The sequence below is a fragment of the Oreochromis niloticus genome, linkage group LG8 (assembly GCF_001858045.2).
Source record: "Oreochromis niloticus isolate F11D_XX linkage group LG8, O_niloticus_UMD_NMBU, whole genome shotgun sequence".
Taxonomy (NCBI): Eukaryota; Metazoa; Chordata; class Actinopteri; order Cichliformes; family Cichlidae; genus Oreochromis; species Oreochromis niloticus.
Window position 1 is genome coordinate 25449085 of NC_031973.2, and position 60948 is coordinate 25510032.

Below are 60948 nucleotides of genomic sequence, written 5' to 3' on the forward strand. Positions count from 1 at the left end.
TTAATGAATGAAGTTGTTATTATCATTTCTTCAGTCCTTTCCTGTGTAAACCACTTCCACTGGTTTCCTCCACAGTTCAGCTGAGGACAGGGTAGCTATTAGACTGCCTTCCAGTGCAATAACGGTGGCCTCATGCTGCGTTTAAGTATGTGTGTGCAGGAGATTGTTTGTTCTTCATGCAGACGTGGTGATTTTTGTGTAAACCTGTGTGCGTGTGTGTATGACAAGCTAATAAATAAAGCTTGTTTATCTGGATCTTGCCATGCTCCGGATCCTGTAGAAGGATTATTTTAGGTCCATTTCAGTGCTAATCATAAAAAACATATTCCCATATTCTACATGATTCACTATGTCACCTTATATTATTGTTTACTGGATATGTGTTTGTGGTTGGGGCAGCTTACTGTACTCTTGTTATTGGATATTCATTAGGAGCAAAATGTGTGCGTGCACACAGATGAAAATACCTGTCGCTGTCCCCAGGACAGAAAGAGTTACAAATGAGAGGTTTCATAATGAGGGAGGATTGTAAACTGTTAACTGTTGTCAAACTCAGTAAGGGCAGACACATCTTGGGGCTACAAATAATAAGCTTATTTTGTAGAATCACAAAAATTCCCCAGGTGTCAGGAAAATTACAAAATCATGAAATGGCATGCCCCCGGGTGAGAGGTTATGTGAGGATTTCAAGCTTTGATATCAGTTTTTTTATTTAGACTATTAAAGTCAACACCTGTCAAAGTTGAAGAGACATAACATCATCATAGTTTCTGAGATTACCCCAGTAATGAAGATCAGCTGGCTGACATTAGACCTTTGGTTTTTACAAAAAATGTTAAAAAGTATTTCGAAGAATTTAGCAACAGGTTGATGAAGTAAAACAGAATCCAAAGAAACAACTTTGACTTCAGCATCTTTAGCAAACATCTGCATGTTTGGTTGAAGAGAAATCGGCTGAAGTTAAAGTAGGACATCTGGCATTAAATATATATATAAATATATATATACATTTTTAAAAGAAATCTGTGCCATCAAACAGACACATCATCTCATATCATCATCCATCTGCTGTGGCGACCTTTAGGGAAATATGAGAGCGGCAATCTCTGGACAGTAATTAGAAAAAGGTACTAAACTAAACTTGTCAACAGAATGTGAAATATCAATACCAGTGATGCTATGTCAAAGAAGTCTACACATGGTGTTGCAGCAATATTAGGTGAAGTTGAACTAGGGCTACAGGCTGTGGCTCCGTCCATGTCACAAGATGAGTTGAGTCAGAGAGTAATGTCTACTCTGTCCTGACAGCAGGCTGGGCTGATACGTTGGCAAACCTCAAACAGTTTCTGGGTATATTTTTGCAGTGGTGGTCTGCATTGACCCCGAGTAGCAACTTTGCCAGAGTGGAATTTGGCCAAAAATGTTTAGGTAGGGTGTAAGCACTGACACAAATACTAGGACCCAAGATTTTATTTCAAAACTTTGTATTGCAACAAGATTATCAGTGCTTGTCCCCTTCAGTGGTTTTAATGTTGTGGCCCCTCATTTACAAATGGTAAATGGACTGATTCTTATATATACAGCTACACACACCTATAGTGTACATGCAAAAAGAAGCTACAAGGAAACTGACTCTAGCTTTATATTACAGTCAAATCTGACTAATGCCAGCCTTCTTGGTGACCACCTGGTATTTATTTCTCAATTTAAAACGAGTTATGCATTTCTCAAAAATCTAGGCCTCTTCTATGAATTTCCTGACATCCGTGGGTGGCCTAGACATATCAAAAGAACATCTTGCTCTGTCTGGTAGTCCGATATTGAGCAACACTGAGCAACATTCTGACAAGGCATCAAAAAATAACACTCAAACCTTCTTGCTGTGTCACTGTTGTGCTAAAGTTGTTTTTAATCTTCCTCTCACCTCTGGGTCCGATTCTCCACATCTGTGCCAATAGGCAGGGACCTTATTAAGGAAGCTGGCAGCACAGCTTTCATTCATGCCGCTCTATCAGCATTCATCAGTTTTGGCATGTTGGAGACAAAGAAAGGTGTGTGCCAGTTATTTGGGAAAAATACTGAGAAATGTTAACTGCAGTATTTCTGTGTGTGGGGCAAGAGACATCTTGCTGTAAGGAATCTAAGGCGAACATCTCTTCTTTGCCCTGTCATGGTCTCTGTTCCTACTGCATCAGAATTCCTTTCTCTTAATCCCCAATCAGTTCTGAGAACAGCCAACCCAATCTCCAATAACGTATCCACAGAATCAACGTATAAAACAATACAAAAAGCAACAAATCCCTCTCGATCCACAGTTAAGAAAACTCTTACATTTACTCTTGCCTTATTAGATTTTAATTTGTTGTATTTTGTACTAGTTTCTACCAGCACTGTAGTAAAATTACCATATTTTTGCCTGTTAGGATACATCAAGGAAGACACACAAGTTCCTTCAGTTTTAAGTGAAGAAGTTGGGGCAGCAGTCACTTTCCTGGATTGCTGACTGAGTGTGAGCACACTCTAGTGGATGGTTGGAATAATTACATACTGACTGGCACTAACGTTAGGTAGATTACCACCCAAAAACTGGTGATTTGCAACACTGTCTCCTTTTAAATAGTAAAAAAAAATTTCTTTGCTGCATCACTGTATAAATGACATTCACACAAAGTACAACTGAAACAGTGTTGTTTTGTTTCACCTGACAAAAAAAATTCCAAATATGTAAAAGATCTAATTTAAGAAATCTGTTCTGACTACAAGGCTACATGGGAATGATTCATTAGCCACAACTTGAATGGAACAACCCTCTTGAGATCATCAGTGTACCTTTTTAAAACTAAGGCTCCTGTGTGTACAGTGTCTACTTGTGTCTGTCTCCACGTCGGGTGAGTGCTGAGTATTTGTTTGTGTATATGGGGATGGGAATGCACATTTGTGTCTCTGTGCGCCTGTTCGTCTATGTCTTTATGTCAGCTTGGGTCTTAGACTTCACCTCTCTGGGAACATCTCAGGCTCTCCAAGGTATGGAGGCCTATCTCCCCTCACCACACTCCCTGCCAGTGGCTGATGCCCTCAGACGTTGGTGTGTTGGTGGTTCTTGGTGTCTGGGGCTGGGCGCTCATGTATGTACCGGCTCACTCCCGGTGGCCGATTGGCGGGCCTGGCGCCTGTGGCCCGGCTGGGCCCCTTCCGGAGGGTGGGGTGCCCTCAGGGCTCTGGCCTCTGGGCCTGAGGCCCAGTCCTCTCTGGCACAGCTGGCTGCCGGCAAAGCCTGCGGGCACATCACTGCAACCCCTCTGGCCTCTGCTCCGTGGCTGCTGGGTGACCTCTCGTTTGGGGCTCTCCTCAGCTCTTCCCAGGAGGGTGACACGTTTACCCCCCGGTGGTCCTCCTTGGGTCCTCGTATTCTGGGGCCTGGATCTCCTCCATACCTGCTTCATGCCCTGGGGGACGGGGCTATGGCTCCCCACACTCCCTAGCCGATCATTACATGGAAAAACCTTTTGAATACAAGCGTGCCGATCCATACAGGTGTGCACACAGGTGTACACACGGATTTTCACAGACACAAGCTACACCTTTCTTGGCTGCTACCTTAAAGCACATTGTGAGCTGTCGATCTTGCTTACTGCACAATAACGTGTAATATTTAGTATCTACTGTTATCTTCTCGTCTGTTTTTTCTTATCCCCATACAGGTGATCCAGGTATTTTGTTTGTTTTTCTTTCTTTTTTTCTCTCTTCCCCCTTTCTCACCATCTCTTCTCCCCTCTATTTTTCTTTCTCTCCCTCTCTTTCTTTCATTTTTTCTCCCTGTCCTATCCCCCAGTCATGTCTGTCCCATCTGTAACAACCGAAAAATCAAATCAAATAAATACATAACTATAATAAAGGTCCATCAAATGGACCAATATGGCAAGGCCATGATGATCCAATAGGTAAAGTAAATCCGCTTGGCATTTTGTTGGCCTTCAGACAACAATTCTGATGGCTAAAGATCCAAACGGGACAGGCAAAAAAAAAACAAACAAAACAAAACAAAAAACTAAGGCTCCTCCAGAGTCACATAATCAATTATACAACTGATTTGCCTTCCAAAGCAGTAATCCACTGAGACCCCATTTGGAGTTTTAGGCCGCTGTGTAAGATATTCTGAAAATCCCGTCTGCATCCCTTTTTATCAAGTCAATGCAACCTTTGGTTAAAGTTCAACTCTAATAAGTTTCACTTCATATTATTCATTCTACCACACCTGTATTCCTGAGTTCCAAACGGATTGACCCTGGTGCTGGTAACTTTAAAAGAACTTTCTGGGTGTCTTTTATTATCTTTGCCAATAATCCCCACAAAAATGTGGAAGAGAAATTAGTTGCACACTTCAACCCATGTAAGTAGTATATAATTGGTACATTTGCATGTATGTGCACACAAAAAGTTCCAACTTACATACTACTCCTAAATTCTACAAATAAGGTCCTCTAAAAACTCTCATCTGGTAGAAAAACCCAAGAATTAAACTATCCTTTAAAAAAAAAAAAAAAAATCTATTAATATTTTGGGTTTTTTTAAAGGCTTTTCTGTTTGGTTGTTTAAAGGGGTGGGCTTTAACCCTCTGGGGTCCCAACCCCTAACCCTAGACCAGGGGTGGGCAATTCCAGGCCTCAAGATTTTAGATGTCCTCTTGATCCAACACAGCTCATTTAAATGGCTAAATTACCTCCTCAACATGTCTTGAACTTCTCCAGAGGCCTGGTAATGAATAATCATTTGATTCAGGTGTGTTGACCCAGGGTGATATCTAACACCTGCAGGACCCCTGCCCTAGACAGTCACCCTGAATCTGGTGGCTGTTTTGAGATTAACTAGAATCAGACACTAAACAAAGACTCCTGCAGAAGCTGATATGATACATTTTCTTGCAATGGCATTATCATTACTGATGATTTATTAAATCTTTATCACAGATGTCCCAAAAGATGATGGTAACCTTTCAGATGCGCATTATGTTTTATTTTCTTCAGGTTTTTCTGTTGTTGTGGTGTTTTTGTTATGAAATGTTCTTCAGTGTTGTATGTGATGACTTACAACCAACAACAAGAACACTTGATATGAATGTGTGACATTTTAGACTTGGTTAGCAGGATTGGTTGGACTTAAAATATGAGTAATTCTAAATTCATTTTTTAGATAAACAAAAAACAAGTCAATCTTCCAACAAGCCATTCAGTTCCAGTATTGGGTTAGTGAAGGGATGTCAAACTCATCTCAGCCACATGCAGCCCACTTTGACCTTAAGTGGGTTGGACCAGTTCATTCATTTCCATAGCACCAAATGACAGCTGTCGCCGCAACCAGTGAAGCTTCCCTTCCCGGTCAGTGTAAAGAACTTTAACTGCACAAATTAAGGCCCTCTATAATTCAGTTTTTCTGCATCATAAAGTTGCTGTAGAAACATTGGGCCTGTAAGAAATATATGGGTAAAACTGCAGATAGAGTTGTGGTAGCTCTTAAGAAAATATAGTTAATATAGTCCTCTGGACTTTGGATCTTATGTTTGACACACTTGGCTTAGACCTAAACCTGTTATGTGCCCAAACTAACAATAGAGCACATTAATCTCTTAGCATCCACGAGGTCACAGCAACCCACCTAGAATAAAGCTTCCACACCCAAGTGGGAAAACGTAATGGTTTTCATTTGAAAGGCAGCATTTTTTTTTTTTTTTTTTTTTTTAAAATCAGACATATGGCTAAAACAAAATAAACCCCAAGCAGTCTCTTTAACATAAAAAGCTAATATCTTCATTGTAAAATGTTTAAGTCACATCATATTTGATCCTTTGACATCTGCCAGGTTGCTCTGGAGCAAGTGTTAGGGTCACATCTACCCTTCACTTACTTGGCATGCAAATGACAATCGTGCCTGGAACCATGACTTCAATGAGCAGAAACAAAAAACAGAAGGTTTTATGCCCCAGCACCATTTAAAGACAGCACAGCAATTTTGTTCTTCCTTTTTTATATATAAAGGCATTTTCATAATTCAGATTTTGGTGGTACATAATTCAAGTTTTTATAGATTTGGTTCACAGAAGAATCACATAAGTAACTGAGCACACTTCCCTAGATAAGACAATTCTTAAAAAGTAGCTTAAATAATAGTACAGTACAAAAATAAGTGGGTTTATCACAAAAATGTAGGGTTTTTTTCTCATGTGAAAGGTACAGTGGCACATTATTCTTCTTTGTAGAAAATATGAAATTAAAAAAGTTCCTCCTTTTTTTGTTGTCATGTTGTTTGTTTTGCAGCAGAGAGCCGATTAGAAAACGATACATTCACTGGCTTTCTTTATCCCACTGGCAGAAGGCACTAGAGAGCAGACTTGGCTCAAATGGCATTTGCACTTATGGCTTTTTTTTTTTTTTACTTGCAGGACAATCAGAGCCAGAAACTTCCTACTGAAACATTTGATTATGTCCTGATGTGTTTTTTGACAGACACTGCAACTACTTGCAAGTGCTAAATGACCCAAGTCTGCAGAGGAGCTCATGCTTCATTCAAAGACAGCAATAAGGTTCCTGAAAATGATAACAAGTGCACACAGAAAGTATTCTTCAGTTCCACTGCCAGGTTTAAAACAGAGTCAGACTGAAGTGAACTGAGCTGAATTCCAGACTCTGGTTTACAACATCGGGACAAAAAGGCAGTTCTACTGTGCCAGTCCTGCATCTTTAGCCATGCCGTAGAAGATTCCTCTCTTAGATATAAGGTTTGTAGGAGTATCAAACTCGGCTATCCGTCCCTTGTCCAACACCAGCACTCTGTAAGAAGAAAGGAAGAGAGTGGGATTCATTCACAAGGCCTGTACGGGTTTTAAATCAGTACATTCTCATTTTCTTTTACACACGCATCACATTATCAAATTTACTCGTACTTTGCTTTTGGTAGAAAAGCATCGATATTGTGTGTAAATCTCAGGAATTGTCTTCATGACTATTCGTCCTTCAAAATAATGAGCAGTTATTTCTAAAATAGTTTTAAAGTGGCGCATTGCTGCTCATTTTCAGCGCCATTTTTCTCTTGGACCGGACTAGAGTAGCTTTGCATGATTCAAAATAATGAATAATAATCTTCTCTTTTAAACTAGATGTTTTAGCCACATTCTCTTTGAGGACATCCTCCCTTTAAGCCAGGGATGATAAGATTGGCTCCTCCTTGCAAAAAAGAAGAGTTCCCCAGCAGGTCGGCTACAACCAGAGTTTTGTTCCCAAGATGAACATACTAAGCATTATCCGTCGTCTATGAGCGTTCGCCATTGTAACAGTATATATAAATATATGACAGAAAAAAGGAAAAGCAGGTGGTGCATTTGTCCTTCAAAGTAATCGTAAGGTACTAACCTTGTATAATCCATTATTGTGTTGAGTCTGTGTGCAATGGTGAAGACAGTGCAGTCTTCAAATTGAGTCCTGATGGTGGATTGGATGAGGTCATCCGTCTCCAGGTCGATAGCAGCAGTAGCTTCATCAAGGATGAGGATCCTGGTCTTCCTCAAGAGGGCTCGAGCTAAACACACTAGCTGCCTCTGGCCCACACTGGAAACACACCAAAATCCAGTGAATAAAATAGCATTTACAGACAAGCCTTGTTCACCGTGCTTCTTTGTCTTTGAGCGTACCTGAGGTTCTCTCCTCCCTCTGAACATTCTAGGTCCAGTTTTGCTGCCTGGTTACTGACAAACTTGTGGAGGTGAGAATGTTCCAGGGCTTTCCACACCTCTTCATCGCTGTACTTCTCAAAAGGGTCCAGGTTCATCCTCAGTGTCCCAGAGAACAGCACAGGCTCCTGAGGCACACACAGAAACACACGTGAGCAGGAATAAGCTACCACAACCCTGGTTGGAAAGGAAAACCGACAGATGGACATTCAGCTAGGCTCACACTCGAATATTATTCGATGCTACCGGGTGAACTTGGGTGGGTGCAGGGTGGTGGTGGGTATTACTGGTAAGGTGCAAAGCACTAGCTTTAGTTTACAGCAGACGACAGATCAGCAACTAAATTAAGAATTAGCAGTCAACATAACAACAATCTAAATAACCCCGTTTATGTGACTCAAGCGGTTTTCACATAATCTTTGAACAATTTTTACAATAACATTTTTATTTTAGGTTTTTTATTTTTATTTTTTTAAAAGAACTCTAATTTAATTGTATTTTATTTTCTTTCTCCACTAACTCCAACCAGTCGAGGCAGATGGCTGCCCCTCCCTGAGTCTGGTTCTTCCTGTTAAAAGGGAGCATTTCCTTCCCACTGTTGCCGAGTGGCTGCTCACAGGCGGTTGTTTGACTGTTGATTTCAGATGTTTCCCGACTAGAGACAGCTAAATATAGCGCTTGAGACAGCAGTAGCAGATATGATATTCAATAATATTAACTGCACTATGTGCGCATTGGCTTAAAAGACTTGGTCCTTGAATTACCCCAGACCCTAATAAGTGGTAGAAGTAAATGGATGTTTTTTTAGACTGTAATTACTACTCTGAATCATTTAGTTTAGTTTAGGTTTTTTTTCTGTTGATGTATGAGATCTAAACTGTACATATTTCATTGAAAAATTAAGATTATTAGCACAAATACTGACATATAAACCATTTTCAAACATACAGGTGCTGGGCTTCACCGAGTGCGTCATTGAGGCAGAATTTGACAGTCGTACCTGTGGAATGATGGTGAGTTTAGACCGCAGGTCGTGCAGGCCTATCTCTGATATCTTCACGTTGTCGATGGTGATCTCGCCTCCCGCAGCTTCCAGCAATCTGAAGAGGCAGAGCGTCATCGAGGACTTGCCAGCCCCAGTACGACCCACGATACCGATCTGCGCAGAAACACACAGAGTTGTGTTGAACACCCCACTGAGCCATTATTCTGCACTGATAAATAAATCATCTCAGCATTTCCTCCCCACACCTTCTCTCCTCCCTTGACTTTTAGCGTGATGTCCTTCAGAACGAGGTCCAGTCCCTCTCGGTACCGAACGCTGTAGTCGTTGAACTCCACATTCCCCTGCATGGGCCATTCAAGTGGGGGCTTCTTGTCCTCCACCTCCCAGGGGGCCTGTAAACGCAAACACAGCTCTTCTTGGTAGGAAAACTTTCTGAGCAACTCATTAGCCTATTTGGCTTCCACCAGAACAGATTTGTTTATCACGCGAAGAAGTCAGAGAGCTGAACTTCTTTGCACAGCCACTCGGAGCTGCCAAATATTTATTTCACCTCTGGGATGCACCGGATGCTTCAAACAAAGGCTTTCAATAACAGCTATACCAACTAATGCACAGAAGGGGCACTTTCTGTGAAGGCTGCTGAAAAAGTACACTGTGTACAGTATAAGTGCAATGTTTCTCTGCAACAGAGGGGCCCTTGTTGGCAGCAGGTAAGCTAACATTTCTGGAACCAGTTACAGTTTATAGGTCTTGTGTTGCAGAGTTGAGCAACAAGGCAGTTTTTTTTTTTTTTACATGGCTAAATTCCTACATTTTAACCGTAGCACAAAGCCAACACCACTTTAAAAGCAAACACATGAACAGTCCCATCTTCACAGAGTATTAGAAAGGTGCTTAAAGGGAAATATGCATTCATGACCTACCTCTGTCTTGGTCTCAGAGTACTCCTTCACTCTCTCCACTGCTACTATGTTGTTCTCCAGTTCTGAAGTCATCCGCACCATCCAGTTCAAAGACATGGTCACCTATTGAAACAATGCCTTATGAAACATTCCAGAAATTTACAATAAGGGATACTGTGTGTCCACCACAGCAAAGTAAGACAACGCAAAACAACTTCCAGAGCCTTGTAAATGAAAAATGACTTACATAAAAGACACTAAGACAAAATGAAAAGTTTTAAATTGAGCACAAAACAAGTAGGTCCTTCACCTGAATGTGAAGCAGCTCAACTAGATACTAAAGAACTGAAATTACAATATGAAGACTTATTCACATATTATTTCATTCAATTAAAGCTGTATAATATTTGGTGAAGTTTAAGGAAAGCATTAGCATGCAAGTAAAGTGAAGTTTATTAGCTAAAATTGAGCAAAAGGATAAATGATGTTACTTAACAACCCCATTTCCAATAAAATTGTGATACAGAGTAAAATGCAGATAAATTCAGAAAGCAATGATCTGCTTTAAGTGAGAAAATCTGCCATTAAATGAAGCTCATTCTTAATTTGATGACAGCAACATATCTCAAAAATACAGAGACAGATCCATGTTTACCACTGTGCAACACCCCCTCTTCTTTAAACAACAGTCTGTAAACACTGAAATTGCTAAAGCACATTATAGATTAGAAGAGTAGAAACTGTGAGGCACAGATGATAAAATATTTAAAAGGATAAATGCTAGAAACTAATTATGAAGTAATAGGGCTTGTGTAAAATAAATTAAGATGCTTTGCTAACCAACAAACATGAGTTTTCATAAAGTTAAAAGTAATTGATAAAGTGATGAGAGGCAATACTGACAGCAGTTATAGCGCTCTAGATTTCAAGCAAACAATAGGCTAAAGAGGATAAAACACTGATTTGATCCATGGTAAAAATACCAGTGACTGCAGCTTTACTGAGAAAGCATTATAAATATAAAAAAATACTATAAAGTGATATTATTACTGGTTAAATGAGATATCTAGATCATATTGTTGTAATAGCTGTAGTAGTACCTGTAGAGCATAGGACACCGACAGACCCACGAGGCCGGGACTAAGACTGTCCTTTCCTGTCACCGCAAACAGGCCAGCAAACAACACAATGCAGTTTCCAATGAACTCAATTCGCACTCCGAGCCACCTGTAAAACAGCAGATGCAGTTGACCTTAAGAACACCTGAGAAATTAAACCACGGGATAATTCAGCACCTCATGTTACAACAATAATGACTTATACTCATTACGCAGACACGGGTTTTAGAAATATTCTTTATCGTGGAGCAACACTATAGTAAGTACAGTATATCTACTTATGTGTGTATAGACAGTGTGTGAATTCCTTTTGTCCTTTTAACTCTCTGCACTCAGCCACCAGATTGGTTTCACATTAACACCATCTTTCCAATAAGATGGACAGATGTTAGAAAATCTGCTTTTTAAAAAAGGAGGTGAGAACTTTGATATTGACCTTGACCTTTCTCACTATGTGTTAATAGACCTGTCCGCATTGAATAATACTTGTTATTAATCTCTGGCTCTCTTCCACAGCATGTCTTTCATCCTGTCTTCCTTCTCTCACCCCAACAGATGGCCCCGCCCCTCCTTGAGCCTGGTTCAGATGGAGGTTTCTTCCTGTTAAAAGGGAGTTTTTCCTTCCCACTGTCGCCAAAGTGCTTGCTCATAGGGGGTCATATGATTGTTGGGTTTTTCTCTGTATGTACTATTGTAGGGTCTACCTTACAATATAAAGCACCTTGAGGCGATTGTTGTTGATTTGGCGCACATAAATAAAATTGAATTGAGTTGAATATTACCTATGCTACACCCAGTTAGCTTAGCTTATCATAAAAGCTGCACAGCGGTGCAAATGATTTGCTAAGCTTTGTTAGAAGCTAACAAAATTTCACTGTGCACTTTGAGTTTAAACGCTCATTGTAGTTAACCATAATAAACCTACAGACACGAGCAGCATTGATTTTCTCATCTTGTCACTCAAATTTAAGGCTGAATAGAATAGAAGAGAAGATGTGTTTGAGCCTGAGTACCGCTTACCTTCCTATGGTTATAAACGCTAGATATTCGCCATTTGTGCACACGAGACAATGAGATTTTTAAAAAACCCACCTTATAGAACTTTAGGGGCTCCATAAGTAACACATTATGTGCAGCCATAATTGTGACAATTTGAAACAAAAGAGATGCAGAATTTTTACATGCAGTGGCTGTGCACAGAGCGACACAAGAACTCTTTTTAACAAGACTGGAACACAGCTGCTTCTGTGCTGGAGCAGGATACTTGCCTGTTTGACACTATACCAGGGTAGTAACTCTTTTGGTTCTCATCCACTTTCATATCACTCATCAGAACAAAGGCAGAGTGCCTGCCATATGCTCGGATTACACTACAGCCAGTGATGGTCTCAGAGAAATGGGAGTATATGGGAGAGCGGCTGACCGACTCCAGACGCTTTAGCTGCCGAGACGTGGCAACGTAAAATCTCTACAAGCATTGAGGGGGAGAAAAACAGACAATGTTAAAACACAACAAGGCTATCCATGTGCTCAGATATGTTTAAATATGATGCAAATACAAGCTCGCACGCATACACACGCACACCCACACAGAGTAATGAAGAAAGCCTATGTTAACAAAACAACTGCAGATATTTGATGCTGAGCTTTTAAGCGTCGATAGTAATACAAATAACAAGATTCACTGATAAAATCCACAAAGCTGACAGAACAGGTGATTTTTATCTGCAGGTGTTTTGTTTTTCATTACACATATATCTACATCCAAATCAAATTTATACACAAACAGCCATAATATTTCTGAAAGTGTTAGAAGCTTGAAGCGATAGTTCTGCTTTTCTGAGTATTTAGTAGTTTCTCAGCACAGTGACATTGAAGACGAATACGGCAGAGAGACAAGCGATGCAAAGTGGATGCCATGACAAAGCTGCAGGAACAACATTTAGTGTTACTGTTAAGCTGATATTAGTTGTATGAGTGTGCAGTTAGTATCACGTAGTGAGGACACAGAATATTCCCTTAAAGACAAACTGATAGTTGGTAAGGAAATGTTTGGACAGTGACACAACTTTTATCATTTTTGCCCTTTATGCCACATTTAAAATGAAAGATGTAATTATATTTATTAAAAAAAAAATTGTATACACAGTTTTATATGTTCATGGTGTGAAATGTGACTTGACAAGTAACCCATGTTATGGATATTTTTTATTAGTTACACAGGAAAAGGTTAGACTATGAGACATATATACCTGATGTTGTCATGACACAACATGTAGCTAAATGAGCCCACTATAGGTTAATCAGGCTACCCTTTGACTACAATGATTAATGACTTAATAAACATTTTAGTTCATTCTAAAAGCATTAATGTGTACTTACTAAGATAAAAAAAGATATCTGCAAACATCTGCAGAAGACAAAAATAATGGATGATCACAGGATCTGTTACTCATTAAAAAAAGTGTAACACTCTTTAGGATGTCCGTAAATCATTATCCAAACCTATGATAAATCGAGATGCCACAAGAGTAAATATAGAGGGTTCACCACAAGGTGCAAACCAGCGATCAGTCTGAACATTAAAAAAAAAAAGAACTGGGCACTGGTTTAAATCACAGGTCGAGTTGGAGCCTGGTGAATCTCTCCCCAACCAGTCGCAGCAGATGGCCCCGCCCCTCCCTGAGTCTGGTTCAGAAGGTTTCTTCCTGTTAAAAGGGAGTTTTTCCTTCCCACTGTCGCTAAAGTGCTTTGCTCATAGGGGTCATATGATTGTTGGGTTTTTCTCTGTATTTATTATTATAGGGTCTACCTCACAATATAAAGCCCCTTGAGGCGACTGTTGCTGTGATTTATGTATAAATAAAATTGAATTGGATTGAATTGAATCATTGTCTTTGAAATGTCTCACAAGTTTTTGTTGCACTGGCAGAATCGCATATTATTCTCCAACTACATGCTTCTGTTGGGTCAGATTACTCTGTAAATGTTAGTGTTAATTTCCAATCTTCTGTGGATCATATGCAGGTATATTTTCTGCTGACAGGCTGTAACGCAAACACGGTCTCACATTGCTGGGCTTTTCGCTCAGATTCAGGCAAGCATTGAAGTTTAACAGACAACTTTCTTCATCTACTACACCTTCTGTGGCATCAAAGCTTAAATTGTGAAAATTGTGTCACTTCCCAATCACCTCCAGACCTAACTGTATTATCCTAAATCAGGGGTGGGCAACTCCAGGCCTCGAGGCCCGGTGTCCTGCAGGTTTTAGATGTGTCCTTGAGCCAACACAGCTGATTTAAATGGCTAAATTACCTCCTCAACATGTCCTGAACTTCTCCACAGGCCTGGTAATGAACTAATCATTTGATTCAGGTGTGTTGACTCAGGGTGATATCTAAAACCTGTAGGACCCTTGAGGCCTGGAGTTGCCCACCCCTGTCCTAAAGCCTTTCAAAATACTATAAGAAAAACCTGTAGTGAGTTTGCACCTGACAAAAAGAGATTCATACTCATTCATATTCTAGTCACCTAGTTATTGGACAACTGTTTGAGCCTTCAACTAAATGCCTGCACAATTAATTGAAAGCCAAAGGGCTGACACTTCACAATTTCATCCCAGCGATGAGTTAGATAAACCTGTGATAAGCAATAATAAGCTGAGATAACCCTGATACCAGAAAAGTAAAAAGGACACCATGTGTTAAAATTGTTATTTTGCCCTTTAACTGCATATAGGCAACAAAGTGTTGCTTGAGGGCTGAGACAAGAAGCTAAAACTGCATTTAAAATACCTTCTTCAAGCACCTTTTCTATGAGGCTTTAAAACTGACGACGTTGTTAAGCTCGTGAAAATTAAAATATAGATATAAAAATCAGCAGAAATATCTTTTGTGAATGTTAGTCTTGATTATATCTCTTAACATTAATTAAAAAGTATATTAACACAGCAGTGCTGAACACTCTATAGAGAGATACCACTAACATTAACCACTGCTGCTGACACCAACACCACTAAACAGATTAGACAGGGCTGCTCTCACGGCAGAAATGTTTGCCCTATCCTCGGTGAAGTTACTCATCTTCTGTTACTCATAAAGAAATCTAGTTTATGCATGAGCTTTTTAATAAGTAATACGAGCTCCCAAACTAGAACCAAATTATACTGGATCCTTCAAGGCTGGGGCCAACATCTACTGAAATAACCTGACAGCATTTTAGCCAAAATTACCCCAATTGTATTTTTTTTGGGTGTATATAGGACAACATATATGATGATACCGATGTATCTGTAAGAGGCCAATATTGACAGTTAATTTAAAGCACAAAGGCCCAAATATGTTTTGCAAAATCAAAAATCAAATTCCTTAAAAACTGTTCTTTACTGCTTTATGAAACCTCGCGGAGGAACAGATTAGGTTCTTTTTGACACACTGAACAATGTTAAGAGCAGGAAAAACATGTACGGCCCTTTATAAACATCTGATTTGCAGTTAGTAATATTATTTCTGCCCTAAGAGAAGCCCTGCCTCCGTGGATCGACTGTAACGAGTGCTGGGCTGTATACCTTTATATCTGATACACAGAGACGTTTCTGGAATCTGGAAGAATAACTTTAAAATGGAATGTGTTCACTTCCAAGCTCGTATGCAGGAGCACTGACATGAAAACTTTTTGTTATTTGACTTGCTAAAATAACAAAAAGTGGCATCATATCTATTCTTGAATCAGAACTGACAGGAATTTCTGAACTGAACGAGTTCACTGAAAAAAATAACATCGACGTGAAACGAGCTGGTCCTGATGTTTGTGAAGAAGAAAAGGAAGAAACTTGAGATTCTGGTTTTATCCGATTCTCACGAGAAGGCAGCGGTGGGGAGAATTTCATGATTTGATTTCAGAGTTGAAGCTTTCATACAGATTTCAGCATGTCGGTGGGGCTATTTGAGCATTGTTGGGACCGCATCTGACGACACAGAGAAATCATTTCAGAGAGCTGATTGACTCTGAGCGGCGTATAGCTGTGTCTCACGCAAAGTACTATTATTTTACCACGTCTATATTCAGTACCAGTGCGCGCTTTGAGATATGAGTGCCAGATGCAGTGACCTAATTGGTCAGATGTGTTCATGCAGTAACTATAACAACAAGAACAAACAACATGATTTACTGTGCAAATACATGTGTGATAGATATTTCAGGTCATACTGCCCAGCACTAACTCTAACCCAATTCACATTTGTTGATTACAGCAAAAAACAGTTTAACTGACGTTTTGCTGCATTTTAAACCCATAAAACAACTGAACCAACTACGGCTCACACAGTCTTAAACTACAGACTGGTCACTGAGCGACTAAGGCCACAACAGTTTATGACTACTGGACTAGACCAAACCACACAGCAACTAAATCTAGAACAGCAACGATCACTGCCTCAAACACATGCAGCTGTTTACTACCACACACACACACACACACACACACACACACACACACACACACACACACACACACTCAACAGCACTCGCAGACATGCATGTTATATTAATGAGTTAGCAGACTCTTTTCCTATTTACCTGAACCCACCAATAGAACACCATTAACGGGGCTATGACTATGAGGAACATTGGGGTGAGGGCACAGCATATGAGCAGCACATTCAGTGTGTACCAGAAAGTGCGCATCCATATGTCAATATTGTCTGGGATCTGGGAGTCTATAGCATCCACATCTTTGCTGAAGCGGTTTAGTAACCGCCCAGTGGGGGTGCTCTCGAAGAAGCCCTGCGGAGCTCGCAGGACCCCCTGAAGTAAGTTGCGGTGTGTGAGCTTGGCTGCCTGCAGCATACTGTAGGCCCGGCACAGCAGGCAGTTAATCAACAGCAGCACACCTGCGAGACAGGAGGGGAGGGGGTCAGGTGTGACAACACAATAACGCCTGCGTTAAATGGATGAGCAGCCTGTGAGACAGCGACTTCCAGTGTCAGTGCAGGTTTCCCAGAGTCAGTCCTCAACGATGCCACTTACACACCTCATAAGTGGCATTTTATCATCATATTCTTTGCTTACTTTTAATATCTAATGGAAAACAACCAGATGTGGAAATTTTAAAAGAAGACTAAATAATTAAACATTTCATTAACTTCAACAGAGAAATGTGAGATACTGCTATCATTTCACCTAAGAAGGTGAGGTCACACTGGCCTTCGATAAAAATAAAGCTTATTTAGTTGTGTTAACAGAGGTTTACCACTAGAGGGGGGTATAGATCACTAAAAACTGACTGACGTGACTTTGATTTTGTTCACGATACAGTGATGGTGTGAATGTGTTTAGGAGCGTGATCTGTGAGGTATGTGTGTGTGCATGTGCATCGCAGCAAGCTGCAGGCAGGACAGGAAGTGTTTTGGCTGTGGAGAAAGAGCAAAGTGAATTTACAACTGAAAAGGAAAAAATAACAGCAGGAGGTGCTCATCATGGACAACATTGCAGGCTACGGAGGAAACAAGCCAGACCTGAAGGTTACAAATTTTGCTGCGGCAAACATGCAAGCAGCATGCCACTTGAGGAAGAGGAAGAGCCCCACATTTTCAAGGAAAAGAGGAACTGAGAGGACACATTTGGCACGCGAGCCACACTGCCACCCGACCCCACCCAAGTACCTGCACAAAGACGTATATGACAGCCAGGGGTACTATGACAACAGCAAAAATGGGTGTGCTGGAAACAATAACTAAAATAGTGGAGAGAGAAACGAAGAAGGTGCCCAGGAACATGAGCACAGTGGACGGCAGAGCCTCATCTATCACGTAGATGTCCTTGGAGAAGCGGTTGATGATGCGTCCTATAGGGGTGGTGTCAAAGAAAGACTGGGGCGTGTGGAATTTGTTGGTGAGCAGGTTAACGTGCAGCTTCTTGGCTGCACCGATGTTCCCCATGGCTAATGTGAAGGAAGCAATCATGATCAGGATACCTGGGATTAGGTTAAACCACAGGAGCAGAAGAAAAATTGATTAGGGAGAGGAAGGTTTCATTGTAGAATGAGAAAGCAGCTGTTATAAATAGACATGGGCAGCTTCTGTCCTGAATGTGAGGTAGTCAGGGGAGCAGTTCACCATGAAAGGAGCCGCAGTTACAAAAAAGGATGTCTCTTGTATACAAGAACAATGCTCAGTGTGTTCCAATTAACGATGCTGTAATCAGATTAACTCTCCTTTGGCTCACAGCATCTCTTCAGAGTTTACTGTACAAAAGATAAACATTGTAACTGACTGCAAAGCAAATCTGTTCCGATTATTTCAGTAAAACACAAAGAAAAAGCTGTGAGGGTGGAAGTGGAAGTATAAAGTAGGCATTCAGGTTCAACAATCCAACATGGCAGCTGTTTGCATTTCCGCATACGATACATGCATTTAAATGAACAAGGTTTGAACAACATTCAGCATCAGCGTTTCTTACCTTGTGCAAACCCCAGTGCCGCGTACACCCCCACCCTCATCTGAACATTTTCCGTGGTGCTATTCGTCACGGCGTCGTTGGTCCACTCGCTGAGCCAGATGTTTGTTCCGATGGCGGCAGCGCTCTGACAGCCGTACAGGAAGCAGATGACCACTGACAGCAGTGGTCCGACTGCCTTGACATACTCCAGGTACACCTTTCCTTTCACCTGGGATCAAAACAAAAGATAATTTAGGGGTCGTTGTGGTCCAACCAGTGACTACAAGGTAGTTGTCTTTCAGTGAACGCTGAGCAGTCATGGGTCGGAACATATAAAAGCTCATTGGCATGTGCTTTAAAGTGAGCAATTATATATTTGCAGGTTAAAAAAAAAATTGAAATATGATGCACCAACCTGGCCGGTTTCTGCCGTTTCTGCCTGGATGAGTTTCTCCATCTCGCGTGGTTTCTTCTTGTCTTGCGACTCTGAATGTTTCCGCTGGCTGCAGCCATGTCTCCTTACTGATCGGGACCTGGGGTTCTCTCCGTCTGCTGACATAATGCTCATCTGCCTGTAAAAAGGGGCACAGGGCAATGAGCTCATGCTACTGAACAGGGGTATCTAGTGGCGATGATGCATTTATTCAACTGTTATTTTGTGCAAATGACTCCATATTTTTCCATTTGCTTAATGTTTTGAAAAGCTCATATAATTCTTGAGAAATTCCTGATAAAAAAAGACAAAGTTTGGAATTTATGCAACAACCGTTTTATCTCATCCAAGTTTAAATATCCAGTCAGTTTTTTTTTTTCAATTTACCTTATAAAACTTCTTTTTGCTTCATTGATCATTGGTTCACTGTCCACCATGTCTGTGTGGTTGCTAAGGGCGTCATCGGGGAACAATTCGTCATCTTCAATGATCTCATCTGTGAGAGCAGAAAACCAGCATGAGATACTATTGAACCATCAATCCGTTCTGCACCAACATGAGGCGATATGTAAGAGGAGGAAATGCTGTACCGCCGGCCTCATCCTCCTCTATAATATCCTCCAGGGCATAATTTCTGAGGAACTCGGCGAATGCTCCGTTCTGTTTGAGAAGATCCTGATAAGAGCCCATCTCTGACACCCGGCCATCCACCATCACCATTATATTATCCACCTGAGGCAGGAAGCTGATGCCATGTGTCACCAGGATGCGTGTCTGGAGTCAAACACAAGAAACTTTTACTTCTGTCATGCAATAAACCAGTATGACAATAACCATTTGCAGGATGGGGTTGAGAGCATTTTTTATATTTCTGTTTAAATATGAACTAAAACATGATATGAAGTTCTAAAAGTAGAACAAGAAAACCCAATTAAACTGACGAAAATGAAAATATTAGACTTAGTCATTTAATTATTGAGGAAGATCATCCAATATATGATTTAGCCCAAGGCTATAATCTGGCATATTTACATTTGTTAAAATGTTCATTAATATGTATTGTCCCTCTTTCTAAATAAAACTAAAATTAAATTAAAATTAATATTGTCCATCTGGGAGGGAAAAAAGCATGTGATCCCAAGCGCTTATTTTCTGCATACAGCCTTGTGCAACAATACCTCGAAAACCACATTTGCAGGAACTGCTGATCAGTCCTGCACATCAGGTTAGAGGAGTTTAAGACGAGCTTCAATTCCAGCAAACTGGATTCTAGATATTCGCTTTCATGGTATTTCTATTATTACAAGGTCAGGACTTTGACTTGGCTGTTCCAAAACATTATATTTCTTTTGTATTTCACCATTCTGATGAAGAATGACTTGCAAGTTATGTATGTTTTGTTATGTTTTATGTTATGTTATGTTATGTTATGTTATGTTATGTTACGTATGTTTTGCTGCATGACTCAGGTTTTCTTGAGATTTGGTTCTTGGGAAAAAACAAAACATCCTGAATTTGCTGAATTTGGGTGATGGGAAGCAGGTGAGGCCAAAAATAAACTTTTCTCAACTTCTAGCAATTGAATCCTAGAAAGCACCGACATGACAAAGCCATGTGTGATGATTGAATCTCAGAAGATTATCACAACAACTCATCTTCTGGGAAGCTCAGAGATACGTGTTCATGCACTCATAATTTCCTTTCAACTCTGCTTTTCATAAATTCCTGTTTCTTCAATAACTACAGGATGCATGCTCACACCTGACAGGAAACACCTGAATATAATTTTACCTACAAAACGCAGAGGTCTGCCTTTTGTAGGTAATATTGAACTGCATTGTACTTTTTAGTTTCTTGTTACCCACTTTTGAAACCTAAAGCCGTTACAATTTAGCTGAATGCACTTTTGGTTCATAAATTATCTTTAAAGTAACAAAACAGAGAAGGAAAGAGAAAAAAACAAAACAAAACTAATGAATCGGCATAGATGAGTGAGTAGCATCTTACTAATGAGGGAGAAAAAGATGCAGCTATACATATTAGGACCTCATAAAACTTCCTGTCCAGTAGAAAGATAAGGCACAACTTCCTCTTCTGAAAAAATTACAACTCTGCGAGGCTGAACATTTCACACTGAACTGCAGAAGTTTGCAGGTATTATGTTTATAATGGTAGTCTAAAGCACTTTGAGTAGTCAGGAAGAGCAGGAAAGTACTACATAAATACAAGTACATGAAACTGTTGTTCAGACTCTAATGGCTGCATTCCGGCACAGAGCCAGACAACCACCTGACCTCTGCCAATAGTAGGCCGGTGGATCGATCCCCACCTCTTCCAGGCCGTGTGTTCGAAGTATCGGTGGTAAAGATACTGAACACTGGTGAGTTTATGCAAATATTAGATAAAATGCTTAGGCACAGACAAAAGTCTGTGTGTGTGACTGGGTGAATGACATTTAGTAGTAATAAATGTCAGCATTAAAACTGAGTAGAAAAGCTGTATAAAAGTATCAGTTCATTTACAACATAACAGAACAAAGATTCATGTCATATTTACTGTTGTGTTGTTTACAGAGAACTTTTACATCATAAACTAACCAGGACAGAAGTTGGGTTTAGAGTCTCCTCACCTTGCCCTTCAGAGCCCCTTCTGGGCCAATCAGATTGTCAAAGATGTGTTTGGACACGTGGGCGTCCACAGCGGACAGCGGATCATCCAACAGATAGACATCAGCATCATTGTACAGAGCTCGAGCCAGGCTCACCCTCTGTCTCTGACCACCAGAAAGATTGATGCCCTGCAGGACAAAAACCAAATAAAAAGGCTGAGGCTGAGTTTATATCAGAGTTCCTCGAATCGGAAGCCTGATTAAATTAGCAACGAGTATCCAATAAACTCAGGAGAGATCTTTGATGAAAGTCATCAACAAGTGCTGAGAGAAAATTGAATTAAAACAGATGCAGAAAGAGATTAAAAAATAAAATCTAGGAGACTAAACTCGCTCCCTGTTCTTCTGTACCTTCTCTCCAATCTCAGTCATGTCTCCTCCAGGCAGCACCTGCAAGTCTGGGGTTAAGGCGCACGCTTCCAGGACAGAATTGTATTTCTGCTCATTGTACGGATTCCCGAACAGGATGTTGTCCCGCAGGGTGGCGTTCTGTATCCAGGCCTGCTGAGGTACATAAGCGACTGATCCCTGGGGATAGAGACAAACAACCAGGTTGTTCTCACTTCCTCAAATAGGAAACCTTTACATGTTTTTATTGTCAGAATAAACCATGCCACATTTTCTAGAAATGATTCCCACTGCAATAGGACTGATGTGCCCTTTTGAAATGTAACGTTAAGCAAAATAATATACGCATATGTTCTACCTAAGACTAAGCTTTACAGTACTATGTTATAATTTCCTGTTTGTCTAATTGGACTTTATATTTTATTACTTACTCACTACTTCCAGAATTGACACTAAGCTAAGCTAAGCTAACAGCCTGCTAGCTCTCCTCTCTGTAAAAAAGCAAATCATTTTTTTCCAAAAATGTCAAACTCTTATGAATGCTGTCTGCAATATTTTAAAGAAATGAATGTACCCATACATTAAATATACTTTTATGTTTATAATGGTCTAAAATGTATTATGCAGACTATTTTTAATAAACAAAAATATTTAAAAATTCAGAAAACTGAAGCCAAGTCCCATAAACCTGCATCATTTTCAAAGAAAAGCATGGGGCAACTCATTTGGTTGCAAAAATCTTCTTTTTATGGAGAAACCTTTAGGGAGCGGCCCTCAGCTCATTTGCTCTGTAATCTTGGTAAACAGGTTCCTGAAGACTTTATGGGCCCAAGTATATTCTGAGTGTCCTTTATCTAAAACCTCATCAATCAAAAGATTCTGCAGTGTGCTAAAGTTTGTCAGAGCCACTCCTCGTGCGTGACGTCTGGTTTTAAAGCAGCTAGATGGTGTCGTCATGGTGACTGTCCATTTTCCCACCATTACTGTTACTGAACCACAAAGGTCAAAGAGCGCCATTAATTTTAGGCACAATGGCTACAGTTGTTCTTATCATTCTTAACTATCTGTGTTGATTTTTACATGCAACAATTCAGACATAAACTGCAGGTTTCTGCAAATCTTAACATTCAATAAAATAAAAAAAACATCTGCAGATGTTCAGATATTAATGGTCACTATGCCAGGGATATTCGGGAAATTGAAAATGCTTTTTTTGTCTGTTTTGTTTTGTTTATTTGTCACTTGGCATCAGTAAATCAACGCATCTTTTCAGAGGACAAATATCTAAAAAAGAGTTTACTGAGTTTATCAGAGTTTTTTTAGTAAGTAAAATCTCAAAGTTGAGTCAAACGCAGCACAAATATTGGATGACAACTATTTGATGGTTCCATCATTAAACACGAGCTGTTTCATTTTACATGTGGTCAACTGATCCAGTGTTCACATGAAAATATCAAATGGCGACACTTTACAGGAAGGAAAACTGCAATAACTGGGTCAAAACCACCTGCTGCTTCCCGGTATGTTATTCAAAAACATTAGGGGAATTCCTACCCGAACAGAAACCTCTCCCTCCACTTTTTCCATGTCACCCAGTAATGCTGAGATCAGGGAAGACTTCCCACAGCCAACATGGCCCACCACAGCCAGCAGGGAGCCCTGGGGCACCATCACGTTAATACTGCAAGCACACAATGAAATATTTTACTAAAACAAATACAATGAATATAAAAATACGAGGTGTGGCTTTCGTAGCATACTTGTGTAGAACAGGAGCGTCGTCTTTCCCCCACGTGAATTTCCCATTGACAACCGTGACTGCAAACTCTGTTGAGCAACAAAATGACAAAAGTGAAAAAAAAAATCCAAGTCATCCAAGTGCTGGGCAGGGAGGAGTCACTAGGTGAAAGAGAAAGCAGTGAACTTGTACTCAAGCACTGCATTTCAGTAGCCCATGGTGTTTACATGAAGGAATAATGTAATCCAAATGACTAGACAAAGCAAAGTTTTGACAAGTTAATCCAAGTGTTTAATTTTACCTGTGCTTGTGTTGTTCCTGTTTACGGAATCTGGATCCAGCTCATCATGACTCAGGAAATTTTGGACTCGCTTCAATGAGACGCTCGCCTGAGATGTAGAATAAACACAGATGCATGCAATGAATTCTGCTAAAAAACAAAACAAAAAAACAAACAAAAAAACCCACACACAAACACAAACACAAACACAGCGCAGGAGGTGAAAAAGGACAAAGAAAAAGGTTCCCACCTGTACCAGGCTGCTGATGACTTGGGGAAGCATGTTGAGGGGAAACCTAAGGATGTTAAAAAGCGAGATCGACACGAAGGCCGTCTCTGCATCCAGGATGTTTTTTTTATCCACAGTTACATACACGGCAAATGTTGTCAAGGCAACCTGGAAACACACGGGAAAACAGACCACTCAGACATCAAGGTTCATCGGTTTAATGTAGAGAGGAGGCAGTGATACCAGACAGCCAGTGACTCAGCAAGGATCTAAATATCAACAGCACCATTAAGGGGTTATCATCGTCACAGATATACACTTGTTTTGGTTGCTTAAGTGCTCATTTACCCAACTAATAAAACATGTGTCCACAAAATCTCACATGTGATATGACCTGAAGCAGGTAACAACTGCAGGCGTGAGCACATGTGAAAAAAACACCCCGCTGCTCACACACCATGTGGAAGACATTTCTCCATTTTTCTTCGCTCAGAAACTTGACCTCGGAGTAAGGCCATGTGTATATATACGTGCTTCAGTTCAGTTTCCTGTGGTTTTGTTAGTCCCCTGCACAAAGACGGCTGCTCTTTGTCAAGGCTTTACTAACAAACCATAATAGACAAAAAGCAATGCTGAAACTTATAGTGGTGTCTTAATGTCTGTCAAATTTAACCACGTTTTCATGCTGTTTAGATTTACTGTGTAGTCAACTTTACTTTACTTCATGAGTTTCTTGCAGACATTTGGGGGAGGCCTACCAGGAAAGGCGCACTGGTCCAGGCCATGGTGGACAGTGCTCCGAGGTAGGCCGTCTTGCGTAGCACGATAAGCTCCTTTTGCCGAATGGCCAGGACCTTTTGTTTGAAGGAGTTCTCCCACGCGTACAGCTTGAGGACTTTGATGCCGTTCAGGATCTCGTTCATCAGCTTGATACGAGCGTCCTTATGCTGCATCTGCTCCACCTGAGGATGATGGCGAGACCAGCTGCTTTTACTTGTGAATTTTGATACTTAAAACACAAAGAGAACTTATTTTTAAGCAAATGAATTGTGTAAATGTCTCATTCTGTTTGTTTTACACTGTGAAATACCTGATAGGCTCGAGTCTTCATAGCGATAAATGCATTGAAAGGGATCAGCAGGATCATAACAGCCACCCCAGCAAACACAGACGGGCCGAGGATCTGTAAAATAAACCAGAGTCAGCAAATGATTGAATTTCTAATCCAAAATAAAGAAAAACTCTCCTGTGTGTAAATAGAAACGTGGCAGGTCCTGGATAACCACTACAACCCACAGTCTGGTGAGGAAACTGTAGACCGACTGGATAAATAACTTGATCCAGTGCGGCTCAGCTTCCCACAGCTCTGACCACGAGAACTTCCAGTCCATTCCCTTCTCCCACTGAGCCCACACCCCTTGCTGTCACAGTCTGTCTCTAGCTGGTGCAGGTTTCCTCCACCCCTGTTCAGATCCCTTCCTAAACCAACTGGGATCTTTCTTCTTCCCAGGTTTTGTTGCATCATGGTCCTGGCGTGCTGTTCCCAACACAACAACTCTGCCTGGTCAACTCCTCCTGAGCCCTTCACTTCCTACCTGTCTTCACCTTTGTGGTGGTTGAGGAGGCTGTCTAACCAAACAAACTAACTAATTTTTCCGACAGGCTGCTGAATGGGAGCCATAGCTTGGAAGATGACGAAGATGATCTCAGTGACCGACAATGGTCAGACAGCTTCCGAATTACAGTAAATTTTAGCTGTTATTCTCATGAGTGCATTAAATAAAGTCCGCTTGGCGTAAGGAGAAGACTCAGTGTAACACAAATACAATCTGTGCATGTACCTGCCAGAGGAAATATAGTGCCAGCATAATCTGAAGAGGGGCAGACCACAGCATGTTAAGGAAGGTGGTCAGATCCATGAACCTCTGCGCATCCACAGACATCAGGTTGACTATCTCTCCCACAGTAGATGAACGCTTGGCTGCATTAGTTATCACTAGTGCCTGTAACAAACAAACAAAACAGAAGATCAGAGAACAAAACCCTTAACACCACAAAAATATTTTCGATGAAGCAATCAATATCTCCCTTCTAGATCTAAATATGAATGTAATTTGTTTGCAGAATAAAAGAAACTCTACTGTGACTGTTTCCTGCATACCTTCCTGTAGATAGCTCCGATGACAGCACTGCGCACATTCATGCCAGTGACAAAACAGTACTGAAAATGATGATGGAGTATGAGGGTTTGCAGGAGGGCCGTGAAGAACATAAGGCAGGCCAGCGTGTACCCCCACCAATTAGGAACATCTTTCGCTTTAATGAACGAGATCAGCATCCTGGAAAGGTAAAGAAGAGGAATAACTGTCTTTGATTACAGCACATGAAGCTGAAATAACCAAAAGTGTAAACTCCTGTGTAAGCCATCCATCCTCCATACATGCAGACACACATTGCAAAATGTTAGTGTCATTTAGCGCACCACTATCCAGCTATCCTACAGGTTGGACTGCACAGACATCTATTCTTTAACTATGGCCTTAAAACACTGGGAAGAACTGCTGACCTTCAACACCTCAAAAAAAAAAAAAAAAAAGTCTGGCATTCACAAAGGAGTGTTACTATTGGCAGAGATCTTAGCGACTTAGTTGACTCACGGTGTGAGTGTGTCAACACACCACTGTTTCCCAGGCCTCTAATTTCTTCTGTGCTCGACTGTTCAAATCAGTCCAAATCAAACATGTTCTTTAATCAGCCGTCCTCTGATGTCCTGTTGACACCGTTATGAGGACACAGAAGTCACAAGGCTCACGAGACTTGGAATGTCCTCCGACAATCACCTGAAGCTCCTTTGTTCAAACTGTGCTCATGCTTTTGCCCTCAAGGCGAGTCACGTTCCCCGAAATCTCGGCTAAACCGAAACTCTAGTCTGTTTTAACTTTTCATGCATTTTACTTCATTACTCTTGCAAAATTCTTTAAAGCTACAGCCTTATTTGTGCCAACCTCAGTTTAATCAGTGAGCTTGATTGGTCAGAGTGGGTTTGGCATGCTGCGTAACTAAAATACTCTCATGCTGTTGAATTTGTATCTTTTTGAGTTAGTGACTCAGGACACACGTTATTTAGCTTAGCATGTCACCTTTATAGCTTTACATACAATATATCAGAAACTCACTTATTCCTGACACTCCCAAACTTCCCTAATTTCGCATTCATGAAGGACTGCTATTTGGTGCTATAGGGAACCTGTTTAACCTGAGATAGAGACGCTTAATCTGCAGATTATCTGCTCTTTCCACGGGTGATTACAGTATGTAAAGGCAGCTTAAAGGCCAGCGCTAGAATGGCAGGTACATCCTGTTGTAACAGTAGATTTTTTATAGCATAGTATATAAGTCAGTAAAGGGCTCAATGGCATGTCAAAGCTGAACATGAGGGACAAAATAGTCCTCTTTAATGTTTTGCAAACTGCTTCTTCTGGTTAAGGGTTTTTTTTAAGGGTTATTACTGTGGTTATACTCTTAGAAACCATTTTTAAAAGTTTGATTATAAATACAGTGCATCTGAAGAGTGCTCTTTACTTGCTCCATAGTTTGTCCCGTTACAGCTTTATTCCAAAATGAACTAAATTCATTTCTCTACCACAAAATTCTACACACAATACCCCATGATGAAGGTTCATTGAAATTCTTACAAATGTATTAAAAAAAAAAGAACAAAACCATGTGTATGTAACCTGAACACAAGTATTCACAGGTTTGCCATTTCCACTGATCTCCTGTCATGTATCTACAACTTGATTCGAGTCCACCTGTGGTAAATCCAGTTGATACGACATACTATCTATATGAAATCCTGTAGCTGACAGTGCATATCAGAGCACAGACCATGAGAAGCAAAATTCTTTGGTCTCTTTAGTTAATGTCTGGAGGAAACCAGGCAACGCTCATCACCTGGCCGATGCCATCCATTCAGTGAAACATGGTTGTGGCAGCCTCACAGTTCCTGCTGACCTGGGTGACTAGTCAGGGTCGAGGGAAAGAATTCCAAGCAAACTTTTTTGCCCACTTTGTCATTATGGGAAATGTGTGTAGAATTTTAAGTAGAGAAATGAATTCATTAAATGTTGAAAAAGACTGTAACATGACAACATTTGGAACAAGCAACAACAGCATCTCTGTGAAAAGAAACATGCTGTACATATAAAATATAAATAGGAATCACTGGACAGAGTTCTAATGAATGTTTGGAAGGACTGCAAAGTTTTCCCTTCACTATTTTCTCCCCTCTCCTTGTCAAACTGTATTAACTTCCAAAAATGGCTCAAAATTAGTTTTTCCATTTTACATATAAAGCATCGTATTAAATCCGGAATTTTCCCATAGACCTGAGGCTGGAACTTTAACATTAAGTTAGGCTAGAATTACATGGGTATACTACAAAAATAAATGAAAAAGCTGTCTTATCAAAAGATAACTGTCAAATAAAAGGGCAGAAAATTTGAAATTAAAATTTCCCCCACTGTGCCGCAGGTAAGAATAATATATCAGTGTTAGGAGGGAATGTTCAAACACATCAGTCCCACAAACGACACACACAGGAAAACTATCTGGGAAGCCATCTCTGATACCTTATCTACACAGTGATAAGGATTTCTCAGAAAGGCTCCTATCATTGAATTTGCACCCTGGGCTACTAAAGGCATAAAGAGGAAACATATTTACATGAGGAGTTTGCATCCTGAACAAGGACAGTGTACGCCTTTAAATATAGACAGCTAACATACTCTGCATAAAGAAGACCGAAATGCAAAAACACAAACACGGCATGCAAAAATCTGCCCTGGAAATGGTATTCCACAACACTGGAACAATAGTTGTTTGTGTGCTGTAGTAAAGAGAGCACGCAATAGTAGAGTAGAATCTTTGTCTTTACTTCAGGAGCTGAGGGTTGACAAAGGTGATGATATCCTGCAGGAGCTTGTAGCCTGAGCCAATCAGAAAGTAGGGTCCAAAGGCCTTGATGAGGGCGCGAAGGAAGGATGGCTGGTGCGCAACTTTCTTACTGGACAGCAGCACCTCTACTTCCTCTGGGCTGCTTTCGCCTTCTCCTCCTCCTCCTCCTGAGATGTGGTTGGTGGTTGACGGCGGGGGCTTGGTGTACGTAGCCTGGCTAGCCACATTCTCTTCACTGTAGGGGGGAGGATTTGGGTATTTAGGATGGGAATGAAAGAAAAAGAGCAAGAGATTCAATATAATTACATTTTATTTATATAGCACCAAATCATGACAACAGTCACCTCAAGATTTATACTGTAAGGTGAAGACCCTGCAATAATCCAAAAAACCCCAACAATCAGATGGCTCCTAGAAGCAAGCACTCGGGAGGAAGACTCCCCATTAACAGGATGAAACCCCTGAACTAGGCAGAACTAGGTTTTTGTACTGGACCTTCACCACATACAGGACCCAAGCATAGTGACTGAATCATGTGAGGCCAAGATAACGTGTTACTCAAGATACAGAGGTGCTTTTTTCAGAATAAGATCATTTGTGAATAGATTCTGGCACAACAATTCGTATCAAAAAGTTTGGAAGGAAAAGTCTAACTTTCTAAGTTTCTTTAATGACACATTCCCTGACTGTTTAACTACAGCAGCAGAAAGTGGTACAGCATACAGATAAGGCAGCATGTTTTGTGTATGACTCCCTCTGCCAAATATTTAACATTTGCTAACCTTTTAGCAGCCAGGAAGCTTTCAGGGTTAGGGCTGGCTTTTGTTAAAGCCACATGCTAGGCACAGGTACAATTCAGAAACTAGAAGATGCTACGGTTCACATGAAATCTCATACAATTTTGCCTTTTGCCTCCTAAATACAGGGTTATGGTGTGGTTACCACCTATGCTAACGTAAACATCAGATCATTTAAAGACAACTGTTCTCTTGGTCAATGTGACTGCTATTATATCTGTTTGATATTGTAGGAACACTTTCCCTTGACGAAAATATCCAATGCATTCAAGGAAAGTGTTCAATAAAAGATACAGGAGGTAATATTACTGACCTTTTGACGTCATCCCAGGTTGCTAGAAAAACTGCTTCAATTGGAAGCTAGTTTAGCTGCAGATTTGATGGTGTTTATAAATGAGAAAAATCTTTGCCAGTTTATGAATTCTTTTGGTTTTGGAGGAAACGACTGACTACTCAGTCCTAAATTGCAAAGAGACTGTAACCCATTAACTGATTCAACTTAAATGTAAAGTACAGTGAACTGTTGATATTAAATCCCTGGAAATGTAATTAAAAAAATCCCAGAAAAGCAGTAAATCACTGTCACGTACTGACTATAATTTACCATAGCTGATGAATCACACTATGAGCGCAACTGCCAGTGTTCAGTAGCTAAACTGTTTTAGCTCTAAATGATGCCACATAAACAAATCATACTTCAGATTCCCTCTGCAAACCTGGATCCTTCCAGTGGCGAGCAGTGCAAACATCGGAAAGGGAGAAAACAACAACAAGCAGAAACTACAGCATCAAGAGTTGTTGTTGCTGTTGGTGGCTGCATTTGCTTAAATGGTAAATAATGGCATTATTTGCTCAAAAGAACCTCAGACAGCTTTTGTTCAGCATACTACACAAAGTGTAATACAAGCTTAAAGCACAGGAGTCTGATTACAGCAGTGAAGTAAAGGGAGACTACAGTTCAGCAAACAACTGTTAACATTAAACAGGTTTCCAGGTCACTACTGAGAAGGCCCTAACCAAGCTGTTCCCTCTCATTTTACAAGAAGAATGCACAGAGAAATCTGACAGGAAAACTGCAGCACAGAAAGAGGAAGCAGCCTGACAGAGGTCGGAGTTCAGCAAAGTTGTCAAGCATGTTTGCTAAAGCGGTACAACGTGCAGCTGGAATGCTGTTCCCAGCCGGCAGGCAAGGAAAGTAATTTCTCCTGCATGAAGCTGAACAAACTCAAAAGAATAGAATGCAGCATCCTTAATATGAGAAAAGTCATTCACTTTGCAGAGCAGTGGGAGGTGGACTTACTCCTCACAAGCTCTGACAGTAAAAGCCCGAGATATCCACAAACGTACAGGAAACATCAGAGCAGTGTTACTACAAACGAGCTGCTTTCTTTTATAATGCTGCAGTGCATTTCGTATATCCTCTCTGATGCCTGCAGAAGCTCTCTGTGTGAGTTGTTGCTGCAGTCTGTGTGCATGGAGTTTCCCACAACTCTTTAAAGTAAAAATGGTGTGTGGCAGCTTCAGATACTGATACCCTCCTGCTAGGGTTACAAAAGCAACGTGCTAGCAGTTTCACTTGTGCAAAAAGGAATGAACCTACGCCTGCGCACGCACAACCATACACAAAGAGCTCCCTGCAACATCCCTTCCCTTTTCTAGTCTAACAAAGAACTAATAAATCTGTCTTTCCTTTGAAAGCCTGAGCCCGGGGCTACAATCAGTTATGGCTTTTTTTTAATTCACATTATGTGGATCAAAGAAAGCATTTATAGAAATTCAAATAAGGTTATAAATGTGAACTCTTAGGTTTTCACTGACTGCTCACTGCTCAGACAGCAGGAATAAATGACAAACAGGAGAAATATAAACGGTCTAGAGGAATACATGCACAACAAGAGAAAGGCACACAACAGAAAAGTCAGCGTGTTGCAGGAAGACGAAGTGAAAAGGCTTTAAAAACACAAAAAGGTGGAATATTAGCCGCTGCGTACCTCTGTATACGCTGGCATCATTGGACTATGTTACACTTTAAAGTTGTGTAAATGTCATTGAGCCATAAAGAGAACTTAAGGCGGACACTATTCAGTATCCCTTACCCCATCTTCAGCTGGCTCAGAATGTGCTCTCACTGGCGAGTTAGCAGCCAAAGAGAACACATCGCCTGTGTCCTTGCTTGGCTTACAGTAGAATTTTGAAATTGCTAAGACCTTATTCTAGCATCAGCCCTCTCCAATCATCAGATCAAGGCCTTTTAACTATTCCCCATTTGGAACAACACTTCCTCAGCTTATCAGGCCGGTTGAATCCCAGTGAAAAGGGGCTTGTACAACTCTAATGAGCTTGAAAGTCAATATTTGGTATGACCAACTTTTTTTTTTTCATGACCCCCAACACCAGCAGCCCCAAACCATGACAGTGCAAAAATGTAAAATATGGATTCATCACTCTATCAGACCCGTGGACACTGATTTTCAGCCTAGTTACAAGTCTGCAGCCTTTTCTCACAGCTTGTCTTCCTTAAGAGTGACTGAAGATAGTTGTCCAGGCTTCAGACTAAACCTGGAGAACTATCATGCAAGACCACCTTAAAAGAAATTACATCAAAGCATGTCTTATTGTAAGCAAAACACAAAGAAATGAAGCGTAGCTCAAAGCTTTTAAATTTAACATACCTTAACTTTGCCTTGGCCTCCTCCTTCTCCCACTCATTAAGGAGCCTGGGCACCATGACTTTGGAGCTATCGCGCTTGTTCAGAGACCACAGGTCTTTGGCCTCCAGGGGCATTTTGTAGCCTTTTACAGCCATACTGGGAAAGAGAAGCAGCAACTTAATTCAATCTGTTACATTAAAGCAATTCATTGCTACAAGTGTGACTGAAACAAATGAGACATTATCTAAATGGTTAAAGTGCATTTTTGCCTCTTTTTTGCTGTTTAGTTTGCTTTGATTCATTGCCAACATGTAACACTAAAATTCTTTATCCCACAGCCATCTTACTAATAAATGTGGTCCTCAAAAACACTTATTTGAGTTTACTGAATTAGCTAATGATCATTACATACAACTGGATTGAATTTCACCGGAAATTGGCCTTGTGTTTTGCAGCACTGGGGGGGAGCAAAGAAAATAGGAGCCTGTGCCCGAAAACAAAACAAAACAAAACAAAACAAACAAACAAAAAAAAAAAACAGCATCTGCATATAGTACAATTTTTTCCCCACAGAAATACAGATATAGAGATAATAATAATGATAATAATGATAATAATAGTGCAGTATTAAATAAGCAAAAGCTACATTATGAACTACGTAATTATAATCCCAGTGCAAACTACCCTCATGTTTTGACATCATGTGATATAGTAAGTAGACAAACTCTTTAATGACAGGTTTGACTAAACAGTGATTTGTGAAAAATTGTCAGTAAATAATATTTGTAGCATTGAGTAACGGTGCCAGCAACATTTCTTTTTTTTCTTCAAAAGGTATTAAACATCTAATAAACTGTAACCAATAAACTGTACAATGAAGGAGTAAATAACTCTTACATTTAGATAAAGTTGAGATTGAGTAATAAAATAATAATATAGCCACAGTATGTGTGCATTAAAAAAAGGACTGAAGGGTTGAAGCACTATTATGAATGAATGAAATAATGTTAGCATGGTTTATGATGACCTTACATTTATTTATTACCATGGCAATTGCAGTCACTGTGAGAGACGTAAACACTGGGCAAAAATCACACTTCATTCATCATTCTGCATGTTTGAACAGAGTGAATACTGTATAAACAGCCAATAACATAATGACATATATGATTAATTGTGGATTAGCAAACATAGCATGGAACAAGCTAACAGCAAAAATAACAGCGTTTGCTGAGCTTCTTCATTCAAGCAGTTTGTTTTTTATGACTGCAAACGTTTTACATTTTACCACCAACTGTGGTCGAGGTAAGTCGACACTGCTTTTTTTGTTCAGTTTCACTGCGTTTATGATCACTGCAATAAAAAAGGAGAAAGAAAAGGAGAAACTAGCGCTAATCTAAACGACAACAGTATGCAGCTAAATGACTCTCAGGCTAAGCTAAGTGAGATAAGTCCAAATAAATTAGCCAATTGATTTAAATTATCCTAAAACATTTTTCTCGTTTAACCTCCTAAGACCCGAACTCTTCCACGACATGCATCTTTAATTTCTCTTGGATATTTGGGCATATTGGGGCCCAATAAATGTAAAAACAAAGAATTTCCAGATTTATTTTTTTTTACCTTGTTTTTGTTTTTAAGAAAAATGAGAGCCACAAATGAGGATATTCATTTAAAATTTTGATAGAACAGTAGCAGTATAATGAGCAGTATAAGAGCAAAATTGAGTATTTTGGTCTAAATAACGCAAAATGTGATGTCCACATATGTGGACGGCAGGTCCTTGGAGGTTAAGAGGGCTAATCCATCTTAAGAAAAAGCCCCAAACTGAAGATTTCACAGAATAGCACATCCTACTATATTCACAGAACTACAAAAACTGCTTGAAAAATGAATAGCAGGGTCTAAAGATGGAGAAATGAACACCTCAGAGCCTTTAAAGCCCCAAAACTTTTAGTGTATACCACGAACTGTGAGTCTATGGAGGTTGATTTGGTGGCAGACAGCAATGTTAGCTTACCTTGTGAACCACCAAAAAGTGATCTTTGAGAGAAAACCTGCTGTAGCTTCAGGGCAAGGATTCTGGGGGAGGGGAAAAGAGGATAAATGTGCATAATATGAGACCAGGGAGGTTAAATGAGGATAAAGAGGACATACTGAGAAGCCAGTAACAACTGAATTCAGTGTGTGACTGTGTGACCTGCTTTAACAAGCACAGAGCTGCCCCGGAGCATGCTCAGACTTTCAGCTACTCAGAACACTGACTTTATGGTGTGAGCAGGAAAACACAAAAATTATTTATGAGCGGACTGTGACCGATGACTCACAGGGTCAGTGACAACATTGGAGAAGAGAGGAGGTTTCTCGTTGAAGCAGCAGAGAATGAACTCACAGACCACCATGCTGAAGTAGAAGTAGAATGTGGTGAACCGCAGCTTATCTGTGACTTCGCCCTGTAAAGTAAAACAAGAACACACACGCAGACACAGCAAAATGCAGGAAGTCAATCATGAATTTGAATCGTACAGGAAACTTCTCTTGCATTATGCTTTCATTGTTCCTTTAAAATGAGGTTTGTACTTAAACCAATATACATGAAAAATAAAAGCTGAAACCTAAAGCTCACAATATCAGATAATAATTAGAACAAGTGTCTATCCTATTCTTTTTGAAAACAAGACATCAGCTTTTATCAGTTTTTGGGATGAGATGGTTTTTGGAAAACACAACATATCCCTGAAGGACTTTGAGACTACTGTGCTTGTACATTAAGCTTCTTTCAGGTGCTAACTTATTTTCATGGGTCACCACAGCAGATAGTTGTGTCTCAAACCACAAATCATGTTAAGCATGAAAACGTTTTTCACTATAGCACCAGTCCACAACAGCAGTCACCTCAAGGAGTGTTTAAATCCTAAGCTAAAGACCCTACAATATTATATAGAAACCCTAACATTCACACGACCCTCTGTGAGAAAGCCTTTGGTGACACTGGAAAGTTCAGTTCCCTTTTAACAGGAAGAAGCCTCCAGAGCAACCAGGCTTCAGGGAGGGGCAGCCCTCTGCCATAACCTCCTCTAACAGATGAACAATGTTATTCCTCGACTGCACCTTTCAGACCTGCAGCTATATCAGAATTCACAGGTGTGTCTGGGTGTTGTCATAGTGTGCAAAAGGTTCTTTGTGACACATGATGGATGGAATATAAGTTACTGCTTATAGCAGTTTTACAGCTTTATTCTTTTATGACAAAGTAAATGGAAATTAAAAAAAAAACAAAAAAACATCTTCCTTGAATTCTTATTCAAGTCCTAAATGTTATGTCTGCTTTGGTGATGAATGTACAATTCACGCCTGGCAGTCAGGCAGCAGGCAGCCCCACCCATGCATTGCTATGATCATCCAGGAGAAAGGTAAGCATGAGTTGTAAGTGTGTGGGTGTTAGGAACATTCACATGAATGGATGGAAGCTGACCGCAGGATATTCGTATGTAAACACCTTTTGACATATGAATGAGGTAGAACCCTGTATGTGTGTACAATAGTACAATACTACTGGCAGCTAAAAAAAGCATTGTCACAGTGAGCACAGCAGCATGCTGAGGTTAGGATTTGGTTCAAAGGCTAAACAACCCTACATTACTTTAGGCTCTTGAGAAATGCAAAGATAATAGAATATCATTTCCATTCACTAAACATCCACACAGAGGAGAAAGTATCACAAAAGCCAATAGTCTGCAAAAATCAGGCGCCCATTTTTTTCCTCTGTTCAATTTAATTTGTACAGCACCAAATCACAACAACAGTCACCTCAAGGCGCTTTATATTGTAAGGTAGATCCTACAATAATACATACAGAGAAAAACCCAAAAATCATATGACCCCCTATGAGCAAGCACTTTGGTGACAGTGGGAAGGAAAAACTCCCTTTTAACAGGAAGAAACCTCCGGCAGAACCAGGCTCAGGGAGGGGCGGGGCCATCTGCTGCGACCAGTTGGGGAGAGAGATGGTCTTCCATGAACCGACACAAAAGATGTGAATCTGAAGATCTCAAATGCATGAACGTTGTCTTGTGCAGTGAATTTGTATTTACCATTCAGAAAGCACGCTACGTTGCAGCTATCAGGAGAGATCAACGCTGGCACCAAGAAAGAGAGATGAGACAGAACCTTGTTGACGGTCACGGGGGGACACATTTAACCATAAATCTGATTACCCTCCACACATAAAAATGTGAATATGAACCCATGTAAACATGCTAATTGGGGTAAGCCTTACTCTGATTATTGACTATAATCCCATCATTACGTGCACATTAACACAACTTTTGACCTTTATATAACAGAAAACAAGTATATCACTTATAGAGTTTACACAAGATTAACATTCTCCACATGACAGTCATTCCATTCTCTGTTCTCCACAATAATATTAACTCATGAAAAAAAGAATTACTTGAGTCAACCATTTAAAATCAAGCATATACATATATGAGACATCAAAGTCTTTCATATCCAACACTAAGGCTGGTCATCTTTGTAGGTATTAAACAACACCAGCCACAAACAGAAACATCTGCCTGTACAGCAGCTAAATCGTCCACTATTCTCACTAGGCAGTATCAAGTGTATGGTGCCTGATTGTAAATAATAAGAATGGACCAAACCAGTAAAGACAAAGATAAATTATGCCGCAATACAATGCACAGTCTGGGTTTTACTAGGAGCAGTTTTGTTCCTTATTCATAACACCATGATTATGAACAAATATTGATTAATAACACTAAATACACTCAGGTCTAAAATCTTGCTTTATTCAAAAAGCTGCACCATTCCTCATCATGTCCACAACTTTGTTTCCTCTTGTGATTTGCAATCAACTTGGATATGAATCTTTATTGTGTAAAAACAGCGGTTTTCAGCCTTTGTAGTACAACAGTTTAATGGGTCACTAATCAATTTCCCTTCTAATGGACGGGAAGCTTATCTGGGAGTCGTGTAAGTCCTGCAGATTAGAGCCTTGCACTTGTTAAAACCAGAATTCGCAGAACTACTGGGGCAGCAGCGCTTACAAACAACTGTTCTGCATCAGTCTCCATGCGTTCCGATCACTTTGTCCCATCGGTCTGCATATTTAACATTCCCTTCTATATTTTCTTCATGATGATCTCTGTGTGAATGTGTGCATAAGTTTTCTCCACCTCAGCTCCATACTCCATACTCTGTGTTACTGCCTGCAGGGTTTGTTTGCTGTGAGCTGCAGCTCCGCTGGTGAGCGGCGCACACTGGAGGTAAGATAAGTACACTGGGAACAACAGGCCTACTATTCCCTTTTTGCTTAGTGGTGCCCTGATCTATTCCCTGCCAGAGCATCCACCCACTGTAAACTCCAAAACAACTCCTAAGACAACAAGACTGGGGGAAGGCTGCAGACAAAGCTGAGGGAAGGAGATTCTGAGGGGTGAAAAAAGGGCAGCAGGCAGAGAAGATGATGGCAGACAAGTAAAAGGTATTTGAGGGCAACGGCGTGTTCTCACCTGGCTGGAGGCCTGTAGGATCTTGGAGCGGAAAGGCACGGTGGCACACAGCAAACACAGCAACCAAAAGATGAAGAGGACCCCCGAGGACTGGACCCCGCGTAACCTCTCAAACTGGATCAGAAACGTGGCCAACAGCTGAGGGGGGGGGGGACACACACACACAGAGAGAGGAAAAAGGATTGGGAAGGGGTGAGGGGCAGAGAGAGAGACGGTATTAGATTAGCCATGACAGAATAACTGAGGGCATGTGAGGTAAACCACACACAAACTGGGTCAGTGTTTCAACTTTGGGTTAGATATGCTCCTCGTGGAACCACACACAGCACTCAGGGCAGTTTACTTCAGGAGGACCGCTTCACTGTTTTCCTATCTGGCTTTTCAGCCCTGCTTTCACTCAGCTTCTGCTACATTACCTCTCCATCACCAGAAATAAAGACAGACTTTTAAAAAAAGATAGTGAGATCAAACTGGTGCTAATTACCAATTTAAGTACAGTCTTTAAATTAAGAGTGAAAGAGTAACTTGCTTTTCATCCTCTGTCATATTATAGACTTTTCCAGAGGTGGATCTTTATATCAAACATGCTCAAAATGTAAAATAATGACATCAGAGCCCCACCTACTTACTGTTCAAATCTTCTGTTTTCAAGGGGCAGCCAATCAGAAGAGAGTTGGCTTAAAGGGAGAAAAACTAAAACAGCTGATTTCAGACAGATGATGAACACTGCACCAAGGCCAAGTGTAACGTAAATAAGGATTTAAGCTATTAATGAGCAAATGAACTCTGATAGAATCCAATAAGCTGCATGCTCCTTTGAGGATGTCCTCATTCAGGACATTCGGTACACTTACTCATTTTTGTTATCCTACTTTCTAGCCCGCTTCCAGGAGTTATACACAGCTGGTGTCCTTTTAGTGCAGTGGCTACGTAGACAATGAATTGGAAAGTGCATCTGCATCCATACATCTTCTCATTCACCCTTTGATAATGAAATTTTGGATCCTAGGAGACCATTGCACATTTCCAGATGTAAAAAGCATGTTAGGACTGCAATGCTGTCCATACACACAGCCTTTTCTTTTTTTAGCCCATGTGACTCAGCTGTGTTTAGCAAGTAATCTTTTCCTTTTTCCTGTCTAAATTTGGGCTGTCAAGCAAATATTGGCAAATATTTATCACAGGATAAAAAAAAGCACAAAGGTCATAAAGACTCATGAACATCTACACCAAAAAATGTGCTAAAGTATCAGAAGATGAGCAAAGTCATAATGGATGCTGAATTCTTTTAAAATGTTCTGCAGCAGTCGATTTATTTTGTAAGGATTTTTCTGCCTTTATTAAATTCTTTCACCTCAAATCAACAAGGCCAGCTCTTTAAACCTCATAGCTACATTATTTTCACAGTTCAAGATTTTTTCCATTTTAAAGTGCAGACCGAAAACCTCAATGTCTTTGATTTAAAAGATTCTCTCATCTTTTCAGTCCACTTTTAAATCCAAAACTTTTTCTCCTTTTCATATCCTGCTGCTGCGTGACATTTTTCATTTTAGTGCTTCCTGTCTAATTTTACTTTGGGCAACCAGTGCAGTGTGCATGTCCGTCTTTTAGACAGGGGTGGTTATAAAGGATTTCATCCCCTTTTCCATCAGAAAACTTTCTCTAAACAGTAATTTTATGCCAACAGTAACAACAGAAGTGATGGAACATTCCATTGCTGTGGAGGGGGAGACGAAATACAATTTTCCTGTCTAAGAGGAACCTGGGAAAAAAAATACAGTATCACTATTTACACAGTATCTGGCCTCAGGTCTGTAGCACTGGCCTGGTTAATGGATTTGTTTGGAGAAAGAAAAAAAAAAAAAAGAGTGCATATGACTTTTCTCCTTTTACTGCCAAAAGAAACTGTTTCAGATTTGTTTTTACTTCCTGGAAAAAAAACTGTTTTGATTTGGAATAAGACATGCGACATTTGAAATTGCAACAACTTCACGATGGTGTAAACTGTTTATCACAAGACTGCCAGCTGTATCCAGTGTGACAAGGACCTTTCTGCACATGTGCACGTTAACTAAGAGTACCTTCACTTCTGCATCTTGGTTTATTTGGTCCAATCTTAGATAACTGCATCTGAGCACTTATCACACTGATGGATGCATTTTGTTTTTAACAGTTTTGAATTTAAAGAGCTAACATCAACAGTCTAACAAATCATCCATTTACTTGACATTAACAACATTAAACCACATGGGAAAATGTAGATTGCTTGAACAATATATATTTTTGACATTTCATAAACAACAAAATGTATCTTTTAATCAAGCACATGAGTTAGTAAACTAATCAGGTATTGAAAACCCAACTCAATGCCCGCTCCTCCAGTCTGTCTTGATCTGTGGCTCAAATGAAAGCACTACTGCGATACTGATTAGCTCCAAATGAGCTAAAAATTGCACCAAAAACTGCATTTCTTAAAATCAACTACTGAGCCTGGCTCAGTCCCATAGATTCCTGTATTAAAACATTGCAACACTACAAAGCATGTTTTGGCCAACCTGCTAATTTCCCTTACTTAACAACTATTTTGGCATCATTGTCTTTTTTTTGTATAACTCACCCATTCAGATTTTGTCAAGGCTTACACAGTTAGGAGTTGTTTTATCTGTAAGTCTGCCAAGTTAGGCAGCAGTAGCTGGTAAGGCTCTTAGAGAGGTTTTAACCGTGTCTGTGGTGTTGATGGTTTTTAGAGCATTTTATTGGCATTATCTGACAAACAGAAGAGGCCATCAACAAAGTTATTGCTGCAGTTAGTGAAATTCTAGCATGTTATGTAGCACGTCTGACATGATGGCAAAGAGGCTTCAGTGTGGAATCTAGGATTCATTTCGTGGTCTCAGGGGCACTGTGCATATTTTTTATCAGTATTTTGTGTATTTTTTGGGTGAATTGTATCAGTTCAGAGAATTTCCATTTGAAGCTAACTGTTTTAATGGCATTTTTACAGCCATCTCTATTTTCTTCTGGTGAAACTGCCCTTCAAACAAATTACTCTAAACCTATAATATCAGCTCTTGTATTGTTTCATCTTCTAAAGCAGGGGTGGGGGAACTCCAGGCCTCGAGGGTGGTGTCCTGCAGGTTTAAGATGTGTCCTTGATCCAACACAGCTGATTTAAATGGTTAAATAACCTCCTCAACATGTCTTGAAGTTCCCCAGAGGCCTGGTAATGAACTAATCATTAGATTCAGGTATGTTGAAACATGGTGATATCTGAAACTTGCAGGACACTGGCCCTTGAGTCCTGGAGTTGGACCCCCTGCTCTAAAGATTTCTATTGTGTCCATGACTGCAAGTTGAAAAAAGTTGAACCATCAGAAACTCTAAAGTTCTGCTGCCAAACCATTTACATTGGCAATGTCACCTACAGGGATTTTAACTCAAAGTAGCATATGAGTGTGAGAAACCCTTTGCTCTTGCATAGTTTAATTTGGTTTTCTTTTTGTTGTTGTTGTTGTTTTATTGTGGCATTATGTCTTAAATGTATCAACCTGAGAAACATTTGTGTGTTTGTGTCTTTGAAGTACAGTGATACAGGAATGTTTCCCACTTCTTGTTACTTCAGGAAATCAAAAAATAAATAGCTGAAATACTGATGCCTTTGGATTTCCTGACAAAGACCAAATAATTTAGCTTTGGCCCGCAGACAGACATAAGCAGAAACGGACACAGAATTACACAGTGCTTGCTACGTTTTCCTCTTTTGTTTTCTTATTCTAGGCCATAACTGCACATAAGATAATTAAAAAAAGTTTGAGGCTTCCCGCTCTTTAAGTACTGAATCACATTGTTTGTCTATACAGGCTCCTCCACGTCTCTGTGGATGTTTACACAAAACTGACTTATTTTGTTGTGCTTCATAGCCGAGTTACACTGGCTTAGACCAAGCTAGGAGAAAGGATTTCAGCCTTTCACCCACACACACCAGTATTTGAGTGTGTGCATGTGAACATGAACAAAGATTCTGATCACACATTAACTGGCCACAGCTGGTTATTGGTGTGTAATGTCAGCTTTGATTTTCTGTTACAGTCATGTAAAAGCACCTCCGGAGCACTGAAGGCAAGCTAACTGCCCATGTTGCTTTTAACTTTATCCATCATACGAACAGCTGCTGTCATTTTGGCAAACCAGTCTCTGTGACTCTTATCTTTTATCACTCAGATATTAATCTCTTCTATATGTGGTCTACATCAAATACAGCCTGTATTTGGATATGCAAAAAAACATTTGTATAACTCTAAAAAAAAAACACTGTGACTTAAAAAATAAAATTATATATATATATATATATATATATATATATATATATATATATATATATATATATAAAAAAACATGATCCTCACCATGGTCATGCCAAGCACGAGTGGGGTTACATAGTAGATGGGCGGCTGTTTGCCCTCGTGCAATGTGTAGAAAAGATCTGTCCAGCACACAATCCACAGCAAAAGGCCAAATGCCTGAGAGCAAACCGAGAGATGAAGGGAGAGAAAACAGACACTGAATTATATAAAAACAAAGAAATAAGACAGAGAAATCAAAGCCATCAAAATATGAGGAGATTTCTGGCCAGCCTTGTGCTTGATTTAGTTTGTTTGTTTGTTTGTTTGTAATATGTTTATTTAGGCTTCAAGTTCTAGACACTCTCTGCTGGTCGAGTTAATGTGATGATATATGATAACCTGAAAATCATTTAACCATCTAAAACCATCTGAAACAGAGAAACAAAGTACTCAGTTACTAAAATTGATATACTCTAGTGCAACCTTACTTTGAAGTACGTTACTAGCAATCAAACACATAAAAGAGGCTTTAAAAACTGCATTCAGAGAACATGAAATGCTCTTCTTTATACTACGGTTATACCAAATATGAGAAACAGATGACATATTACTCAGTAATTATTTAAATAAATTAACACAATGTACAATTTATAGACAGTAAACTTGAATATCTGAAAGATAAATGTTGAATCTAACATGGTTCAGTATTGGACCCTTGAGTTTTTATTTTATAGACATGAATATATGAATTATCTTGCAAAATCTCACACATCATTGGGACCTTCCTACTAGTTTTAAACACAATAGTGTGTGCTATGTGATATTAACATACACTGAACTATAATAAACTAAAGTGATGAGTGTACGAAATGCTCTCTCACCGTCTTGAACCTGTTCAAAAGTGACATCATGATGTATCCTTTCTTGTTCTTCTTGAGACAGAAGATGTAGATTGGGCTGACAGCCCACAGATAGATGCACTGCACCCATGAGAGAACAGAGAGCTGAAAACACTCTGGGAGGTCAGGCCAACTTGAATTAAATGTCCGATTGGATACCTGTGGAGACAAAAAAAAAAAAAAACAGCGGTTTAGTTTACATACCTACGTCTCACTGAAAGACCCACAAAGCTAACACCTTGTCTAAACTGCACAAGCTGGAATCCCACCTCCACAACCCACAGAATTTAATCACGCCAACTAGTTTCCTTAAACTAAAACTTTTAGTAAACATCTTGTGAACATCTGCCAATATCTACAAATTGAGGGGCAGGAAAACATGATGTGCTGGCCTGCAAGAATATTAAATCTATAAATTCAAAGGTGACCAGCTTTTCAAGAGGGTAAGGTAAAGAGCAACAACAGCCTAAAAACATTCCTATAATGAGTGGTTACCTACCTATTGGAGGAAATTTAGTTTCTTTGATGATTTTATATCTGATATTTGAATTTAAACTACACATGATATATAGTGAAACGAAATCTGGGATTGTGTTGATCACTTTCCTTAATAATCAAACTCAAAATCAATCACCATGAGGATAAATGTCAGGATAATTTGGGGCTTTTAATAATTTCTTTGAACTGGATATTTAAAAACTCCAAATTACCATAATATTCACGATCATAATGGGTATACAGGTAAACTGCATTCAATTCAGTTTTATGTATCTAACGCCAAGAGCATTTTATTTCGTAAGGTAAATGTGCATTAATACTGTGGATAATGTTCACCTTGTCATTTTGACTTTTCATCCCACATTTTTTACTTCAAGATTAAAGCCTATCTGCCAATTGATAAATCAGTCTATTTTAGATGAGCCAACACTGGTCCACACACTGCAGTCCACCTGCATTAGGAGCAGTGGAGGTTAAGAAACTTGTACAAAGTGGGCAGCACTTTGATAATGTGTAAATATTAAAAGCTTTAGCGTGACGTGTCAAAGACAGATGACTCATTTACTTACAGCTGAAGAACAATATCTGATTAGCCCAGAGGACATCCGGAGGAGAACGTTAAGTAAACATTCGCAGATACGTAACTCTGACAATGCAGTTATGGTGCTCCCACACGGCTGAAGGCCCACCCACAGATCGAACCAAGATAAACACAGCTGCCAGCATCTAACCACTCTTCAAACCCTGCCACGCCCATCTGCATGGCTAAGTGTGTGCTCACGCGTGCGTGTGTGGCTGTAAAATGGCCCTCTCCACTTCAGATAGTCTTAACATTGCTCAAGAGCAAGCAGTGAAACCAGTGGTTCTCTTAATCTTCTTAACGATTTCCCAGACCGTGAACGTGAGCCTTCTGAACTTGTTATTTTTAAACCTAAATTCATGAACTTCTCCCAGCGTGTGTTTGCAGTTTTGACTACAAAAATGTACGCACTTTAGCCTTAATAATGACAGGAAACTAAAAGAATTCTCAGACCATGAATCTACCGTTTATCAGCTAAGCTTCTCCATTTCACAGTCCAAACAGAAATGTATTTTCTGACTCACAGGATGTTAAAATCCACAAGCCAAAACAATAAGCTGTATTTTTCTATTAGATACACATTTACTTCAGTACATTGTCACAGAGATAATAATCTATTATGTTTAACATCAACTTTAGGAAGAGGCTGCAGCAAAACTTCAGCAAAATTATTTTAATCAGCGTGCTGGTTTAGCTCAGTGAGTGAGCAGGTGACCATATGCTGTATGAATGGACCGCAGTAGACCCGGGTTTGAGTCCAGCCCATAGCCCTTTGTTGTATGTCGTCCCCCCCTCCCTCTCTCTCTCTGTCCCTGCTTTCCTGCCTAGCAACACTGTCTCTATCCATAAAAGGCCAAAAGAATGGTATTAAAAATAAAGAATATTTCAATCAATGGTTAATCAATATAAACCTGAATACAAACTCTATTCTAAATCATGCGGGCCTACAGACAGGTCAGTGACCCGCTGTAACTGCCAGTCTTTTAGGAAAAATCTAATTCCAACACACTGGCAAGTGGTTGCAGCGTCCTAGCTGTTACTAGATGAAATTGGCTGTAAGAAAGCATGTGATGGTGCATTAAAGACCTCCCTGCAAATGCATTGGTTGCTGCAGACAGCCCCTATTACCTATTACTGAAAAAACATGTTTCAAAAGGTGCAACTTTTACTTTGAAAGTAAACGTACTCCATTTCAGGTTAGCATTTTTTTCTAGTTTCACAACTGCTCTGTGGTTAGTTAGCAAATGTTTGCAAACAATCATCTTCTATGCAAGCTATATGTGATCGAGGTAATCTGGTAGCAGTCAAAGCAATTACAAGGAGAATTTTTGTGTAGCAACTCCGTTGTGACTGATATCACCCAGCGACAGACAGCAACCTGTAGTAACCACTGGCAAACTGCGGGGGAAATACACTTTCTTCCCTAGTGAGTTGAAGTTGCCAAGGAATCCCCAACTAGTCTCTAGGTCTGGGTCCAAAAAAAATCCAGATTTGCTGAAATTATATCAAAATTTGAACACTACGAAAAGGAATCTGTTTGCGATTGTTTTGGTTTTAAACTGCTCAATGAAGCATTTAGATAAAGGACACCTTGCTGCTCCTACAAGGACAAACAGGTAGAGGTAACATGCTGTTAAATAAATCGATGTACAACCCGAACCCTGCTAATAAAATAAACTAGCACTGCATGTCTAGTTTACCTAGCAGGTGTGATAGCTGACAGTGTTTTAACAAAGACCAAAGAACACTGGGTGCTAATGGCATTATATCAGCTTCAATAGTTTGGACTGGTGTAACCAGTCCAAGCGCCTAAACCTGTATAACACACAAGCTGTCATTTTTAACTTCACTTTTTATGAAAATAACACAGGGAAGCTAAAGTGTGCCATGCTAATTAGTGAGAAGTGTTAACAGGTGGCTATTGTCACCTCTGAATACAACTGTGTTAGCTCCTGTTTCCATTTAAGCTAACCATCTCCTGTCTGGACTAATACATTTATCACACAGGCATGAGAACAGCACCAATCTTCTTCTCTGGTTCTCTGGAACATACAACTTTTTTCAATGATCCATTCAGGTTAACCTGACACATGAAGGGTTACTGCAAGAAGACGTTACTTTTCCCCTAATTGAAGTAGTGACCTCTGCATGCTTTGCATTGCAAATTTGCGCAGCAACTAATAGGTCCACCTCCTCTCCATTTCTCTTTCCTTCAGGTCAACCTGAGCAGCAGGACAACACATTATTTGTGTTCAGATTGTAGTATGTAAAACACTGCTGGTCTCACTTGGCATGGAGCACTGCACTGAAAGGCAAATAGTAAATGAAAAGCAGATATCGTCACTGCACGGTGCACACAGTGCACAGTGGAAAAAGCACTGAGTAAATACCGAGTTTAATGACTGACCATTAATGAACATCATCATCATCATCATCACAAATGCATTGAGTAGACCATAGAGCTCATGTAACCATTTCTTTTAATCCAAACCTTGTTGTTCTACTAAAACTAAAAGCTCACTACAAAAGAATGCTGTGGAAGTAAACACACTCCCTTTCAAAAATATGTGGTTCAGAGACGGTCTCTGCTGCTGCGTATCAAAGTTATGGCCTAACTGTTTAGGTACTGTTTTTTGTAACTGTAAAAGATTAAAAGATTAAAACTCTGTGTGTGAACTGATATTGATTAAAGAAAAACAAGAAAATTAACAAAATGTGTTTTAGAAGCCTTAAGAAACACCAGAGGCTTCTATCAAGCAGGAGATTACGCTGCAAAAACATCTTAGCTGGTGATTATCATGAAAGGGAAGAGACAAGCTACTTTCAACACACTGCAGCTTCTACTAAATGCACTGTCTAGACTTCATTCTCTTTCACAGACTTTCAAGGTCGTTGTCTCCACACTAAACACCTGAATGTTGAGACTTTAACAAAAGGAGAGATGTAAAGGTTCAGAGAGCGGGGCAGGAGAATTTCTTTTCACAAGACTGAGAAAATATTAGTAGAAGCAGAAGCAGACTGGAGTGTTAAACTGCAAGCCGGATATATTTCTGCCTTATGAGTCTCATCATGTGGTAATACTGATCACATTGAGTGATAAGAGCCAGGAAAGATTCAATAGCGGCATTTGACTTAAACATCCTGGTACATCGGCTTGATGGTAATCAAATCAATCTGATTTATACAGAAGCTGCTCTCTCGCCTCATCAGGAAACATGTTATCTTTGACTAAAACCACAAAGAAGCAAATTGTGCCACTCTGCATGTCAATCACGCTCATTAATCAGAAGTCATTAGCCAATGAGAATATCCTGCATAATTCTATTTTCTAAATCTTAGAATTACTAAATGTGACTCAAGTGGATGAGAGCATAAACCAGGGATCTCTGGGTTAAATGAGCTGTGGGCCACTGCTGGCACTGTCATCTCATGTGAGGGTACTTTAGTGTTCAAGTAGTACAAACAAAATAAACAAAGAAAGCCCACAAATATTTCAGAAAGTGTAGTGTTTTGTTTGTTTTTTAAATTTCAAATATTGTCTAACAAGACAAAACTGCAAACGCAAACACAATTTTTCTCCCCCTCACTCTGAACTAACTGAAGCTTTTCCTTGAACTACCAAATAAACAAATTAGTCCTCTCTTTCTGGCCACACACGTGGCAGCACTTCTGCTATAAATATGTATTTACCAAAATAAAAATGCAGACTTAAGTGTACACATTAGTTTTTGACTGCTAGTGAAAACTGTTTTCTTCACAAATAACTCTCTAACTGAAGTAACACAGCCAATCCCTCCACATGTTTGTACTCTCTTATTTTAACATTGCACTCAACAACAAATGAACCCTCACTGACAAAAAAAGTAACTTCAAGGGCCAAATTGCATTATATTTCTTCAGGTCAATATACGGGCCTCAAGTAGGAATGACGTGGGCTGCCAGTGGCCCCTGGGCCGCGAGTTTGGCCGCTGCCATAAAAAACGGATAAACAAGATCCATTGTTTTTCTTGTGACATTACCAATAAGTTTGATGTGTCACATGGCCCTCTTCCTATTGAAAAAACAAAAGTTGTATCCAAGATGGCCGACTTCTAAATGGCCACCATGGTCACCACCCATCTTGAGGAGTTTGCCCCTCACATATACTAATGTGCCACAAACAGGACTTTAATATCACCAACCATTCCCATTTTATTACGGTGTATCCATATAAATGGCCCACCCTGTAAAATGAACAAATAAAGAAAGTAAAAACACAAAACCATAATGATAAACATTCTAATTAAAAGGTCTTTTAATAAAAATCTCAGGCCTCTCCCGTCTTTTTTTCTTGAACTTTTCATGTTCTAAAATCAAAACACTCATCAGATAGTGAAAAGTTGAAGCTTTATATTTGATAAAATTTGATAAATTTAAATGATCACTTTATCACCTGAGCTTCAAGTACTACTACTTTCAAATACAACAAGCAATGCAGGTTTCAGAAGTACAAAATCTCTACTGTACATGCTGGCATTTTGACTTTTAATACAACCAGTGAGTCAGAGCTGTTCTTTGGCTCGCTGAGACTCGCTGTCTAATTTGTTTAGACTTGCTGCAACGTGTGCTTTTAGGATGACTCAGTATGGAGACACAGTCATTCTATTGCATACCCCCATCTGCCCCCTAAGCTTTCAGTGACTTAATGAGACAAGCGCATGTCAGCAACCTCAAAACTGGAAATTTCGGGACTGTGACTTAAATATCCAATTCACAAAATCACTGAAGTGAAGCTTTTCGATACATTTCACATCACTAAATGATTAATGTCATGGTCCTGGGTCATTTTGACCCAGTGTTCTTAGTTTTCCTGTGGTTTTATATTTTGTTCTTTGTGTTCTTAGGATTGTTTGGTTTGGTATTTGGATTCCCCCCGTGTCCGTGCTTGTATTGTAGTGTTTGTTCTGGTACCGTGTTCCATCCTTTGTGTTCTGTATTCTCCTCATCCCCTTGTGTATTCCTTCTTCTCTGCCTCTCTCTGTGTACTCTGTGTTGTGTTTAAGGTCCACATCTTAGTGTCAGTATTTTCAGTTTCGTGTCCTCCCCACTCTGTCATAGGTGATTGTCCTCAGCTGTGTTCCCCGTGTGTTCCCACTTCCCTCATTACCTTCTGTGTATTTATGTCAGAGTATCCCTTTGTTCCGTGTTGCGTCGTCCCTCTAGGTTGTGTGCTTTCCCTCCTGTCTTCCCAGTGTTTTCCCAGTGCCTCAGCTCTAGTTTTTCCCAGTATAGTTTTGTATGACTTATGTTCCCATTAATAAAGACCTGCCTTTTGAGTTATCCCCGCGTGTCTTGAGCCGTGCATTTGGGTCCTCTCTCGCCTTCACACAGCCGCCCCATGACAATTAAGGCCTTTGCTAAAAAGTTGTCGCCAGAGAACACTTGACTATCCCATGTCAAAATCAATTTCATAAATCTTACTGTCAAAACCTTGGGGTGATTTATAAATGGTTTATATTGCAACTGATTTGAGACTAAAATGAAAAATGAAAAGATTTCAAATTAACATCACTTGAAGTGACACTGAAAATAACCACTGTTGGTAAATTATAGATTGACAGTAAATTAAACTGTTAGTTGTTAACTGATAACAGAAGTAGCAAAAGCACACACTTGTGTCTTTTAAGCAACTTTTAGCGGAATAAAAATATTCCGCTAAAAGTTGAAACTACCGATTCAACTTCTTCACTCAAGTTAAACTGAAAAGCTTATTTTTGCCAAACTAATTAAACCTCATGTCATACTAATATCATAATCGAATAGTATCGATACAAGGAAATACAATTTCACATAAAATTGCACATCTAATTCACTTAGTTTGACCAGAGAAAATCTGCTCTATTTGCTTCTGACTACAGTGCAGGAGGGTGACTGGTTAAAGTGAGATTTGGCAGGTGTGCACCACTACCACCAATCTGAAGGTGTCAAAAATGAGTGGTGGTGCAGCATGAGGTCACAACGATAAGTCACAATGATTTCTATTGTGAGAAGCAGCTTTTTTGCACAGGTTGTGATCAGCTGATCAGCGCTGCTGGTCTTTGTTAAATTCCATTGATTAATCCACAAAGTACAAGCAGATGTTACAAGAGCCATCATGTCGAATTTCCCATCCCGAGACAGTATAAAGCTACTATACAAGTGTGATTCAGTCAGTGAATCGACATCATCCGCTTAACTGAACATGAGTGCTATAGAATCATGAACACAACTTATGGATCTACCAAACTACTTTAATCCCTGATTTATATATCATACACACGTTACATACTACATTCTGACTTTGTGATCATTAACACAAACTCTAATTTTGTAATAAAGCTTTTATTGTTGATTAGTAAACTTAAGGTCATTTTCAGGATGTCTAATATTACAGGATCTTAACCTTACCTTGAAGTAACCTGCAAAATGAATATGAAAAAAGGGGAATCACCATCTCTAGGTTTGGAGTCTTGTGATTTTTCCACTAGCATCCCACCTACCTTTCTGCATACTTAAAACTATAAGAACATCTATAAATATTATTTCGGTTAAGTATTTGTTTTTTTAAATCACCCACTGAAACTGATAACAGTCAAAACTATTAACTAAAGATAAATTAGCAGTCAGTTTACCATTTAATAATGATGATGGTGATTATAAAGTGCTATCACTGAGTTGTTAAGGCAGTTTATTCAATAAAACACTGTTCTAAGAGTGGAATGCTGAACAGCTTAAGAAGTAATGGAGCAGAGCCATAGGTGGTGTCTTTTTTTTAATTCATCCTTTTTAATCCTGGTGCTTACAGTACATGTTATGCTAGTAGCAAATAACTGAATAGGCCTACTTCCTAACTCCACATTCCCAGATGTTTTTCCATTTTCCATGTTTATTTTTGTTTAACCAATGACGTCATTTGAACACATTTATCAAAATGGTGAATCTCAAGCTTACTGAACATTTACTATATACATGCAATGTTTTGGTTTATGGTTTAGTACTCATCTATTTGATTTTCAGAAGCATAAAATTATCAACAAGCCTGATCAGGTAAATTACAGTGATACACAGAATACAATTATCTACAGCAAAAAGAAGGATCAAGCATCTGGCACACTCGTCTTCTAAGTACCTGTAGCGACATGCCCAAAGCAATGCAATCATATGATTTGTTTTGGCACAGTCTAACTTTCTTACACAACCACATGCATTTAAGATTCAGCCTTCAATTTTACACTGAATTTTAATCCTTAGACTGTTTTTTTATCAGCAAAGTGGTGCATGCTCATCTCCTTGTGGAAATCTCGGACATCTGTACCTGTAAAGCTGTCGTTTGCATAGCTTAGCACAAAGACTGGACTTAAGGAAATAGATAGCCTGGCTGATTTCAGTTTAGTTTTCATACTGTATGAAATAAGTTACCAAATGGTAACCGGTGAGTTTTAAATGCATTAGGCCCATTTTGATGTGGTGGTAATTCTGATCAAGCACTTTGCATGTTTTCCTGTGGTTATGAAACGGCACTTCAGATGTGTATGAACACAGCTTGGTACACCTTGCCTTGGGGAGACAAAATTGTACTCTGTGCAGCGAATGCATTAGGCCTGTTTTATTAACCTCATTTTGTTGCTAATGACTGTAAATACAATTTTGTGGCTCTAGTTTCATACTTTAATTATATGTGGTTTAATACAATACACCAGAGTACTGAAAGCCATAGCAAGGGAATTACTCAGTACTGAGACACTGTGTTGTGCAGGGGAATTATATTAACTTGTACCAGCTTCTATTATAGAGTGCCTGTCTTAATAGATGAATTACCATCAACCAACACAGTTTAGTCAGGCTTATGCTTTCTAGCATATCTAGAGGTTTGAGAAAATCAACAGGCTCTCCATCTGTTCTCTGTTACACTGAAAAGCTGTCCAGTGGTGTGAATGGGAGGCTGACGACAGTAAAGACTGCAGGGGGACAGGAACTGCTGCTGGCTGTGTTTGCTTACACCGACACATGGAAAACATTAGCATTTTACCCATGGATCTTTGTTCTGTAGAGTGGGCATTGCTGAAATAACTTAAATGCAGACTACAGTATAGATGTTCATATTTGGAGCAGATAAAAGATGATACTTTACAGATCTGTTGTGTAACTTGGGGGGGGGGGAGCCTTAAAGAAAATACAACAAACCATAGAGGAAAGATAAATCACAGAGAAAACTGAAAGCATGAAGAAGTCTGAACTGCAGAAAGAATGCTTTTACACTTTAAACCCATAATGTTATGGGTTCACACAGAGAACCACATTTATTAAAACATGATATCGTGAGCCTGTAACCTACCTTACTCATGCAGAGCTGTTAATAAAGACATGTCACAACTGTCTGAATTACCAACTTTTGCTGACTTAGCAGTCTCTCGGTTCAGGAAGTAGACACTGCATCGGGGGAATTTTTCCTACGGCATCACTACTTCTCCAGGCCAGAGTGGACAGATATAAACTGACATTAAAATACCCGAACTCATAATACACATGTAACTACATTTTTTTTCCTACAACAAAAAAGCAGCATTTGTTTTCAAGGAATTAAAAAAAAAAAATAAAAAAATCAGACTTCAAATAGCAACAAGCAACTTCCACTCCATCGGGCACCACTGTCACAAAGATCAGGTCAATTTCTATTGTACAGCGACCACTTGAGGAGGGATGATTAGTTTGGAGCAAATCAACTAAGGATAACATCTTTCCTCAGACTAAACCAAAAATAAAAATGCACAAATGTGCTGTCACATAGACTTTGGCAATATAGCTAGGAGGCCCTCATGTATTACCACAGGGCTACTTCCATCCATCCATCAAACTTCTACCGCTTATCTGGGTCCATGTCACTGGGACAGCAGTCTAAACAGATAACCAGACCTTTCTCCTTGGCCATCTCCACCAGCCCTTCCAGGTAAAGGTGTTCCCAAGCTTGCCGAGAGATGCAATTTCTCCAGTGTTGTCTGGGTCTGCCCCGTCTCCCAGTTGGGACATGCCTAAAACACCTCAACAAGGAGGAGTAGTAGCTCCACTCTCAGCCTCTCCTGAATGGCCGAGCGCTTCAAGCTATCTTTAAGGGAGAGGCCACCCCCTCTTTAAAGAGTGGGTGATCTCATAAAATAAACCAACAGCTTCACTTTCACCCTCACCACAATCTGTCAATCTCCCAGTCCACTGTGGCCGAGATACTTAAACTCTTCCATCCTGAGACTTCCTAACCTGAAGCAGGCACACCAACGTCAACAATAAGCTATGAGGTAAAACAAAAGTCTTTATTTTGTCTGTGCAACTAGTGGCAGACAGATCTGCACAGCAAACCTGAAGGGATTGCAGGCTGATCTAAAGATTGCAGTTATAAGGTGATTAAATATTAATAGGATGTCATTTTAAACTGTTGGTTACTACTGTTAAGATGGTCAGTTCTCAGCTGCTATATAGCTATAAAAGGCTACCAAATGAGATGGAGGATAGAAAGCGAAAAAGTCAATACTTTACTTTTATGGATAATGAAGAATAAATAATGTAAAAATGAATGAAGAACAAATGTGTACAGTAAGTTTGTCTTGTCAAGACACACTGAATGCACCAAGCACATCTGCAGACTCATCACCTCATCAGTAATCTCACTTCCCTACAGAGTGTGACAAGGGTTTAAAATCTCAAAAACCGCTACGCATTCGACGTCTACAGTTTAATACCACCTTTCCCACCAAGTGCTTTTCCAATACAAGAACTTCCTCTTTTTCAATTTCAATTCAGCTTCAGCCACGTAGTATCCAACCTCTGCCTAAGAGCCGCACATGAGACAAACTATTCCAGCCTTACACAACAGCTTACACTACACTTTAAAGTCTTTGAGAAGACGATGCTCAGCCCCTCCTGCACGGCTGATCTTCCCCACGGCACTCAACTGTAATCCAAGCTGCTGCTGACAGTTTGAATTGTTGGTATATAAGGCTGCTGATAAATAGGCTTTGGATCAGTCTGATAATGTGTGCGCTGCATACCATGCATTCTGTCTGACTGTGCTACGCCCTCCTGTACGAGTATGGGTTACAATAAGTGGGTATTTCTTCATTCTGGCCGAATTCACATCAGGGTGACATTAGTGTAATAATCTTTACATGCACATTTAAACCTGCCCAACCTCAGCTTTGATGCATACTTTAATAAAACTGACAAAGGTTTTAATAAAGTGCTGTGAGACAGAAAAGTTCTTCACACTTAATCAGTTATTGTTGCCACTACTGAACATGTTCTGGCATTTTCTTTTATTTAAATATACTTTGATCTCGGGGAAACTGCAGAGTTTCTCACACACACACACACACACACACACACACACACACACACACACACACACACACACACACACACACACACACACACACACTGTACTCTTTACTTGGGCGGTGCAAGAACAATCATGTGAGACTTACCACTAATTAATCCACGCACACTTGAAAACATCCAGTCGCTGAAAACCACCTAGCTCCAGTCCTTTTGGCCATCTGGTCAGGTCATTGTTGTGGTGGTCCCTGAAATTAATTTAGCTGCTTCTCTGGAAATTCAACAACTCCTTTAACAGATCATCTGCCACCATCTAACCCTACCCTTAGCATCCTCCTCCATCACACCAACCCTCCTCGTTTCCTGCTTTGCTACATCCATGAATCTTCCTGTCCTCTTCCTCTTTACCAGTCTAGCAGCTCCCTCATCTCAGCCTCGCCTTTCAAAGTTTGTCCCCAGTCTACTCAACCTGAGCCGTCCCTCTGATGTACTCAATTACAATCCTGTTCCTCATGGTCACTCCCAATGGTGGCTTTTAATTAATACCTTAATCATGAAGATATCATACTTAGCTTAAATGGCTTAAAGGACATTTTTTTAATCAATGTGTTCAATTCCAATTATCTTTCAAGTAATCAGTTCAAAAGCTTTTTTCTTATTAGCAGCCAATATAGTAAGAATGAGGGCCAAGTGGGCACTTTAATGGTGAGTGCTTTTTTAAATGCTGGAGTGCATCTATTTTACATTAAACAGAAACATACAGTTATTATCTATATTTCTTTTTTATGTGTAGCCAAAAAGCATTTTCCACATCCAAACTTCAAACACTGTTGGGAAAAGTTCAGGAACATTCTGCAGTCCTCCTTTCTCTATTCTAGTACAAATAAGGAGACAGTCTGTGTCAGAGGGGCTCCTGCTTCCAGAAATACTCCATTTGGTTCAAGTGTTTAGGCCTGGGTTGAGCATGAAGAGGCAGCACACAACTAGACAGAACTGGACAGTTAGCAGCTGTATTCTCACAATGATACACAACACAGACTTTGTACAACGGTGGGCTAGGGAGGTTATCAAAACAGTACACATTATATTCATCAAAGTGTTTAGAATTTTCATGTAAAATACATCTATATAAAACCTTTTTCCCTTTATAAAAAAAAGACGTGATTTTCATTTTTTATTTCACATGACAGCATTCACAGCAAGTCGATGATGAAGATTTGCAGGTGGTAGCAAACTGCTGTGTCCAGTGCTGAGACTGAACTTTCAACATCAACTTTGAAACCAACAGGGAAGTGTTTAAAAAGCTCAGAAGAACTAAAATTTGCAATCTAATGAGAACTTGATCCATACAGGAAGATTATGTGGGGAAGCTCCCAAAAAGCAGCTGTCAGATGATTTTATGGAGACAGTTCTGGCAGATGGTGCACAGGCATGTGCAAAAAGATTTGCATGTCTTTTGAGCCTTTTTTGTCTGCTCCGTCACTGCAAAGCCAAACCAATAAGACTGGAACCACCTATGTCACATGGTAGCCTTTCAAACATTAGCTCAATATTGGTATTAGCCGATATCTGTATTGGTTGACATGAGCTTTCCTGGTCGATATCAATATAGTCAAAGTTTTTTATTTTTTTTATTTTATTTTATTTTTAATCATTGGTATTTCACAGTCTGCAACTGAATAGCCACTTAATTGTTGGAAGTCAACAATAATTTTCTGCCTCTTTTAAATTGGGAAATAGTTGAATTTTATTTACACTTTGAAACTTAAAACTTTCTTGAAAAAGAAAACTGTGAAAGATGTTTTGATGATCATTTAATATTACACACTGAATGACTCATTTACTCATTAGCCATCAAAAAGTGGGATTGTGGCCCTTTTACTAAACACAACCTGGTTTTTTTTTGTCTTTAAAAATATTCAGAAACCAGAGTCACAAAATTAAAACTCACCACAAAACACAGGGCACATTTTCTGTAATGTGGCTTCACGTTGATTTACCACAGAGGCATCAGCATTACAGACACCCTTACCCAGTGTCACAATGACACAAATGTCAAATACGGGGGACGGCTTGCCTATAAACTCTTATAGGCTTTATGATAGAAGTAAACAGGTCAGAACCAAACAACAAGGCCTGCGGTTTTCCCATCCAAATCTTGTCAGTGTGAGGTTTCAAAGCAAAAGATTCCGCTGCGTAGCACTTCAAAACCCCCTTTTAATAAATCCTGTGTACACGCTCATTCACACAAAGGCTAATTCATAAATCACCCGACAAGGAAATGAGCAGTGCAAACGCTGATTTTACTACAGCCATGTTTGAGCAATCATTTAGAGGGGAAAGGTGCACACTGCACCTTTTGCAAACAGTGAGGGAACAAATAAAGCCCTCTCCCATGTGCTAAGGGGCATATACCAAGGAAATTAAAGGGATAACTAGTGATCATGGACGACAATGAAGTTCGATGACTTGGAGTGATGACAGGCAAAACAACCTTTAGCAATAACTGGTGAACGGTTACCAACTTTAAAGTGAATGATTGAAATGACCATCAGTGGAATGGAAGGATCCGACATGGTGACAAATTATTAGGCTGCCTACAGAAGCACATCTACAAGCGAATCACTTTATATGTGAACGGGGGCTTTAGTATTTAACCTGACTTGCACTGTGCAAGGGGATTACAACTGCCGGTCTGTTTAAAGCGGACAGCAGCAAATAGGATAGGCAAATAGGCCTCCACAGCAAGCCAGCACTTAATGTGAGATCCAACCAGATGCAGGTCTGCAGCACAGTTTGGTTCAGATTCTGGTTTCTTTTGTGATAAAGCCTTCCTAAACTTCAAAAGATCCCACAGAAAAATTTAAACAAAGCCAAATAATCTGCATCTTTGTACATTCAGGTGCTAATTAACAGCTTCGTATCTACAACTGATTAAAAAAAGAGAAAATGTTTTACAACTGAAGACACTTATTGATGCATTCTGTACAATCACTAACTAGTTCAGACTCAGTGAACTACGCCAAACTCAGATTTAAATGCTTTAACAGAAATAAAGGTTAACTTTTCTTTTTGTAAGGTTACTTAACTTTGAATTATTTGTAGCATCCATGCATCGTGATATTACAGCTGAGTAATATCACGAAGCAGTCAGGTGGTAAACGCTGAGAATGGCCGTTTCAAGCCAAAATACTATTTGATATTCACTTGGAGCTCATTGTGTGAGATTCAAAAATTCAGGATTTTATCCTTTTAAAAATTAATTTTCATTATCTTCAACAGCTGTGGTCATCTTTGGCTTTTTCTAGCTTCACTTGTGTGTATATCGCATCTAGTGTAACTACACCCGACTTCACCAGTCCAGCACCTGCTGGTCAACAAGCTTCTTCGTTTTGCGCTGTTTAGCGGTGGCTGGCACAAATCCATACTAAACAGCCAGACAACCCCTCCAAAAACAAACAAACGAACAAACAAAAAGAATCATTTTTATCTGAATGGGTCTGATTGATGTTTACATGCGCAACAGTTGGCCATCAATACACAATTTGTTGCTAAACTGTGAAATGAAAGCCTTAAGAAGCTATTCGTTTAGTGCTTTACAATATAGCTGCAAAATATTCCAATTAAAACAGCACATTGTAAATGGTCTTTCAACCACAGAAAGCCAGGCAGGCCATAACTATGAAGTACATGTGGACAAATGGCATCCAGGCAAATCTAGTGTTAGTGACTGAGCATGGCTGTCGGTTACCTTGCAATGTGGTCATTTTGTAATCTGCAGTCTGCAGAGAAGTGACCATTGTAACCTCCATGGGAGCAGCATATACACTTTCTACTCTCTTACCGTCACTCACCCTGGGAAATACTCATTTGCCGCAATGTCACTTCTTTAAAACAGACTTCCCCAAACAGAGACAGTCATAGTAGTCAAAGCTAAATGATGACACTCTGTAGGCAGTGTTTGCATTCTCACAGAGGTGGGAAGTAACAAAGTACAAATACTAATAATAATAATAATAATAATAATGCATTGGATTTATATAGCGCTTTTCAGGGCACCCAAAGCGCTTTACAATGACATTATTCATTCACGCTCACATTCACACACTGGTGTAATAATCGCATTTTCAAAACAAGGCTCGTTACTTTTGGTTTAATTTGAGGGGAGTTATTTTGTCATGTCACTGCAGGCCTTCAAACATTAAACCAATTTGAGCCTGAACCGTAACACATGAAAGGCAATCCTGTTCATGTGTTGGTCACCAAGGGATGTGGCATAAAAAAAACAGAGACGAAAGATGCAAAAACACTGTGGGCCATAGTCAGAGGTTAAAGTGAGCCGGTGTTTCTATTTATTTATTTATTTTTCTGGCACGAAACCGGAACAAACTGTGCGTGGAAATACTCTTTCGTACAGGATAAACAGGTTAGTTTGTACTGTACTGTGATGGATCAGTGTGTGACTGGTGCACAGCGGCTGTGGTTCCATGATCAGAGTTAGGTTACATCAAGTGTAGCAGAGGAAAATCTGAAGTTAAGCTGATGATGCTGAGAATTATTGGGTATAAAGACAGTATAAACAGTGTACTGTCAGTGTAGATGATGGAAATCAACCAGGACAGCTCATGAAACATCTGTTAAATTCAGGTGTGTAAACCCACAAACAGCAGTGAACCTCAGCAGTAGCACAGATCAGCTGATCACAGTCTGTACACTAACAAAATCTACCAGAGCTCTCAATAGAAATTATTGTGAGCTGTGATTCTTTTCCCCACACTGAGCCACTACAACAGATTTATTGGGTTCTCCACCTGCTGAAACTGCTTTAACCTCTTCCCTACGCATTTTCCTGTTAAGAGGCAAAATGTTTTTTTTCTAACATTTCCTTCTTTTTCTCTGTTCGTGTTACACTTACTGATTCAAACTGAGTATATTTATTAGTATTAAAATTCAGGTAAATATTAGTATAACACAAGGTTCAATTGGTTTGTGTAAAAATAGTTGGAAGAAATATTCTTTAAGGGGCTACTTTTATTTTCTTACTTTGAGTACATTTCAGAACCTGCACTTTTTCACTTTTACTTGAGTAAAGAAGATGAATCATTATTTCTACTTTTACTGGAGTATTTTTTTTAACAGTAGTACCTGTACTTCTACTTAAGTAGAGGATGTCTGTACTTCTGCACCCTCTGCATTCTCAGCATTAAAGCGGGGAAAATGAAACTCTGAACCGTGTTTACATTAGGAGCTGCTATCATGTTTTATGGCATTAAACCTGCAAGTATACAGCAAACGACGCACTACACCGAGCATGACCTCAGTTACCTCAGTGTCGCATCATCAATGGCAGGAGGGAAAAAAAGAGTCACCAAAATATTCCCAGTGGGAATATGATTAGTGCTGATGCTTAACTGTCAGTTTATCCCTCCTTTATTCCCAGTGAGGCTAATGTAACAAGCTATTTAGTAGCTCTTGCTCATTCTATCATCTTTCTATCGCTAATCTGTACTTTTTTATTCCTGGATACGACTACTGTTTATGGACTGTTAGAGAAGTTTAAAGATCCCGACATGTCTAAGGAGTGCCGCAAGAGCCATGAAACAGAAGTTGACAGGTACTTATCCAAATGAGGTGTTCTTTTGCACTAGTGACCGACTTCTCTAAACCGAAAACACGCAGTTCGCCGTGTCATTAACTGTGAGCTTATTAACCCGGTAAATGCTATTAGGTGGGAAAAAGCTTATTTATAGACAGCTGCGACTGAAAGAAAACAAGAGCAGCCGGTGACATAACACTGTTCAACACCGCCTGGTAGTGAACGAACTATACACCGGGGTAGTGGAATATTTTGCAGTATACCCCGCTGTTCAGGACAAACCACCGAGGGCAGATAGGGAAGGGTACTCACCCAGAAGGGAAGCTTTGGTCCGCACAACCGCTCCATCTCGGTCACAGCGGGAGCCGGGGAACCACCGGAGAGCTCTGCGTGCACCTTCTACAGGTCGAGCTCTTTGTAGCCAAACGACCTGCTTTCCTGTTCCTTCTCGTAACTGGACGCCCTCTAACTGTCACATGCCACACATACGAGTACACTGTAGCGGAGTTGGTTCGGGTGTCTGTAACGCCCCCCTCTCTCTTCACAGCGTGGACCGACCCGCGCAGTTACTGCTCTGGTACTTCCGCACTGCTGCGAGAGAAGTCATCCAGAGTCAGCTCAAGAAGTAATTCGCTGCAGGTTTTCGTAACAGTAAAAGGTTGGACATATTGCGAAGCTCCACCCCTTCTGCTGCTCCCTGTCTCACTTTTACCGTGCACGGTCAACATGACTCGACAGTACTGAATAATGCTTAGCTTCCGAGTCAGATCATTGGGGTTTACACGCGATAACAGTTTGTAGTTATGGTTAAAAAAAAAAGGTTTTGGCTGAGATTTTTTTTGTGGCCAGCATAAGAGGGCTTGGGTTGCTC

At 39.9% G+C, this 60948-nt stretch overlaps 1 protein-coding gene across 5 annotated transcripts; it reads right to left on the reverse strand.

The window, feature by feature from the left end:
* Positions 1 to 6004: 6004 nt before the first annotated feature.
* On the reverse strand, positions 6005 to 60712 carry abcc3 (ATP-binding cassette, sub-family C (CFTR/MRP), member 3). Of its 5 annotated transcripts, none has more exons than XM_005447951.4 (31): positions 60390 to 60709; positions 43045 to 43221; positions 42227 to 42340; positions 37821 to 37958; positions 34611 to 34736; positions 34304 to 34365; positions 32305 to 32439; positions 28816 to 29070; positions 26041 to 26218; positions 25721 to 25882; positions 24970 to 25062; positions 24638 to 24841; positions 23901 to 24047; positions 23672 to 23759; positions 23393 to 23459; positions 23187 to 23313; positions 21636 to 21812; positions 21246 to 21413; positions 19207 to 19390; positions 19004 to 19112; positions 18599 to 18755; positions 18205 to 18412; positions 16324 to 16637; positions 12015 to 12214; positions 10729 to 10855; positions 9650 to 9751; positions 8972 to 9118; positions 8721 to 8879; positions 7682 to 7848; positions 7404 to 7598; positions 6005 to 6824 (listed from the first exon to the last, which is right to left on the reverse strand). In XM_005447951.4, the coding sequence occupies exons 1-31, from the start codon at positions 60423 to 60425 to the stop codon at positions 6713 to 6715; spliced, it is 4635 nt and encodes a 1544-aa protein (XP_005448008.1). In that variant the 5' UTR covers positions 60426 to 60709; the 3' UTR covers positions 6005 to 6712. The 5 variants fall into 5 exon arrangements, 4 of the variants coding, with proteins under 4 accessions (XP_005448008.1, XP_005448009.1, XP_013128809.1 ...); XM_005447952.4 differs by lacking the exon at positions 16324 to 16637 and adding an exon at positions 17409 to 17719; XR_002063030.1 differs by lacking the exons at positions 6005 to 6824; positions 7404 to 7598; positions 7682 to 7848; ... (2 more) ...; positions 9650 to 9751; positions 16324 to 16637 and having other exon boundaries at positions 60390 to 60712.
* Between the last annotated feature and the right edge of the window lie 236 nt (positions 60713 to 60948).

What these genes read in the sequence shown, in the direction of transcription:
- abcc3 (XM_005447951.4), bottom strand. Translation starts at nt 60,425, where the DNA reads ATGGAGCGGTTGTGCGGACCAAAGCTTCCCTTCTGG. An exon ending in TTTTGAACAGGTTCAAGACG is followed by an intron (nt 42,341 to 43,044) that starts GTGAGAGAGCAT and finishes GTTTGCTCTCAG; the next exon opens with GCATTTGGCCTTTTGCTGTG. An exon ending in GACGCTCCTGTTCTACACAA is followed by an intron (nt 23,314 to 23,392) that starts GTATGCTACGAA and finishes GTGTGCTTGCAG; the next exon opens with TATTAACGTGATGGTGCCCC.